The sequence below is a fragment of the Adiantum capillus-veneris genome, chromosome 12 (assembly GCF_014529385.1).
Source record: "Adiantum capillus-veneris isolate H3 chromosome 12, ASM1452938v2, whole genome shotgun sequence".
Taxonomy (NCBI): Eukaryota; Viridiplantae; Streptophyta; class Polypodiopsida; order Polypodiales; family Pteridaceae; genus Adiantum; species Adiantum capillus-veneris.
Genome location: NC_140942.1, coordinates 28,276,064 through 28,348,152, shown reverse-complemented (window position 1 = coordinate 28,348,152; position 72,089 = coordinate 28,276,064). Strand labels below are relative to the sequence as shown.

Genomic DNA, 72,089 nt, shown 5'->3' with positions numbered 1-72,089 from the left:
AGCATAGATAATTGCATTTGGAGGAAACCCTTTCCCTAGGTGGAAACGGTCTTTTGAGGGCCCTTGATTCTCCATATTCGGCATATATTTCAACCAAAGCATTGCTAAGCACCTCTCCCTTCAAGTAGTTACAATTTTTTTGCATGCATCAACATCTTGCATAGTGTCACTCTCTTTCAAGATGCAACATGGAAAAAAAAAATTCTTTTAATTTTTTTTTCATTATTTTATCTTAGCTCTGTACAAGGGACAGCTTCTGGGGGTGGTGAAAAGCATGCATCATATAGCCCTCCCTTGATTGCTGGAGACATTCATGTCTCTAGCCTATGTTCCAATCTAAATGGTCATCTGCCAAGCATAAACTAGTGTCAAAACAGTCTGCAAGCTATGGCTCCAATTTGCAATAGTAGGTTTTAAGCCGCCATCCATTTACTAGGGTGTCAAGCAACCTCCCATCCAGTTCCCCCAACCTATAGATGGCGTTTAGGAACTTTTGTACTACCACAGAAGGCCCTTTCCATTTCAACAAGAACTTACCATCCTTCCTATGGTCAAATCAGTTGTCATACCGCAGCACAAGGGAGCCCTCTTTGATGTCTTTCTTTATCAGCTGGTTGTTGAACTTTCTTCGTCGCTTTTTTGCCTGTGCAGCATAGTGTTGAATTGTTGATTCTCTGTTTAGTTCTAGTCGCTCCAAGTCAATGATTCGTTGCTCCACCTTCCCTTTTTGATCATCCTCATGGTAGAGCTTTAAAACTCGGAAACTTGCCAGGTCTACATCTTTGGTAGAAGAGCCTCTTGTCCATACACTAAGTGAAAAGGGGTGTACCCCAAAGATGTCTTTGGGTAGAAGAGCCTCTTCTCCATACAGTAAGTGAAAAGGGGTGTACCCCAAAGATGTCTTGTAAACCCAAAGTGTTGCATCGAAGTGTTTTTCCCAGGCCTTTGGGTGCATATGCACTTGTTTACTGATAATTTTACAAAATAAGGCCATTCACCTTCTCAACTAGCCCATTACATTGAGGGTAATAAGGAGTAGAGTGCCTACGCTTAATCTTCAATTTTTCCATTAACTCTCCTACTATATCTGCTCAAAACGTAGGCCCTTTATCAGATAAGATCTCCAAAAGAGTACCAAACCTACAACAAATGCACTAAAAATGAAGTCCCCCACATATTTGGTAGTGATCCTTCTAGTGGAGTGTGCCTCGGCCCATTTAGTCATGTAATCAACCCCCATGATGACATACTCCTTTCCGGTGTGGGTGCATGGTAGTGGACCTATTGTGTCAATGCCCCACTTCTCAAATGGACCATAAGCAATGATGGGACTCTATTTCTCATATGCTAGTCTCCTAGGTCTAGCCTTCTGACAGACCTCACAAGTGTGGCACCAATGTTGCACATCTTGGTGTAGACTTGGCCAAACAAAACCAGCTTGGAGAATCTTCCTACTAGTGATTTCTTGAGCAAAATGACCACCACACTGTCATAATAATCAATATCTAATTCTCCTAAATGATTTTCTCATGTTAAACTGATCATTTAATATGGGAAAGTGCCAGGGGAGAAAAAGCTAGAATATTGGCTAAGCTAGCAGACCGGCCACAGTAGGGATCCAAAGGAGGGAAAATAGGGATCCAAAGGGGGGGCCATCTGCAAAAGAGCCATGTGCAACAATGGACTTAAAAGACCCTAAGGTTCAGCCCATTAAGACTTCCAAAATGCTAAGGTTCCAAAATTCAAAGGTTGTGTCCAAAGGTCAAGCATGGGGGGAATTGAATGCTTTGTGTGTGTCCCAAAAGTCTTTATCAATCCCTACATAGGAAGGGGCGAGCCTTGGGAGTAGGGGATGAGACAGAAACTCTCTCTCACACACACACAAGCTCCCTTTACACAAAGGGAATGAGGGACACATGTCAACTCCCTAGCCCAGATGCCCACAAGGTGTACCCAATTCCTATTGGATGGCCTTGGAGGTGGATCCATGAGAATTAGGCTAGAGTAAATCTAGTTTAATTAATTTAAAAACACTTAATAAAAGAACCAATGAGAATTAAGTCCTCTAGAATACTATTGGACGATCTCCCAAGGGGTCCAATGAGCATTCAGCAGCCCAATGCCTTGCCTGATTCCTATTGTCCAGGAGGCAAAGGGGTCCAATGAGAGTTTAATTGAATTATTAATTAACCTAAAGCTCTCACAAAAGGGGAAAGGGGGACACATGTTAGAAGGCTATCACTTATGCTGCTTAATAGTCATTGGCTTGACTTGGGGAGGGCCAATGAGGGTTGAGCATGAGCAAATAGCAAGAGGGCTCACCCAAGAGAGAGAGGGGGCTGATTTTTGCAAGGAATTATCACACACATTCTCACACAGCCTATGTGAGAAGAAAAGAAGACTATCTCTTCTCGAGCTTTAATGGAGAGCTCATCACCTACTCCAAGCTTGTGAGATAGAAGCCTACATCGACACACTCTTGGCATGTGGATGCAAATCCAACCAAGATCCAAGCTTCAATGCATGCTCATCTCCTCTACCAAGCTAATTACTAAGCTAAGCTATGCTAATATGAGTGATTATATGAGGAGATGTACATCTTTCTCGTAAGATACTCCTTCTTCCTCTGAATCTACTCTCATACCCTGCTAGCTCTCACCATCTTCGAAGGTGTGTGAGGTCTTGGGTCTGAGAACGGGGATAATTGATGTTGTGTTTGCTAAGTGTTTTGCTTAGTGCATGAATCTTTCATCTTCATTGCACTAGCTAGTCTTGAAGGAACACAAAGAATTGTATTGTACAATGTCTCTCTTGATGGGAGAAACCATAATACAAAGCCTTTTGGAGGGGGGACTGGCTCCATGCAAATCCGGTCCTCAACTATTGTCAATTGCTTAATTTCTCTCTCTTTTGAAATTATTGTTGATGCTATCTAACTAGGTGTTATGATTTTTGTTGCTCTCTCCACCCAAGCACTCTTGTAATTCTCATTAGGAATCTATTCTAATGAAATGCCCACTATGTTCATGCTAATTTCCGCTACACACAATTTATCAGGCCATTTAATGTTACATTGGTATCAGAGCACAAGGTTTCTCTTTTCTTGCTCAAGAAGGGAGGTCCTCAAGCTAGCTATAAATGGTTGGTATTATTAATTGCCTGTGAGTAAGTAGAATAGGGATTTTTCAGCCTTGCAGTGCGCCTGCCTTCGTGCAGTTAACGGGGCATCACCGTCGAGAGCTATGGTCTTAATAGTGGAGTCCTAGCGGGCTTGCCTACGGCTTAACCACTATTGAGCTATTAGAAGCTTGATAGGAGCTAGTGCTGTTTTGGTTTTGAATGACCCTCTCTTCTATTCCTTGCAATTAATGGTATTCGAGCTGCGGGTACAATAGCTTGAGTGCTTTTTCTAAAGGGGTAAAGAGGAGTAGCAACTAGGGCTTGAAGTGCCAAAGTACACCTAAAAAGTTTACACCTAAAAGTTGTTAGAATGGCTGACAATAGTAAAGAGAGTGAAATTAATGTTGATAACTTTGATTTTGCTAATGAGCAAGCTACTAATGATGCTCCGATGCTTGTTAACTATCTTGTTTCTAGGCTTCAACAAGCCATGGGCAATCCATCTCTCCAAAGTGAAGTGCAACGGCAACTCCGTGCTCATGGGATTCTCCAAGCTCATCACCATGATGAGAGAACACCTAGGAAGCCTCCTTGTGAGACTACCAAAAGAGGTCTCTCTCCGATTCGGGAAGAAGAAGAGAATCCGTACGAAGGGCTCAAGAATTTACTTCTTGATGATGCATCTCCTTCCCAAAGGAGAACTCAAGAGCCTCCACCGAAGGAACAAGAAAGAAGTGAGTCTCCAGCCACCTCGGCGGAGATGGCTCCACGAAGACGGCGGGCTAAACGCTCTCCATCACCACCAAAGCGGAGAAGACCATCACACTCTTCTCCACGCCATAATTCAAAGAGGGATGATAAAAAGCAAGAGAAGAAAAAGGCGAGAAAGAGGACACCCTCTTCTCCATCTTCTTCATCCTCTTTCTCTTATGAAAGTGATGGTGAAGACAACGAAGAAGATCAAGACAAGAAAAAGGCGAGAAAGAGGTCACCCTCTTCTCCACCTTCTTCAAATTCTTCACCTTCTGAAGAAAGTGATGGTGCAACCTTTGAACCATCAAAAAGAAAAGGCCATAGGAAATCCTATGCCGCATGGAAGAGGTCGTCCAAGTTGAAGAAATTCAAAGAGGGAGGAAAGAGCATCTCTTTCCTCACCTATGATGGTACCTTTGGTGCTACGGACAAAATCTTGGCCTTTATCCAGCAATTCAATGCGGCGTTTGGAGATGAGGGCTTCACGAAGTCCTCTAAGCTACGCCATGTATCTATGCACTTTCAAAAGTCCGCCAGGCAATGGTGGTCTAGCCTACGAGCCAACGGTGAAGCTCCACGAACATGGAAAGCTTTAAGAGCTTCCATTATGAAGCAGTTTTTGGCCACCAATGCCAAAGACAAAGTACTCACCGAATGGCGAAGCCTAAAGCTCTCTCCCTATGAATCCATCCACAAATATGTAGACAAGTTTTGGGACCTACAACTCAAAGCCACTGTCTTCAAAAAGTTGGATTTTGGAGAGCAAAAGCAAAAATTTTGTGTGGGCTTAACCGAAGAAATGGCGGAGTATGTCAACTCCCAAAGGCCACGTACCATATCGGCGGTAATACACCATACTATGGTGGCCTCTTGAATCAATTTACAAAGGTAAGAACAAACTCTCTCCTGAAGAGCTTGAGCGTTATCGCAAGGATAACCGGTGCTTCAAGTGCGGCGAACAAGGGCATGTGTACCGCGCTTGTCCCCAAAAGAACAACCGCCAAGATCCTCCTAGAGCGTCCTTGGTTGAAATCCAACAGGAGGAGACTCACCAAACTCACCAAAAGGATCTCTTCTATGCCATTCTTGGGGAAAGGTAAGAGAACATGATGCTTTTATTCTCTTTGACCTTGGTTCTACTCACAATTTTATATCTATAGAGTTGGCCACCAAGTTAGGCATACAATCCTACGAGATGGGAGATGTCCTACCTGCAGACAGTGCCTTCAAGGGGCAAGAAGCTTCAGTCACTCCCTTAATCGGGAAATTGAGGCTTCATGTCCAAGGCTATGTGGACAAAGAGGACTTCTTTATCTCTCCTCTCAAGCGTGAGGATGTAATCCTAGGGGCACCATGGTTTGACCGCCTGGCTGCCGATGTTAAATTTTCTGAAAGGAGAATCTCCTTGAAGTTCAGGGAAAAATACATGTATATAGATGCTAAGGAAATGGGTAACACTATTCCCATTGTACATACACCAGCTTTCAACAAGTCAATAAAGATCTCTATTTCCGTGTACATGATTTTTGTTAAAGATTCTCAAAATGAACCTAATGCTTTAGCAAAAGAAAATAAAAGCAACCAAAAGGAATTAGAGTTATCCAATTTTCTCAAGGGGTTTCAAGATGTTTTTATTGACGACATCCCTTGTGAGCTACCTCCTAAACGAGATAATGATGACCATGCAATTGAACTTCTTCCAGGAAGTTCACCGCCTAATAAACCTCCTTATAGAGTTTCTCAAGCTCAACAAGAGGAGATTATGCGGCAAGTGCATGAGTTAGTTGAGAAGGGCATGGTTAGGCCTAGCTCATCTCCATTTTGCTCACCTGTGCTATTAGTGCAAAAGAAATACGGCACATATCGTATGTGTGTCGACTATAGAGCACTAAATAGGATCACTATCAAGAATAGGTTTCCCGTTCCATGGGTAGAAGACCTATTTGATAAGCTACAAGGATCGACCTACTTCAGTACGATTGACCTAAAAGTGGCTATCATCAAATAAGGATAGTTGATCAAGACATTGTAAAGACCGCATTTCGCACCACATTTGGTCTTTATGAATACATTGCCATGCCTTTTGGCTTGACCAATGACCAGCCACATTCAACCGCTTGATGGAGAAGCTATTCAAGCCTCATCGAACCTTCACTGGAGTGCTCTTTGATGATATTATCATCTACTCTAATTCATTAGACGAACACAAGCAACACCTCCAGGTAATATTTCATGTTTTAAGAGAGAATAAACTTTATGTTAATCGAAAGAAAAGTGAATTTTTCTTGCAAGAGATTCAGTATTTAGGTCACATTATCTCTCAAGATGGCATCCAAATGGATCCATCAAAGTTAGAGGTAATAAAAGGATGGCCTAAACCAAGGAATCTTCATGAACTAAGAAGCTTTATAGGTATGTGTGCATACTATAGACGCTTCATAGAAAAGTTCTCACAAATTGTGGGACCATTACATGACCTAACAAAGAAAAGCGTTAGATATAGATGGTGTGCTAAGGAGAACGATGCTTTTGAAAAGCTTAAAGAAAAGCTTATCTCTCAACCTGTGCTTACACTACCGGATCTCTCAAAACCATTTAAGGTCCAATGTGATGCTTGTGGTGATTGCCTTGGAGCTGTTTTGCTCCAAGAAGGGCACGCCATAGGCTATGAGAGTCGAAGGTTTGACCCTGTTGAGCAAGCTCTAGGCATATACGAAAAGGAACTCCTTGCAGTTCTACATGCCTTAGACTCATGGAAGCACTATTTATTGGGGACTCCTTTCATTCTGCGAATGGATCACCAAAGTCTTAAGTACTTCATGACGCAGACCAAGCTCTCTGACAAACAAATGAGGTGGGCAAATTTCCTTTCGCAATTTCATTTTCATATTGCTCACATTGTTGGCAAGCATAATCAAGTAGCTGATGCACTCTCAAGACGGCCGAGCGTGAATGCGGTTTCCATAGCAACTCACAATGATCTATCTTCAATGATAGATGAGTATGCTATTGATCCCGATTTTAGAGATGTGATTTCAGCCCTTGCATTAGGGAAGAAAGAAGAACCATTTACTTTACAAGATGGTTATCTTCTCTATGGCAATAGACTATGCGTCACTAACTCACTACGTGAGAAAGTAATGTATGAATCTCATGCTCCACTGTATGCGGGGCATAGAGGGATTCAGTCTACCTTAAAGGGAATTGAAACATATTTCTATTGGCCTACCATGAAAGTGAACATACAAGAGTATGTTTCTAAATGTGTGGTATGCCAAAAGACAAAATTTGATAGGGGGAAGCAACTTGGATTGCTTCAACCCCTTCCAATCCCTAATTCACCATGGGAGAGCATATCCATGGATTTTATCTTTGGATTGCCTAAGTCTATCCATGGGAATACGGGAATATGGACGATAGTAGACAGGTTCAGTAAACAAGCTCATTTTATACCTGCCAAAAAGACTATCAAAGCCCATCAAATGGCAACCCTCTTCATTTCACAAATTTTCAAGTACCATGGCTTGCCAATGTCCATTGATAGAGATCCTAGAATGACCAGTAATTTCTGGAAGGGTCTCTTTGAGAATTTAGGAACAAGGCTAAACTTCTCTTAGGCCTATCATCCACAAACGGATGGCCAAAGTGAAATAGCTAACCTAACAATTCTCGATCTACTAAAAGCCTATGTAACGGAAGTAGATCAAAGATCCCAATTGGAGAAGTACTTACCCTTAATGGAGTATGCTTACAATAACATTGTACATACTTCCACGGGAAAAGCACCTTTCGAGGTAATTGAGGGAAGATCAAAAAGTCCCTTGCTACTTAAGGTACATGGGAAGATCTTCGATGAAGATGAGTATAGCCGAGACCTACAAGAATCTTTTCAAAAGATTAAGGATGCTATCTCTATCTCACAACAAAGGCAAAATGCTGCTGCTGCTGACAAGCACAGAAGAGACCAAACCTTTAAAGAAAATGATTGGGTCTTATTAAAGTTTCCCAAGGCTCGATTAAGGCACACAACGGGCAAGAATCCTACGGTCCACCAAAAGTACTATGCTAAACTAGCAAAAAGATACTATGGTCCCTTCACGATTCTTAGGCCAATCAATGAGATGGCCTATCAACTCAAGTTGCCCAATCATTGGCTCATACACAATGCTTTCCATGTGAGCCTATTAAAGCCTTACAAAGGAGAGCCACCTCAAGAACCAACTATTGAAGACCCACCGGAGATCGAGGACCAAGAAGAGGTGTTGCAGCCCGAGTCCATTCTCCGACATGAAGACAAGGTACTAAGACGCGGTAAGACTATCCAACGATATCTTATTAAGTTTATGCTTTTGAAGATGCTAGATGGATACAAGGCATACAATTAAAGGATAACCTAAACCTTGTCAATGCTTACAATGCTTCCCAAGAGTAAGCAAATGTACAAAATGTTTTAAAAAATGAACAAAGTTTTTTTGTCTTATAAGGCTCTCTTTTTCTTTATTGTGCACAAAAATGAAGTAGTATGCATGCTTAGATCAAGTTTGCGGAGACGACGTCTCCCAAACACCAACTAGAGCTTGTCACTCTACTATGGAAGACTGATAGGACTAATGTGCATACATGCTTGCGGAAGCCTCAGGCTCTCAAGCGCCAAATGGACTAGTCATCCATTGTGGAATGATGTCGTAGGGTAACATAGGGATCCTCTACCCGCTAAGAAAAGGACTCATGAATATGCTTTATCTTCTCTACACCATAGTCGAGGACGACTATGATTTCAAGAGAAAGGTAATGTCATACTAATCAATATCTAATTCTCCTAAATGATTTTCTCATGTTAAACTGATCATTTAATATGGGGAAGTGCCAGGGGAGAAAAAGCTAGAATATTGGTTAAGCTAGCAGACCGGCCACAGTAGGGATCCAAAGGAGGGAAAATAGGGATCCAAAGGGGGGGCCATCTGCAAAAGAGCCATGTGAAACAATGGGCTAGAAAGACCCTAAGGTTCAGCCCATTAAGACTTCCAAAATGCTAAGGTTCCAAAATTCAAAGGTTATGTCCAAAGGTCAACCTTAAGGAATTGGATGCTTTGTGTGTGACCAAAAAAGTCTTGCATATCCCTACATAGGAGGGGGCGAGCCTAGCAAGTAGGGGATGAGAGAGAAAGACACACACACACACACACACACACACACACACACACACACAAGCCCCCTTTACACAAAGGGAATGAAGGACACATGTCAGATGCCTAAGTTAGTTGCTCCCAAAGTGTGCTCAATTCCTATTGGATGACCCTTGAAGTGGACCAATGAGAATTAGGCTAGAGTAAATTTAGCCTAATTAATTTTAAAACACTTAATAAAAATAACCAATGAAAATTAAGTCTCCTGGATGATTATTGGACAGCCAGTGAAGGGGTCCAATAGGAATTGAGTAGCCCAATGGGCTACTTAATTCCTATTGGTTAGAATGGGGAAAGGTCCAATGGGAATTTAATTCATTTAAATAAATTAAGTTTAATTGATTAAGCTCTCACAAAATGGGAAAGGGGGACACATGTCAGAAGGCTATCACTTATGCTCCTTAATTGTGATAGGCTAGCCCTGGGGAGGTCCAATGGGGAGCCTGCAAAAGCAAATAGCAAGAGGGCTCGCCCAAGAGAGAGAGGGGGCTGATTTTTGCAAGGCATTATCACACACGCACTCTCACACGGCCTATGTGAGAAGAAAAGAAGACTATCTCTTCCCAAGCTTTAATGGAGAGCTCATCACCTACTCCAAGCTTGTGAGATAGAAGCCTACATCGACACACTCTTGGCATGTGGATGCAAATCCAACCAAGAGCCAAGCTTCAATGCATGCTCATCTCCTTTACCAAGCTAATTACTAAGCTAAGCTATGCTAATATGAGTAATTATGTGAGGAGATGTACATCTTTCTCGTAAGATACTCCTTCTTCCTCTCAATCTACTCTCATACCCTGCTAGCTCTCACCATCTTCGAAGGTGTGTGAGGTCTTGGGTCTGAGAACGGGGATAATTGATGTTGTGTTTGCTAAGTGTTTTGCTTAGTGCATGAATATTTCATCTTCATTGCACTAGCTAGTCTTAAAGGAACACAAAGAATTGTATTGTACAATGTCTCTCTTGATGGGAGAAACCATAATACAAAGCCTTTTGGATAGGACAGGGTGTACATAGTGCATCGATTTTCACTATTACCAGTACCACTGTATTTTTTCTACAATAAGGAGGAGTTGGTAGTGCGTAAAACTTCTCGAGGAAGCTATCCGCGGGCCGACGACATGGGGTAAGCAGGTGCGTCAGATGGCATCTAGTGGCGTCAAGAGGGCGAACGAGGTCAATATTTGCACACGGATGAGGACGGACACAACGTGGGTGTTTTCTTGTGAGAGTTATGCAGAAATTTCATCATTAGGACCACTTTTTGGGGCCACTTCACGTGGTTGAGAGACGCATTATTGAAAAGAAATGAGTGCCAGGTGTGCGGATGATGCAAAAAGGTGACAACTATGCACTGCGATGTCAATTTTTGGCCTGTTCGGGGTCCGTTTGAGGTCATCTAAAAGGCCAAGGGTGCCCAACTAAAAAAGCTAAGTGTGGGAACTGAAAAAACGGAGAGAAGACCATAAAAACGTGGAGAAGAGAGGAGGAACAGCTGCAGCTGTGTTTTTGCTCATTTTGGAGCCTGTTTTGGCCGTAAACTGCTCATCCGAGGTCGGATTTGAGCACTTTGACATTGTAGACTGGGGTTTTGGGCCGTTCCGGACGCGATGGCGCTGTCCATTTTTCCAAATTCTTCACTCTTTTTCTACTGTTTTTCTATGTAAGTTTCTCCTATGAGCAAAGTTTCTGCTCCAGTTTGTGATTATATCTGGCTTATTTTACCCATACTGCTTGGATTTGCATCTATAGCCAAGAGCTTGAGCATAGAATCTGTCTCTAGAGCTCCCATGAGAGAGAGAGAGAGAGAGAGAGAGAGAGAGAGAGAGAGATCTTGCTTTGCCAATCTTGGGCACTTGAGAGAGCATTTGAGAAGAGCAAGAGACAAAAAAATGCAATGAGCCCCCTCTTATATAGCTTATGCAAGTGTGCAACTAGACTTGAGTTAGAATGCCTAACCAATGAGGTGGGATCACCTCTTAGTGCAACTCAAGCATGCCCAACACTTGTCCCCTCTTGCCTTTCATGTTAGAACTCGCCCCCACTTCTCTTGGGCTCTTCTTGGCAAGTACACACGCCACACCTACACTCGCCCACACTTGTTAAGTTCCCACTTGGAGGTATCGTCAAGCTGCTCCCAAAACCTACTCAATTCAAACATTTTATGGCAAGTTATAATTTCTCCTTGAGACTTTGTAGAACTTCATACTTAGAGTTTGAAGAGTTATTCTAATGACTTGAGAGCTTAACACAATCACTTTCTATTTTTAGACTCCTATAATTGCTCTCGATCATCTCCTTTGTCTTGTACCTTTGATCAAGGATGCCAAGGATACAATTATCCTTCCTTGATGTGTATCTATAACTGAGATAATCAATAAGTAATTATCTTTGCTCTTTTATGGACTTTCCCCTTTTGGTCTTAAGCCTTGATCGGCTTGGTCGATTAGCACTTAATCAATTTCACTTGTTCTCTTTTTATTTTTGCTGGACTCAAGTGGCCAATTGAAGTTGAAAACTACTTTGAGAAGGTTTGAAATTAATATTCATGACAAATGCAAATCCAAGTCAATGAAAGTTCCTTCTTCTCCATCTCTACTACTGTATTATATTATGCTATGCTAAGTGTTTTCCCATGAGCAAGAGAATACGAAGCATCCATTCTCTTGCTTGAAAAATACTTCTATCCACCTTCATCTTCCTCTTACCCATTGTTCCTTTCTCCTTGCTGAGGTGTTTAGGGTTTGGGAAGATACCATGGAATCTTAAAGACACCATCTTCTTGAATCAAGCAAGGCTCCGCAAGAGCACAAACATGTATCGTAACAAAGCTCTCTTTTAAGAGGAATATAATACAAGTCCTTTTGGAGGGGGGACCAGCTCCAAGAAAATTCAGTACTCATCGAGTTGTCGATTTTAATTAGGTATTATCTTTGGATTATGTACATGGTTATAGTGTTTCTAATGTGTATTTGTGTAAAGAAATCAGCTCGACATAACCTATGTTTCCCTTGCTATCTTTCTTTGAAGGGAAAACTCTCTCCTTTCATAGTTAAATTCCGTTGAATCTGAAAGTTACTATTAGATTCTCTAACAATGCGAGCTATATGGATAGCCAAAAATCCACATATGGCTATGTGTTCTTGTTTGTTGGAGCAAGTGTTTCATGGAAGTTATGTCTCCAAGATTACAATTCATCTTCCACCACAAAGACAGAGTATGTTGTGATTTCTAGCGCTAGCAAGAAAGCTGTATGGTTATCTTGTCTAGTGGGAGATCTTTGCATTCATCAGACTTCAGTGCTGCATTGTGTTAGTCAAAGTGCCATGGCATTAGCTAAGAACCCCGTGTTTCACTCAAGGTCGAAACACACAGAGGTCAAATATCATGTGATACAAGATATATTGGCAACCCCATAGATGCTCTTACAAAGAGCTTGGCCTTAGAGTGGTTTGCACATTGCATTGAGATGATGGGTGTGGGGTGAAGCCATAAGTATGCTTCACAATTGTACACATTTGTACATACATAGGCCACTTGGGCCACATTGGCCTTCAAGTGGGAGATTGTTGGGGTTTTAGGCCAACTAAGCCAAACACCCACTAACCCATCAATAACATAATTCACTTATTAGTTTTAATAAAACAACAAGGAGTGGATGAGGATTCTTTTCATCGTGCATTCCACCACATGCTGTTGCGTCTTCTCCTTCCCACACTCACACTCAATCCTATGTTCAAAGCATAAAAATTCCACAATGAACCTAACAAACATACCAATGCTTGATGAGACTAGAGGTGTACTAGCCCAATATGCGTAGAACCTTTCACAAGTATGCCAAGAAATGTGAAACTTGTCGTACTAGGAAGATACAAAACTTTGTGTTCATGTTTTGAGTCATCATAGCACTCGAGTGGAGCAAATACATTGTAGAATACTTAAAAACTTGAATGTTTCTTGACGGATCGAGTAAAACACGACGAAGATACATTAAGATAGAGGCCTGAAACTTTGAAATCATCTCTACAGAAGGGAGCAAGATGGATATCTCAGGATGTGCGCCACGAAAAGAGAGTATATACCCATCCTACAGCAACTCCGTGTGGGACAAGCAGGAGGTCATTTCTCTATTGACAAAATGGCCACATCAATCTTAGATGTAGGGCTTTTGTGGCCTTCAATGTTGCACCAGTTATCATCATCAACGAAAAAATTCAAGAGCAAGGCGTGCTCCACAAACCATAGCAATTAGAGCTCATTTTCGATATTCCACTTCATACTTATTTACTAGCACAACTAGTAGTATGCACCTAGGCATACCTGTTGTAGGAGGGTTCCAAAAAAAAACGTTGGAGGATGCCCATGGCTCTGAGTTAGGAACATGATGTCGGCAGTTTGAGATGATGTTGCATCAAGATGTTTGCAGCACCACTTGCATGCACTATCTTGTGGTTGGAGCACCTTGTTGTAGGGCATGGCCGATGAGGGTGGTGCTTGTGAGACAATGGGTATGGATTCATGCATGCCAATGTGAGGGTGTTGTGTGAGTAGTAGAGCGTCGGTGAAGGAGTACTTTGGTGTAGGGAGGGAAATGTCAAGGACTGGTCATGTATGCCCCATGTAGAGTTCCATGATGGAATATAATTGTCTTGCATGGGCAAGTGCCTCGTGACATTGTAGAGAATGTTTGAGCTGCATGCTATGAGCAGGGAAAGTGAATTGACAGTTAGGGATTCAAGCTAGTTGTTAGAGAGGTAGCATCGTGGCTCAAGGTTCACACCATAGCTAGTGCTTAGAACCATGAACAACATCACTCTTCAATCTCACAATTGATCTCTGAAGGCTGCATTGTGATTGTTTGAGGTGCATTTTGTATGAATACGTTCCACCACCCAATCATGTGTGCTATTTGTGCATATCTCACTCTTGTCCACCAAGAATGGCCAGGCCCACACATTTGTTTTCCAACTTGACATATATATGTATGTGTGTGTGTGTGTGTGTGTATATATATATATATATATATATATTCTCCCTCTCTCTCACACACACATTTATACTCTCTCTCTCTCTCTATGTATAAACTCTCTATAATATAAATATATAAATATATATATAGAGAGAGAATATAATATATATGTATATATATATATATATATATATATATATTATATCTCATTTATACTCTCTCTCTATATATAGAGAGAGTATAAACTCTCTACAGTATAAATAAATATATAGAGAGAGAATAATATATATATATATATATATTTATATATATGTATAGAGAGAGAGTATAATTTATAGATTATATATATGTATATATATATATATGTATATATCTATGTAGAGAGAGAGAGAGAGAGAGAGAGAGAGAGAGAGAGAGAGAGAGAGAGAGAGAGAGAGAGAGAGAGAGAGAGAGAGAGAGAGAGAGAGAGAGAGAGAGAGAGAGAGAGAGAGAGACATACATATAAATGTCAAGTTGGAAAACAAGGCCATCACTAAGTTGCCAACTCTGGCACTGCCTCTGTGAGAGAGAGAGAGAGAGAGAGAGAGAGAGAGAGAGAGAGAGAGAGAGAGAGAGAGAGAGAGAGAGAGGGGGGGGGAGGGGGGGGGGGGGGGGGGGGGGGGGGGGGGGCTTCCACAACAAAGGCAAAAGGAGTCAAAGATACCGATGAAAGCAGTGAGAGGCATGCGTAGTAGTTCACCTCCCACTTACTTTCCCTTCTTCATATCCTTTTTGGAAAATATATTGCGAAATACAAATGCCAAATTGAAGATCATAGCACCCATAAAACCTGTGAATAGCATGCTCATGAACATTTCATTCTCGGGTGAAAACATGAAGTCATTTGCCCCTAATAACTGCTTGAGTGATGCCACAAGCCTTCAAGATGCAAGTGTAGGAGAAACGTCCTCCTTTTGCATACATTCAAAAAAGCCCTCCCTTTGTATAGCCTTGTAAATTCTAGAGCATCCTTGCCGCGACCAATCTATGCATATCCTAAAATGAGCACTAACAAGAGATGACATCACGAACCGAAAGCATACAAAGGACTTCATGTGGTTTCTTAAGGGCACTAAATTTGGCATACATGTTGACTATTGTGTTTTGTTATAAGCAACAAATTTCCTCAAATATCCCACGTTTTAGAGTTTGAGCATGTAAAATAGCCCCTTTGTGCAAATCCTTATTCTTGATACACGTTTTCAATGACAACGCAAATGAAAAGGTCAATGCTTTCAAGTCGTTGAGTTTTTGGCATTCTCTACCATTCTTTTCTGGTTTTATAAGAAATTTGGTCGTCGACATTGGTAATCACCTTGCCATGAGCTCTAAAAGAGGCCAAGAATGGTCAGAAATGGCCAGCATCCATTTGAAACAAGACATGACCATTGAGAATTCCGTTAAGTACCACGAACAAATCGTGGAGGTACATCGACAATTTACTGATGCTCCCCATGCCGTTTCCCTGTTATTCCAATTCCCATGTTTGCAACATCAACAAAAAAGCAGCAGAAAGACTTAAAGGATTTCCTTGCACCTGCTATGTTGATGGATGCGTGGGTAATATCAATCTGCACATGAGATGCCACAAGTGCCATGGGTGCTTCCTGATGATGACCCTTATATGTCACTCGGTGAGGGCATTGGTGAGCAAGGTCATAGGGGATGTGTAGCAATCAAGGATCATAAATCCATGAATCCATGCTGGTTGCGCCTTGGGGGAATCGCATGCATAACATAGCCCAGGGCAACCTTGATCTGCAAATTCATGACTCCTTGAAGTTGTCCAATACAGCTCCCCAAGCTCATTTGTACATGCTTAATAGTAGCAATCCAACATCTATTTTTGTATTTTGAATCAAACAATCTTGTTCAGATTGAAATAAATTCCTTGAAGCTACAACACTGTTTGAAGTAGGAGCAGTAGCGTAGCAAAACAATACTTACAAAAAAAAGCATTTTTGATACACACACACACACACACAGAGGGAGGGACATGGTGACTGCTACCTTGCCCTGCACATCCCAGCTCGTGCAGCTGCACGCCTCCCATACCTCCCTTTTTGAACCAACAAGAAGAGCTTTTATCATGTCTTCAAGACACTCAGGTAAGGATGGGCTCGAGGTAGCTAGGGTTCGAGTCTCTGAATGCTCGCCATGGCCGAAGAAGAAAAGCTTACACAGACATGTCTCCACATGCCCACCTATTGTTGCTGCTGCGGAGACCACATCCACAGCAAATGCGGTGGTCACACCTTCCATTGTCAAAGTTCAAATAGCTACGTGAGGAGACTGGCATTGGTATGATGAATTGCAAGCGCGCTCTTGAAACAAATGATGGGGATTTCGATGAGGCAAGAAAGTTCCTAATTCGCAAGAAAGGGCTTGCAAGCAGCGCATAGAAGAAGGCCACCCATATCACTGCAGAGGGCCACATTGGAAGCTACATTTATGATAATAGAATTGGTGTTCTCATTAAGGTAAATTGCAAAGCTAACTTTGTCACACGTGGGGAAATCTTTCAACAGCTTGTGGATGACCTTGCTATGCAGCTAGTCCATGCCAGCAAGTGCGATCTGTGTCCGTAGAGGACATCCCTCAAGAGTTCATCAATAAAGAAATGGAAATTGAGATGCAGAAGGAAGATTTGCTGAAGAAACTTGAGGCCATCGGGTCTAAGATTGTTGATGGGTGCATTGTGAAGATGCTGAATGAGCTTGCGTTGCTTGAGCAGGCCTACATCAAGGACCTCATAAAGCAAACGGTGGCCACCATTAGAGAGAACATCAAGGTTCAGAGATTCGAGCGCTTCGTTCTTGGGGAGGGTCTTGAGAAGAGGAGCCATGACTTTGCAGACCAACAAGTCGAGCTGATTAGGTCATTCTGAACATTTTGAGAGTTGATCCTTTCGTATACTAAAAGTGTAATATCTCAGACCGAGACTGGGAATAGTACAGTAGTCGGAGCTCATGATATTGTATGGAAGCTTTACATATGCAGGTTGTGTACTTGTGCTGTCCCTTTACAATTGCGCTGGTAGCCGTCTCCTTGTTTGTGTCACCGATTTGCTGAAGTAGTTTTATCAGTGAATCGATTTTCCTTCTAGAGAGAGAGAGAGAGAGAGAGAGAGAGAGAGAGAGAGAGAGAGAGAGAGAGAGAGAGAGAGAGAGAGAGAGAGAGAGAGAGAGAGAGAGAGAGAGAGAGAGATAGATAGATAGATTTTATTATCGTCCTCGGAGGTCAAATATGACATATGGGACCAAAGTTACATGTGATGTAGTATGTGTATGGCTGATGAGTGACTCTCGATGCTCCAAAATTGTAGTGATGAGAGTCGCAATGGAGAGCCCACACTTTGGCTGGGAGAGGAAAGTGTGTAGGTCTAAGTTATGGCTGAAAATGTGAGAGAAGCAAGTTCGGATGTGATCAAAAGCTGAGCACTCTAGTAGTGTGTGGTACTCAGACTCTCGAACTTGCAGTGAGCATAATGTGAACAATCGATTTGACTCTTCTCCATTGCCCCAACGTCCTATCTCGCATCGAAGGAAATGGGAGCTAATCCGAATTGCTGCGATAGTGCGTATCGCGGACAAGGGAATAGGCTCAAGCATGTAAGTGTGAGTACGGTTTCCTCTCTCAGCGAAGAACATGGTTTTGTAGTTGGGGGCAATATAGGTGGTGTAATGTATGAAGCGTGATCCACCGGATTTCTCCCAAGCCGTAATACATTGGCGTTGTAGAAAAGCTTCATTCACTTGAGAGTCAATTGAAGCATCATGTAGCAAGTGTAATGCATCCCATCTCCCAAACCACTTCTTTATGTCTTGCATCCATCCCGTGCTCAAGATCTTGCTTTTATGCGTCTTTTGAACTTTTTTGCTTATTTCCCATGCAATTGTAGGGTTTTGACGCATCTTTATCATGTACTCCACAACCCTTTCCATGCCCATAACCTCAATTGGAAGAGATCCCGACTCAAGAAGTAGGAGCATATATGGTGTTTGTGTCTTAACTTGGAGAAAGTTTGTAAGAAAACGTTTTTGGACATTCTCAAACTCTTTCCAAGTAGACTTTGAGATGCTCCCGCCCCACACTTCAACTCCATAAAGAAGAACCGGTGTCACCAATGCATCAAAAAGATACTTCTTGAGAACCCAACACTTGATGTTTCCCGCATTACACATGTTCTCAAATGCATAATATGCTCTCTTTCCCGCTTCCAAACGACGCATTGCACATTCATGCCACTTGTGATTGGATGCAACCTCAAGGCCAAGGTACTTAAAGCTCTCAACAACTTCAAGTGTCTCGTTGTTGTACACAATGCATGGCTTCTCCTTATGGTTGGTTTCCACAAGCATAACCTTTGTTTTGGATTCATTTACAATCAGCCCACTATGCAAGCAAAAGTTCTCAAGGACAACCATAAGCTTTTGTGCATCTTCTAAAGTGTGTGCTAGAAGCACTACATCATCCGCATACAACAAAAGCATGATTACCGCATTGCAAATAGTGACCTCTTCAATGCCTTCTTCTTGCATAAAGTCAAGTACCATTTGTTCCAATTGATCGATGCATAGACCAAAGAGAGTTGGTGACAATGGACATCCTTGTTTAACCCCAATAGTGCTTACAAATTTTTTTGAAATTTCTCTTCCCATGCGCAATTGACAAATCACCTTCTCATAGATTCGAGAAACCGCAAGCATAAACTCACTTGGCACTTAGAGTTCTTCCATCCTTCTCCACAAATTGTTACGTGGAATCATATCAAAGGCTTTCTTAAAGTCCACAAAACAACAATACAATCGCTTGCCTTTCAACCGACTTTCCTCCATGAGAACACGAAGAGTGACAAGATGATCAATGGTGCTATGGCATCGACGAAAACCCGCTTGTCCCTTTGTACGCTTGTCATTCTCTTCAGCCCAATCACTCAATTTCATCTCCATTATGCACCCAAACAACGTTGCCATAAGAGACCCAATCATTATAGTCCGGTAGTTGCTTACATTCTTTACATCCCCTCCTTTATGCAAAGGCTTAACCCAATTAGTACTCCAATCATAAGGCATACCATGTTGAAGTGCAAGGTTGAACATATCACACATCCACTCATGGGTAAAATCTTCCGTCCATTTGATCATCTCCGGCTTGATACCTTGAAGATCTCTCGCTTTGCGAGTGGCCAACTTTTCAAGCCCACCGCATACATCCTCAATAGTAAAAAAAGACGGCATACATGGGAGTGAACCATAAAATGGCATTTTTTCAGTATTTGCTTGCTCATATAATTGCCTACAATGTGTGTACATATCCACTAGACTCAAGTTACCAAAATTCTCAACCCGCTTGCCTCTCAAGTTTCTCCAAAATCTTCCACATGCATGTGCCTTTTCTTGGACTTGAAATTCTTGTTGCTTTACTTCCCATCTTCTTCTCTTCGTTTGAATCAATGCCTTGTATGTATGCAAATGACTTTGATAGTTTTCTTTGTCCATAGTTGCATCAAGCTTTATCAAGGACTTTCGAGCATCTTGACATTCTTTATCAAACCACCTTTTGCGTGATCTATCTTTGTTGATACCATGGAGATGCTTTATGGCAAAGCATTCTTCCGCACAAGAACAAATAGCTTTCTTGAAAGCTTCCCATTTAGTTTCCAATGGTGCATCACATTGAAGCTTTGTCATCCATAATTTTTGCTCAACCATTTCAATGTACATTGGTGCCCGTTTGAAATCCATACATAGTGATAACTTCTCTTTCCTTTGGCTGAGATTATCATGCTTAGTTGCTTCTCCACATGAAAGGTCAATACATAAGGTGCGATAGTCGGATTCCGGGGTCCATTGACCAAACATAAAACTCTTTATGCGATACATGATGGCTTCAGAGAGTAGCATATAGTCAATCACACTATCCCCATTATGTCTCCTACATGTAAATCCATTGGTTCCACTCCACAAAGATACACCATTGAGAGAGAGAGAGAGAGAGAGAGAGAGAGAGAGAGAGAGAGAGGATGAATGATTACCTGCAAACAACGTACACTTGTTTGTGTCACCGATTTGCTGAAGTAGTTTTATCAGTGAATCGATCTGCCTGAGAGAGAGAGAGAGAGAGAGAGAGAGAGAGAGAGAGAGAGAGAGAGAGAGAGAGAGGATGAATGATTACCTGCAAACAACGTACAATGTCTACAAACAAGACCTACAAAAAAAGGAAGAATTAACGATTAGAAACAAACGACACAGAGAAGAAAACACAACACACATGAGAGAGAGAGAGAGAGAGAGAGAGAGAGAGATATCGATGTAGGGCCTTTGCGTTGCTGCTGTTGCCAAAGTGCCAGCTTGCTTACTCCCTTCTTGCTCTCGTCTTTGCGTTGGCAAAGGCTTTTTCATGCAAGCGCCAAAGCAACACTATTTTTCTTACGGAGCATCGGAGGATCATAATTTGAAAATAGACTTAAAAAAGCCTAAAAAATGTGTACATCATTTGATAGGCTCCACCCCTATATCACTACTTGCAAGCACGCAGTGCCAACAAACGTCTGTTTGTTTGTGTATACTATATATAGAGAGAGAGGGAGAGTATACTACATATACATAATATATAAATCTACACACACACACACACACACACACACTTTTTTTTTTGTAAATCTACACACAAACACACACACCCCCAGCTATATATATATATATATATATATATAAATAAGAGAGAGAGAGAGAGAGAGAGAGAGAGAGAGAGGGTGTGGCGACGACGTCATTGATGATCAATGCAAAATCATCAGAGGAAAGTTTGTAGCAGTCAAAACGGGTCCTTCTCTATTCAAAGCAAAGCGCACACAGGGTTGTAGGCTTTAGCCCATCGAGAAGTTGGAGATGGGCTCGAGCTTCGAAGACCTCACAGAAGCGACCTCGGGTGCGATCGGAGGAGTCCTGAGCACTTCCATTCTCTATCCCCTTGATACTTGCAAGACCAAGTACCAAGCTGAAGCCCGGGATGGACAGACTCGCAAATACAGGTCATTGCCTACCTTGAGCTCTGCTTGTTTGTCTCTTCATGGTTCTGTGTTCATTGCAGTATATAGTTGGTGTCCTGAGAGAAGCAACGCATTTAGGAGTTGCAAAATTCAAATTCTTGAAAGGTTAACAGGAAATTGTTTGCTACGAAGTGATGAAAGGATTGCACGACGTGAATAAATATCATTAACGACTGTCAGTCTTTGACATCAATTGGTCATCTGTCCCTTTGCGTGCATCTGCCTGATTTAGTTCCAAAATGCATTACATTAACATATTGTCTATGCTCTTGAAAGATTGTGTTTATCGTCATGTTGAATGTTGTTGGAGCAGTAGTGAGCCCAAATGGCATCACTTGTCACAAACTGATGATGTGGCATGTCCCAATTGATAGATTCCGGAGGAGGGGCCTAAAACCTAATGGAAGAAGTAGAAGAAGTTTTTACCAACTTGTAGAGTGGCCTAAAGAGGGTTAGGTTTAAAAACCTAACTTTACCAACTTATGAGAACTTAGGCCCTTTGGCCTCCACGAATTGTGCTACAGCTTTTGGGGCGCCAGTTTTTGGTCTTGTTGCTTTTAGAATGGATGCTTTTCATGTACTTGCTTTTCGGATGGGCCAAGGGCCTTTATAAGTGTGCCATGGCCTCTTCTCTTGGCAGATTAGCTTGGGAGCATTGCGACATAGAGGACCCGCAAACATTTTACTCTTGCAAAGTAGTAGTAAATAAATACAAGAAGGGCGCTAGTCTTTGGGGCGAGTGCATCTTGGCTCGGAACTCCACTGACAACCGTCGTGCCGTTGTCGACTCCTCTTCTCTCTCTCTCTCTCTCTCTCTTTCTCTCTCTTTCTCTCTTTTTGAGTTTATTTAGTTGTTTGCAGCTCCCTCGCATGTGTTGCAGTAAATTTTTGATTTGGAGTGTCCAAGTCTGTTACAATGGTATCAGAGCTCAGAGGATTCTTCTTGTAAGAAGGATTCGATTCCTTTTTCCGCAACACACATGGATTTTGGTAGTGAATTTAGGGAGTAATCAGATGCTCAAGTACTCCAAGGATCCACAATATGCAAAGTTTCTAAAGAATCACTCACTTGACGAGATTCATTCGTGATGGCATGCTGCCATTCACTCAATTCTCAAGGCGGCCATGAAAGAGAAAGCAAAGCTTAGTGCAGACAAGCAAAAACTGTACTCGCAAAATGAATTTGACATTGTTGTTGAGCAACTTGTCAATAAAGTAATGAAGACTATGAACAACTCTCATAAGTAGAGATAAGCACTGGAGGTCTTGTGGGCAATAGAAAAAAATACCAGCAAGGCTGGGAAAAATACACCTAGCCTGCAGGAGCCTAATGGCCATGGTACAGAGCCAAACCCCAAGGCAGAACGTGGCTAGATACAACCCGTCATGAGAAACCTACCTCACATTGGCCGGGCACAACAACAAAACAACCCTCACTCCCTAGTAGCTGTCCTCGAGAGAAACTGGGACTGACTGGATGAACTAAGAGAGATGCCTGAACACCCCCTCTTAGCTCCTAGAAAGGAAGTTGGAGCGAGCAATCTGCAACTCTAAAGAGAGGGTTTCGTGGACGAGGCTATCTGCTACAACTCCGTAGCGGGATAGTATCCTGCAGTAAATACAATCTAACTGCTACCCCTGAAAGACGTCCGAGAAGTAAAATGTTGTCCGCTAAATGTAAATCTAGCTCTAACAATCTCCTCAAGCCAATCGACTCACAAGTCTCACAAGCAACATCTGCATATAGTGCTGCTGTTGGCCGCTCCAAGAGTATGCATCAAAACTGAGGGTAAAGGCATAAAATACTGGTATCTAGATCATTTCCCAACTCTAAAGTACTCCACCCTCGAGGATAGAGTTGAAAATATGCATCTCCGGTCATAAACTACATACCAGAATCTCCAAGCTGCTACGAGAAGTCCAAAGAATGGGACAACCAAGGTTACGGAGGAATGAACTGTCCGATGACGAAGAACCAAAGAACTGCACCGACCACCATCTACAATGATGAATGTCAAACTCTATCTGAAGGATTCATCGAAACTGAGAGTGAAATTGCTACTGATCTTCAATTGTCTGGAACACATCCCGAGAGAGTATCACCCCACTCTCAAAGTAAATCGGGAAGAAACATCCAACACAAAGAAACACACATCAATACTGAGACTACAGCTAACATGGCAAGATCAAGAGAACCTACATCCAAACTCTGCAAGAGAAGAACGAGGTGCTATAGAAAGCCACCAAATAGACCGTCAATCCCGTTCGGTGCACATGGAACCACAAGAACTGTATGGAAGTAGTGTGCACAAACTGACTCCCAAGTTGGTTCCACATCCCCCTCTAAAAAGAGAACACCCGAACCATGGATAACTGTCATAGCTCTCCGATAGTCTCTGCCTGTGCAACTGGATCATCCAAAGGATAGGTGAATCCGAAAGGAAAATAATATACCTGTGGAACCTGGAACCAAATCTGGGAGAACCAAGAAGACTGTCTCCCCATTGTAAAAAATGATGGAGCTAACTGTAACTGGTTCCTAGTCCGAGAAGGGCCACTATCCACCTGTATGAAATAACATGCCAGTCTAAGGATAAGGGAAGTAGGTGTATGCTGTGTGGTACACTCTCCAAGGATCAATCTGGAAGACGAGGCATAGGAACTACTGCTCGGAAACATTGGGAAGAGCAACCATCACACCACAAATCCAAAAGACGAGGCAACCACCAGAATGGCTAAAAAAGAACATCTGCCAAGATACTAAATGCACTGTGGACTCAAGCACACCATCTAAAACCACAAAAATGGTTAAGGGAAACCAAGGACTGGCAGACACTGTGCATGGTATTGCATCGAATGGAGCACTGGAAGTCAACTGAAGATAATAACCTGGAAGCCCTCTCTAAAAGAAAAGTATCCTCAAAAGTACGATTTGAGGTAACAACTGACTCAACCCATGTCGACACCGAGAAAACACTGTCACACTGAAAGCTCTAGAGCTAAATCTGAGAACTACCCCCAAGATAGGAAGCCCCCCTCCCGCTCAATCATGGGAAAAGAGAATGAATACCATTAGAAAGAAATATGAGATAACCTGGAGTAAAACTGCTTCCTTTGTAACTGAATAGCAAAGCCTGAATCTCATGGAACTCGAGACTCAAAGAGAATCACACCATCCGTGAACTCGGATGGCTGAGAATAGGAAGACCACATGAGGATCATGTTTGCCAAAGAAGCCGTCGGGGTCCAGAAAGAACCTAGCTACTCAAGCAAATTCCTTGTGATCAAACCAAATGTCCACCACATCTTTGCATCTGCCAAGATCAAACCTTTAGGTACAATCCAATACAATATGTCAAACTGTTTACAGACTCGGAAGAGCACATATACTCCCACTGTTGTAACTTGCTTCCTTAAAACCTTCATAAAAAACTGTCCTTTGTACTTGTGTTGAAGAAAACATACCCACACTGAGCCGTGCAATCAATATCCAATACATAATATGACTTCAATACTCAAAGGATAGTAAAGGAACTCAAAGGATAGTAAAGGAACTGGCTCGGAGAACAAGCCCGTGAGGAACGCTGGGGTTGATTTGTAACATGCCAGAAAGCTGGGCAAAAGACTACAAGAGAAGAACCTTCTATATTTACTAGCCGTGGCAAAATCTGCACCCCAAGGGCTGCCCCGAAGGTTGGAGCTCTCCATAGGGATGTATAGAAGAAGCATCCAAAAGTTGCTGACTGTGGGAGTAGGAACTAGATGTCCCCACCAATTGTCGACACTACCTGCAAACTTGTCATCCAAAGGATCTCATGGCATGACCACCCGGACAAGCAGATGAAAATGAATTTTTATAAGTTGGAACTTTTATAAGTTGTTCCAACTTATGGGTCTTTTCTGACGGGGCCAAAGGGACACAAGAGAAAAGGAAATTGCATGCTGACGTGGTAGAGTTGTACGGACTGCCTGTGAATTGCACTAACTGTTGACGTGGCATACTGTACGGAAATTTCCGCATTTTGCCCTGGCTGTGCCACGTGCGGATTTCCACCAATTGCGTTGGCTGCTTTTTGGCAGTTTTTGGACCAGATGCTTTTGAGATTTGACTGCTTTTGGGGCATCCCTTGTAAGAATAAATTGACCCTTGGGGCCTCACTCTGCAAAGCATATGGACGTAGAGTGTGAGAGCAGTGGTCCCTCGGGAATTGTACTTTGCAATGATTAATGATAAAGAAATACCGAAAGGGGCGGCAGACTCTGGGGCCAATACCTGTGGGCACGGAACTCGGCCGGGCCGTGTCGACTGTTATTTTCTCTCGTTATTAAAGTTCAGTGATTTTGAAGTTTCTGTTTGTGTGTTGCTATTTATTCTCGGTTGGAGTGTCCAAGCCTCTTACAGTGGTAAGAGAGCTTAGAAAGATTCTTCTTCTACGGAAGATCCGATCCTTTTTGCAGCACACGCATGTTTTTTTTGAAAGAATCTTTGTGTCCCGACCCCGGACTTATTTGAAAGAATCTTCGTGCCCCAACCTCGGATTTATTAACCACTCCCACCCTTTGTACATCGCGCATCAAGCGCGCTCCCATCTTCATCGCTCTGTCTTACAGGGCATAAGCCATAAAGAACCTCAGATTACACATGTTTCTCTCGGAGAATCTGACAGAGATTGTTGCTAAATGGACTATTTTCTTATTTTTAATATTAATTTCTTTTTCTAGGATATTTTATTGTGTACACTAAGAACTGTTAAAAGATTGTAGCTACAGGAAATGCCATCAAGAACGGACAACTCTGATGTGTCATTTGATGGGTGACGGTAAACATCGCGAAGGAGTTTCCGTAAGTTCGGTGGAAAGGGCCGGGTTACGAATGCCCCTGATGCGTCACATGATGGGTGACGGGTGCATCAGAAAGGGGGCATTCCGTAGGCTGAGGAGGAAATCCGAACTGAGTAAGAAAAATACGCGTAAGAACGCAAGCACAAGAATAAAGATGGGTTCAAAGAAGCAGGAACATTCGCGGGAGGGCAGATGCTTTCCCGCGAGGAATCTATGACTGCATTGCATCTGTGCCGTGTTCTGCACCCGGGGACGCCTGGAATGTGTTCGTGTAGCATTGTTTTCACTAACTGAGTGAGTTTTTTAAGTTTAAACAAGTTCACACTTTATTTTATAAAGTGGCCGGTCACTTTTGAAGTGACCAGCCCTCTTATAATAAAATAAAGCAATGCTCTTCAAAAATCCTACGTTAAAAAAAAACTCTACAAAAAAAGCCTACGCAAGGCTTTACGAACGGCTGAATTCAGCGATCTCTCTCTCTCTCTCTCTCTCTCTCTCTCCTCTCTCTAGGGGTGCCAGGCTTTTGCTTTTCGGCTCCTATTCCCGCCGGGTGCAAGAGCCTATAAAAGGGCAATTAGCGTTCCAGTTTTCTACACGCCAGGAGCAGCAAGAGGAGTTAGCGCTGAGAATTTGGAGCAGTCATTGCGGAGGAAATTCAGCAAGTGTTCAGCGACGACGGAGTACGGAGGTCGCTTTTTTCGAGCAAGGAGCGACAGGTATAATTTGTCGATACGCATTGCGAGTTGTTGCTTTGTGTCGCTTGTTTTGCAGGAATCTCCCTCTTACGGGAAGTCCCTCACGGGAAGTACGGCTTCGTGCCTAAGTCTCTTACGGGAAAGTATGGCCTTGTGCCTAAGTCCTTTACGGGAAAGAACGACCTTCGGGTCTAAGATTACAGAACGGAGGGGTTTCCTCGGGTTCTTGTGCTTGTATACGACTCGCCCTGAATAAAGAATACTCTTGACGGGGGGAGGGGGGGACCAACCCATCTTCTGGTCCCCAATACTGTGTCGATCTTCTACCTTCTCTCACATTTGCAAAGTTTATTAAGTTTCAGATTTTCTAAGTGCTCGTGTACGCTCCCGTTTTGTGACAGTGGTATCAGAGCTCGAACTCCTCTCTTTCTCTGCAAAGAAGGACGATTCCGGGAAGAACGGGAAGAACCATGTCGAGCCAAGGGAGAAGCGTTGAAGAGGAGCTTCAACAAGTGCGAGCTCAGCTTGCAGATTTGCAACAAGTCTTACTATTGCCAGATGTCCAAAAGCTCTTGGGCGGAATGAAGAGAACGAATGGAACCGATGCAGCCGGGCATCCAGACCACACTGTTGGTGTGAGACCACAGGAAGAAAGAGAAGAAGAACGTGCAGAGGTGCACAAAGGATCTTCGGATCGGAATGAACGGCCTACTCCAAGGAAAGGCCAGGAAAAAGCACTCTCTTTGCTAGACGAGAGCAAGGACATCTCTATCTCATCTCCATCTTACTCTCCTGATTATACTTCTACTTCTCAATCGTCTCGCCGGAAGAAGGAAGCCGCTACTACTACTACCCTACATCAACCTAAAGATAAGCCTCGATTCAAGAAGCATGGTCGCAAGTCTCAACATCGCATGAGAGTCTTCAAATCAGGCGACAAGGACATCAAGTTCGAAACCTACAACGGACGGAGAGATATCTCCAAAGCACTGTCCTTCATCAGACAGTTTGAAGTCGCCTTTACCAATGGGCACTTCACAGAAAGATCCAAATTGCGCCATGTGGGGATGCACCTCAAGGAAACGGCAAGTAATTGGTGGTTAGCCAAGATTCTGGAAGGTTCTCAGGCCAGAACTTGGGAGAGATTCAAATCTGAATTTTATGAACAATTTCTTCCGCCTGACTTCGAGCAGGACATACGGAAGGAATGGGACTGGCTAGCCCAGAAGGAACATGAGAGAGTCACGACCTATGTGGACAAGTATTGGTCGGTTCTTCTGAAGGTCACTCCCTTCATGAAGATTGCCGACGAGGAAAAGAAACGAAAGTTCGAAGCGGGTCTCCAACCGCAGCTCCGAAAGAGTATGAAAGTGTATCCGCATGACACTCTTCAGAGGATGATGGAGTCAGCAGTCATTGCTGAGGATTTGCACTCAACTGGGACGCCCAGAAAAATGGAGCATAGCACTTACCGTGCGAGACAAAGAGGGGTCTACGATGACCAAGGGGACCAAGGAAGAAAACGTCCTCCATCTAGGGACTATGATCATTCTAAGAAGCCAGAGGGCAATGGCAAGTGAACTAAGTATCTCTCTCCTACTCAACTTCAAACCTTCAGAGAGGAAGGAAGATGCTTCTATTGTGGCGAGAAAGGACATATGAAACCGGATTGCCCACTAAAGCAGCAACGGCAAGAACACGCCCCTACGAGGCAAGATAAAGCAAGGAAGGAACCCGCTCCACTAAGCTCGAACTCAATTCCAGATGTTCAAGGAAACACAGAAACGGAGAATGGGAAGCGTCAGCTTCTGAAGGGCTGGGGTCTTTGAACAACCAGCGAGTACTGAGGTCTTTATGATCCAGGATCCACGAATAACTTCATCTCCCTGGATACTGCGGAACGTTTATGCCTCACACCGGCTTAGCTTGGCACACCGGTTACATCTGGATCGGCATTCGAGGGGTTGACAACCAATGCAACTCCCGTGCAAGGACAGCTCAATCTTCGGATTGGTGAGTACAAGGACCGCAAATCATTTTTGATGGCACCCATCGAGGGATGTGATATCATCTTGGGTATGCCATGGCATTTCCACATGACACCTGTCCCTGATTATGTGGAAAAGACCCTCACCTTTGATCATGGGGGTAAGAAAATAAAGATTCATGCTGATGTAGGAGATTGGCAGTTCCCAATTGTAAGTCATATCTCCATTAAGAAAGAAACGAAGAAGTGTGTTTCTGCTTACTTGATTTTTGCACGTGAGAAGGATAAAACTAGTGGGGATTCACTCTCTAGTCTGGAAATTAAGCGTTTTCAATTTATTGAAAAGTACAAAGATTGTTTCACGGAAACACTCCCTGATGAACTACCTCCGGTACGCCCGGAAGATCACCGCATAGATCTCATACCGGGTAGCTCGCCTCCCAATCAACCCCCTTATCGGGTGAGTCTTGCTCAACAAGAGGAAATTTTGAAGCAAGTCAACGAGCTTCTAGGAAAAGGGTTAGTACGGCCAAGTACTTCACCCTACTGCTCTCCAGTTCTACTGGTGCAGAAGAAAGATGGCACGTTTCGAATGTGCATAGACTATAGGTCTTTAAACAAGATCACGGTCAAGAATCGCTTTCCGATCCCCCGGATTGATGATATACTTGATAAGTTGCAGGGTGCAAGTGTCTTTAGTCGCATAGACTTAAAGAGTGGGTATCATCAGATACGGATCGCCCCTGAGGATGTCCATAAGACTGCTTTCCGCACAACCTTTGGACTATATGAATTTTTGGTAATGCCTTTCGGCTTGACCAATGCTCCTGCGACGTTTAATCGCATGATGGACCGCATTTTCAGCCCGTATCGAGCTTTTACGGGAGTATTCTTTGACGACATACTCATCTTCTCTAAGTCAGAAGAGGAACATCGGAAGCACTTGGACCTAGTGTTTCAAGAATTGCGAAAGCATGAGTTGCATGTGAATGCAAAGAAGAGCGAGTTCTTTCTCTCAGAGATACACTATCTCGGCCATATAGTCTCTCACAATCAAGTGAGTATGGATCCTGCCAAGATCCGAGTGGTAGAAGATTGGCCTATTCCCACTACGGTACACGATGTACGTAGCTTCTTGGGATTATGTTCGTATTATCGAAGGTTTGTCCGAGGATTTGCCCATGTAGCAGGACCACTTCATGATTTGACAAAGAAGAAGATCCCTTTCAGATGGGGATCGAGACAACAAGGAGCTTTTGATCGGCTCAAGTACTTGCTAAGCCATGGACCTATTTTGATAGTGCCTGACTTAAGGAAACCATTTGAGGTTCATTGCGATGCTTCAGGCGATTGCATCGGAGCAGTGTTAAACCAAGAAGGCCATGCAGTGGCTTATGAAAGCAGACGACTTAAGGATGCAGAGTTGCATGCATCAATCTACGAAAAGGAACTTACGGCTGTGATTCACGCCTTATCCAACGGGAAGCACTATCTTCTAGGAGTGGATTTTGTGATCAAGACTAATCATTAGAGCCGGGCTCTCTCTCTCTCTCTCTCTCTCTCTCTCTCTCTCTCTCTCTCTCCATTAAAGTTCAATGATTATGAAGTTTCTGGTCGTGTGTTGCTATTGATTTCTCGCTTGGAGTGTCCAAGCCGGTTACAATGGTATCAGAGCACAAAAAGATTCTTCTTCTACGAAGGATCCGATCCTTTTTGCAGCACATGTAGACTTTTGTGAAAGAATCTTTGTGTTCCGCAGACCCCGGACTTATTAGCCACTCCGACCCTTCATACATCGCGCATCGGGCGCACTCCCATCTTCATCGCTCTGTCTTGCAGGGCATAAAGCCATAAAGAATCCCAGATTACACATGGGTTCTCGTGGAGAATCTGACAGAGATAACACTTCTCAGTGGGAAGGCAAGGAAAAGTTAAAAATCCATATCAGCGAGCTCGCTGCTGCCTGCGCCCTCCCACCCCGCCTTCGCGTATCCCCCCCCCTCCTGCTCCCTGCGCGTGCGTGCTGCTGCCCGTCCCCTGTGTGCGTAGCCCCATCCTCCCCCGCTGCTCCTGCCCGCAACCTTGCCGCTGCCCCCCTGCCGCTCCCCCCCCCCCCCCCCCCCCCCCCCCCCCCCCCCCCCCCCCCCCCCCCCCCCCCCCCCATAGCTTAGCCCCTTGCTCCCCCCCCCCCCCCCCCCCCCCCCCTCGCCCGCCCCCCTTTTCTCCCGTCTACATTGCCTCTCCCCCCCCCCCCCGCATCCCCCCGTTTTTTACTTGCAGGAGGCTGTCTCCACGGCTTGTTGGGAGCTTCGCGGCCTTCCCGCCTTCTTCGACTCAGTAGCAGACACAGATGGAGACTCTAGCTTCGCCACAGAGGGACTCTACCGAAGCCCCCTCGCTCGACCCCGCTGAGCCCACCATTCGACTTGCTCTTTCACCGACAGAGCAAGCGAGCCTAGCCACAGAGCTAGAGCGCTTGCAGGCGACTTCTGTCACCTGCAAGATTCTTGGTACCTGACCCAACAGAGGAGAGCTGCGTGACCTTCTCCAGGCCCACCTACTTGTAGAGGTGGACAAGATCTTGGACGTACAGATACTCGGACGAGGCTACTATCAGATCGAGTTTGAGACCTCTGAGATGGCGTCCAAGGTCATCGCCATGAGTCCGTTGACCATCCGAGTAGCTCGAGCCCACTTTCGACAGTGGAGACATGGTTTTGACCCTGCTTCGGATGTTCTGGTAGAGGAGGCAAACATCCCCATCTTCGTCTGCTTTCCTGGTTTGCGGAGGGAGTACTTACCACTTTTGTCCAGGATAGGCTCAACGATTGGGACTGTCCTGGAGACATCTCGCACGGCAGCCTCAGTAGCTGCCAAGGCGGCCGGCATTTCCTCAGTTCGCGTTCTGGTTAGGGACACTCACACGCTCCCGAAGGTCAATCTTTTGCCTCGGGTGAGTGGGGGTTGGTTCAGACAGAGCGTGGAGTATTCAGGTCTCCCGAACCAATGCTTCATTTGTCGACAGATGGGCCATCTTGCGAAGGTCTGCCCACGGAGGAGGCCTCGACCTACACCACAGACTCAGCCCCAGCCTGCAAGGGCTGGCCAGCAGCCACAGGCCGAGACAGCGCACACATGCAGAGCATCCCTCCGAGCCTGGGGCTCCAGCGGAGGAGTGATGGCAGCAGGTCCGTGGTCGATGATGGCAGGGGCCACAGAGATAGCCTGGCATTCAGAGTGGTCCTCAGGCGCCTGCCCAGCAGCAGTGGGTTCCCACGGGAAACCGTTTCGGTCCTCTTGAGCAGGATGAGGTCCTTGCTCTAGTCCCCACCCCAGCTTCACCCTTGATAGCCCCTCCCCCCCCAGAGTTCTCCCCCTCCTCATCATCTTCCCCCCCGCCTCCTCCCCCCGCCCCTCTTCCTCTGCCGCTCCCCTCCGCCCCTCCTCTCCACCTCTTACCTCTGCTCCTACTCTCCCCCCTCCCGCTCCAGTTCCATAGCCGACACAGGGGGCAGGGCCATCTCCGGCTGCTAGGAGATCTCTTGGCAGCGCCTTTGCCACGAGTCGCTTGGCGAGAGAGGGACACCTTTCTTGCGACCCCCTCTACAGGTACAGACGTCTCCTTTTGCAGCTATCCCTCGTGGTCTGACGAGCATCGACTTGCGGCCCCGATGGGACTTCTTCGACTACGACTTCACTTGTTTTCTCGGCGAGCCATCAACAGACCATGAGGCAGCCTACTTCAGGGTCCATGTTCTGTTCCTTGTAGCTAGGGGGATAGAGCCTTTGCGGTAGGGACCAGACTGAGTGGACTCTCGACTCCGTGTTGGGGTGGTTACACACACAGGTCCTAGAGTTCTCTCACCACATGGGAGAACTAGGAGTTACAGACATGCTTCAGACTTTGTGGCCACTGGCCAAGTTTGCGGTGACTCCTCCAGATATAGCAAGATGTAGACACATTGTGGTCTACTTCTTTGCCGATACGCAGTGCTTGCCATGTTATGTACACATTCATGAGGACTCCTGGACAGAGGAGGTTGCTTTACGGACGGCTCAATCTACTTGGGCTTGGGCCAGGCACTTGTTGCAGTCACGCCTATCTAGAGGACGCTTGGATGCGGATTACTCTCCATCCAAGCTAGCCTCGAAGATAGCATGTTTAGCTGCTGCGGCAGCATCTATTCTCTCTCGCTCCCCATGAGGATCGTCTCATGGAATGTGCAGGGACTTGGTGGACCCCAGTTTCAGCGTCAGCGGGGCCGACTGCGTCAGGAGATTCAGCGCTGCCTTGTGGGAGGAGAGATTGATCTCCTTATGCTTCAGGAACGTTGTGGTCAGCTCTTGCGTGGACGATATGATACTTTTTGTTAGCTGCTTTTGGACCTGGAGGCATCCAGGGTGGGGTATGTATGACTATTGCGGATTCTTTGCAGCAGGCCATTGTGGGCAGAGGGATTATTGTGCTAGGTAGGGCTCAGTGGATTACTATGCAGGTTCAGGGTTGCCTTGTGGGTTTCCTGAACATCTATGCGCCCAATATGACGAGTGCTCGAGCAGAGTTTTGGTCATAGATAGTTGAGTCTCTGCCGCAGGCAGAACACTGGTGCATAGGGGGGGACTTCAACATGTTGGAGGACCCTTCTGACAGGATTGGTGATAGCCATGCTATTGTGCATGGAGTTGAGTTGGTAGCTTGAGAGAGGTTTTGTATGACTCTGAGGGTCTCGGATGTATGGCAGCACTCTAGTTTTGTGAGGCCCCCAGACAGCCTTGCCTTCTCTCGTTCGGACCGCAGAGTGGGAGGAGTGAATCTATCGCGGATAGATCGCTTCTACACTAGTAACCATTTCAGTGACTTGGGAGGGACAGTTGGCATTTTGGCAGGGACTTCCTTCTTGGACCATGCACCAGTGGTCCTCACAATGGTAGACAGGCAGAGGAGAGGGAGCACGATGCTTCGCATCCCAGAGAGGGTCTTGCTGGACTCTGCACTCAGAGAGCGAGTAGAGGCTCTGTGGACAGAGAGCTTGGATAGGCAGGATTCTCCTGCTGACAGAGTGGCCTCAGGACTAGCTCAGATTAGTCGTTTTTTTCTCCAGGAGTCTTTGGCTCGCCGGGCTGCAGGGAGAGAGGAGGAGCAGCCTCTCAGACGGAGCATTGCTTCGTTGCAGAGGCTACAGGAGCAGCATCCATACAGTCCTTGGTTGGAGGAGCAGCTATAGCAGGCTCGCCAAGAGCTTGTTAGCACAGAAAAGCGGTGACACGAGTTTGCTTTCCATCGACATGCATCTCAGTGGACACAGGTGGACGACAGAGTGACTGGTGCTTTCTTCGAGGTAGTGAGACCTCGGCATTCTCATGCCAAGGTCAGTCAGTTGAGGAGGCCCGACGGGTTAGTTGCTTCTGAGCCCGAGGATATGCGTGCAGTTGCTACTGACTTTTACCGTGAGTTACTGTCTGTAGAGCCTCAGTCAGAGAGTCAGGATGCATGCAGGGAGCAGGTGTGGGCACAGATGCCTTGCCTTGTGAATGAGGAGATGCGTCAGAGGCTTGAGCTGCCACTTCAGCTTGAGGAGCTGCACACGGCTCTTAGTGCTCTCCCCCGTGGTAGCTGTCCAGGTGAGGATGGGTTGACTCCCAGTTTTTTCTTGGAGTACTGGGACTTGCTTGGCCCAGATCTCTGTAGTGATTTTCAGTACATCTTGCACGCAGGAGTGATGCCTGACAGCATGAGTGAGGGCTTGATCTACCTCATTCCCAAGGAGGGTGGCTCCTTGGATGAGATTCGACAGTGGCGCCCCATCACTATCCTCAACTCAGCCTACAAAATTCTTGCCAAGGCTCTAAGTTTGAGGATCCAGCCACTTCTAGAGAGCCTTACACATGGGACTCAGACAGGTTTTGTCAAGGAACGCAGTATCCTTGACAATATCTTTACTTTTTGGGAGGCTTCTACCCTAGCGCGGCTCCGTGGTGAGGACCTGGTGATTCTTCTTCTCAATTTTGAGAAGGCATACAACAGAGTTGACTGGGACTTTCTAGAGGGCACTCTACGCAGGATGGGCTTCTCAGATGCTTGGATCAGAGGGGTGTCAACTTTGTATAGACAGGCTCACAGTCAGGTACTTTTGGCAGGAGGTAGAGGTAATCGCTTCATGCTCACACGTTCTGTCAGACAGGGGTGTCCTCTTGCCCCCCTCCTCTTTCTGTTCTATGCGGAGGCGATGAGCACGTTTGTGGTGTCGCAGTAGGTTGGTCTATGGGGCTTAGCACTCCCTATTCGGGGAGATGAGCTTCTGGACGCTGAGCTTGCCGACGACTCAGCCTTGTACTTAGATGGCCAGGAGGCCAACCTTCATAGGTGTGAGCAGGCTCTGGAGACCTTCTGTTGTGCATCTGGCGCACTGATCAACTGGAGAAAGACAGTGGCTTTCTCGGTTGGTAGTGCTCCTGTGCCCGTTTGGATGCCAGGAGAGGGTTTCAGGTGGATTCCCCCAGGGACTGCAGTTCGGTACTTGGGCTGTCAGGTTGGTTTGGACTTGTCTCCCGAGCAGCAGATTGCTCCCCTCCTTCTGTCTATCAGGAGGAAGTTGTTACACTGGAGCTCAACACGACTTTCTTTGGCTGACAGAGTAGTAGTGGCCAACCAGGTGCTGTTGGCGACTGTGGTACATCACTTCTTGCTGGATCTTCTCGAGTTCTTGTATCAGCCAGGTAGAGAGGCTGATCAGGAACTTCCTTTGGTCAGGACGTGACACTCAGATAGCCCGAGCCAAAGTGACTTGGTAGGTCATCTCTCTTCCTTGTTCACAGGGAGGGCTTGGGATCAGTGACCCAGCACAGCAGAGCAGAGTAGAGCAGAGCAGAGCCTTCTTGGGAAGTTCATAGTCAGAGGACTTCTTCCAGGTGAGGAGTCCTGGCAGGAGTTCTTGCTACAGCGGCTTCGTGCTAGGGTGCCTCAGGTTGGAGGCCCCTGGCGACCTTCGACCAGATGGATCTTCACAGAGATGCGTAGAGTTGGTTTGAGCAGGAGACTGGAGGACCGCTTCGCTGTGAGTTTGCTTCGATCTTGGGAGCACTTGCGGCGAGGCCTGGAGCAGTGACAGCCTACTTGCACGGAGGAGCGCCTACGACAGCCCCTTTTTTGGAACCCCATGGTTAGCACTCAGAGAGGCCACTTGGTTGGTAGTCTGCCTCATGTTTCCTGGGGTCCCATGGCAGCGGGTCCAGCGCGCTCTTTAGGTGACTGGTTAGAGTTTTCAAGCTTGTCTGAGGAGGTGCAGGGTTTCCAGCTACAGGGCATGAGAGGGGTGCAAAGCATGTGCTAGGACATCTTAGAGGCAGTTCTAGCTGAGTGGCTCACACCTCTCGAGCCAGTAGCACCCAGGTGGATGGGAGCCTTCACACGACTGGAGGTTCTCATCTCAATCCGGGCCTGCTCAAAGACTAGTGCTGTCCACTGGCACGAGTATAGTGGGATCCTGGAGAGTGGCTTTGAAGGGACCCTTTCTCTTCCGCAGACCACCTAGGTGTCCCATTCTTTCAGTACACTGTTCGACTTGGACGTCACATACTAGCAGCACAGAGAGGCCCGCCCCGCTGCAGCACCTCATTGGCAGGAGGAGGGTCTCAAAGCTGAGTTCTTGGCAGCCTTCTGGGAGAGGTTGTGGGACTCCAGACAGCCGAGGCGAGTCACCTTGTTTCAGTGGCTGGTCGCACACAGAGCTACAGCAGTTGGGAGTTGGCTAGTGCATAGTGGTCTCTCGGCCGCATGTGCAGCTTCTGACCATCTTGTGGAGAGTCAGCGTCACTGTCTGTGGGACTGTTCTTTGGCACAGCAGGTGTGGCTTCGAGTTCTTCGGCTGATGCCTGCTCTTTCCACGGCTTGACAGTACACTTGAGGAGCAGCGGCTTGGTCCACTCTCATGGGCCCGGCACTTCAGTTTGAGCTATCTTCCACCAGTAGGATGATAGTGATACAGGAGGGGCGACCTACACTCCAGCCTGCCACAGAGCTTACTCCACAGGACTGGTGTAGTGAGAGAGAGGAGTGTTGGGAGCTCATCAGTGGCTTGACACTCTGGTTCATCCGGCGGGCCCGTTGCTTCCGCATCTTTGAGGCTCGCCCTGTGCCACCAGCAGAGACTGTTCGCGATCTTTGGCTAGAGCTGATCCACACTCTCAGAGGACAGCTCGAGAGACTACAGGGCAGCTCCGACCGCATGTGGGAGCGTAGAGAGGCTTTCCTTCGACTATGGTGTCCTGGGCCTTTCTACACCATGGTCCAGGGTGTACTCCGATGGCACTACCGACCACCTGTGTGTCTTTTCCCTCCCCCAATTTCTTGATTTAGCCCCATTGTACATTTGCTGGTTTTTCATTGGGAGAGTCTCCCCATCATGGTTGTTGTAGCCCTCTCTTGAAGAGGTGGTTGTAGCCCTATGGGCAGTTTCATTAACTAATAGAAGGATCTTTTTCTCGAAAAAAAAAGTTGAAAATCCGGCGCGGGAATTGAAGAAAAGAATGAAGATTTGAATAAATTTTTTGGCAGAAAATTTTTCCAGAACAGAGTACAAACGTCAATCAACAGATTGATTAAGTATTCCATAGACTCGAGACTTGCGAAACACCTGAAGAATAACCCGATTGATAAGATTTACTCGAGATGGCGTATGGCCATTGCTTCTTCTCTCAGGTCCGAAGGAAAGCCGAAAGGACAGACGAGTGCAGAAAAGCGGAACGTGTACTCGCAGAAGAGATGGACAAGAACTCTTGAAAAGAAGATGAACCAAAGGACCACCAGAAGATAAACTTGAGAGTTATAGAGTAGCAGCCGAGTGCGGAAGAAAAGGAAAGATGAAAGCAGAACTGGTACCACCTTGCGTGGGGCCCGACTTGAATCAGACGATCGAAAGTACAAAAAATTTGCCGTACATGGGGCAAAGTGAAAGATCAGGAAGCCCTCATTTTCTTTGATGGAGGAGCCAAGGCCAACTTCTTTTCACTTGAATTGGCGGCTCGACTTGAAACTACGCCCGGCGGAGGCAGTGCCATTACACCGATCATTCGCAAACTTCGTTTGCGATGTCAGGGGTGTTTAGGACACGAGGACTTTTATATCATGCCTTTGGAAGGGTGTGATGTCCTTCGAGGAATCCCTTGATACCACAAGAACAACGCCTTGGTTGACTATCGGGCTAAAAAAGTGACTTTGACAAATGAAGAGCAAAGAGATCGTACTTGATGAAATTCAGTTTCTTTACTCGATTTTCTTGAGAGAACTGAGTGATGATTGAAGGTTGAATATGTTTGACCTTGAAAAAGAACAACAAGATTTTCTGCAATAGGGGCTGACTGTTTCTCTGAAGGCGTACAAAGCGAGTTGCCTCCTTCACGTCTTGAAGATCACATGATTGATTCCAGGTAGTACACCACCAAATTGGCCACTTTACAGTGTTAGCAGAGGCCAGAATAAAGAAACTATGAACCAAAAGGATCAATGATATACTCGACAGACTTCAGAATTCTACTTGCTGAATTTATATTAAGAGTGATTATCATCAGATGATTGCTCAGATTTGTATTGCTCCTGGAGACATCTACAAGACAGCTTTCAAGACGACTTTTTGGATTTTTAGAGAGTACCGAACATTTGTGGGTTTTCCAGACATTGAGGAAGCATAAATTGCTTATAAATGTGAAAAAGAGCGAGTTTTTCTTGCCTATGATACATTTCTTGGGACACGTCGTCTGAGCAGAAAGGGTCTAGATGGATCCGGCCAAAAGTGACACTTTCCGTGATTAGCCTGATTTGAAGAATGTTCATGAAGTTAGAAGCTTCTTGGGCTTGTGTTCTTACTATTGGCGGTTCATTCGCAAGTTTGCAGAGGTAGCTTCCCCTTTGCACACATTGACTCAGGAAGGAGTCCCTTTCTTGTGAGGATCGACAGAGGTGACTGTTTTTCAGACACTAAAGGAAAAAATGACTACGAGACCAGTGTGGCTTTGCCAGACTTGCAAAAGCCATTCGAAGTTTATTGTGATGCTTGTGGTTGTAGTCTGGGAGCTATCTTAATGCAAGAAGGCCATGTGATTGCTTATGAAAGAAAATTGTTTTCAAGGCTAGAATTGATAGCACAGATTAATGAGAAAGAGCTGTTGGCAGTAATCCATGCTCCTACTCAGTGGCGACATTACCTACTCGGAGCGGATTTCACGGTCTTCATTGATCATCAGAGTTTACGCTACTTGTCATAGAAGCAACTCTCAGAAAAGCAGAAGCGGTGGGCTAACATCTTATCACAATTTCATTTCCAGAATGTCCATGTTCAGGGACATAAAAACTTAGTGGCAGATGCTTTGTCCCAGAAGCCCCTATTCTTGGCTATTTCCTCAATTCATCATAGAAGCTTCGAGGATATGGTTGATCAGTACGCCATAGATCTGAATTTTTTCGATGTTTTTACTCGGATATAGAATGGGGAGATAGTGCTAGGATATATCATGCGTGATGGCTACTCGATGAAGAAAACACAGCCATTGAGGGAAAAGGTTTTGACTGAGTGCCATCGTCCACCTATTACGAATCACTGTGGCATTGATACCACCTTGAAAGGTGTGGAGCATTATTTTCTCTAGATCAAGAATCAAGAAGGATGTGGACAACTTTGTTCACAATTGTTTCGTATGCAAGAAGGTCAAGTTTGATAGGCATAAGGCACAGGCATTACTATAGCCTTTATCCATTTCCACGCGCCTCTGGGAAAGTATCGTAATGGATTTCATCTTTGATCTCCCGAAGACACAGAGTGAGCACGATGGCATTTGGTCTATCATTGACAGATTTAGCAAGCAAGCTCACTTCATTTTAGTAAAGAAAACAGTCAAGCCGGACCATTTAGCGAGACTGTTCATTGCACAGATATTTCGATTACATGGCATGCCTGAGACAATAGTCTCTGAGAGAGATCCCCCATTTATGAGTTTGTTTTGGAGGGCAATCTGGGAGAACATTGGGACGTGGTTGCAATTCTCGTCCTCGTTCCACCCGCAAACAGATGGCCAATCGGATCAGAAGACTAAATGGGAAAAGTATTTGCCCTTGTTGGAGTTTGCCTACAACGACACACGAGAAAGAGGCCATTTGAAGTGTTCGAGGGTGCTAAGAAGCTTCTTCAATTTCTAAGCACCTAAGACAAGATTTGTTTGAAGCAGATTTTTGAAAAAGTCTAGAAGGCATGGAAAGGCCACCTAGCAGTTTAGAGGAGGAGCTCCTCTTTTGACAATGACCAGATCAACACGAAAACCAAGGAGTTCAAGAAAGGGAGTCAGGCTGTCAGGTTCCAGACATTCTTTTTTCAGGCTACCGGGACACCCATCGAGTCCTTGAGTTGGTACAACAGTTTGACGTCCCCTTCTTTGGAGAGCGGTTCTTAGAACATTCCAGGGAGCGACAGGCGGTATCTTACTTGAAAGGAAAAATGCAGATGAATATGTCATCACGACTTGGCATCACTTGAAAATGACTGAGAAAGATACATTGATGACTACTGCCAGAGATTTTGGGATACTTGTTTGCCAGTGTCTTCGTTTCGAAAGATAACTTTGAAAGACCGGATTAAGCAGTTTTGCTGTGGTTTGCTAAAGAGATTCAAGACTATGCTTTAAACGAGAAGTCTGACTCCATTTAGAGACTTATGGGACATGACTACGCAATGATTTGGAATGCATGCTGGCTCATTGACTTATGCGACGGGCAGGATAATATCCATCTCAAAAGGCAAGAGTCTGCCAGTGAAGAGAATGCATCAAGGGAACTAGATAACAGCTCATCACAGGATTTTGGAGAATCAAAGGGTTTCGACGAACTAAGGGAACCAAATGCAAGTTCATCAAAGGATTCTAGAGAAAGAGGAATCAGATGATAGTGCGTCTTAGGGTTTTAATGATTGACTTTGATGTGCCAATGGGCAGAAGAAGCGAAAGACGCTACCCGCAGGTCCCAAGGCACAAGGAAAGAAAGGAAAAAGGGAATCAGCTGGTAGATTAGAACTTTCCCTAGACCCATGATAAGATTTTTGAAGCTGACCAGTACACGAGGGACTTGGACACTGCTTTTGCCAAGGTCCGTGACGCTTTAGAGAAGTCTCAAGAATGACATAAGAAGGAAGCATATCGACATCGATGAGATTTGAAATTAAAGGAAGACAATTGGGTGCTCCTACGTTTTGAGAAGGCACGCCTAAGGAAACGAAAGGGAAAGGAGCGGCTTTTTCCAAAGCTTAGCATGAGGTATTATGGCCCTTTCCAGATTAAAGAAAAGATAAATGATGTTTTCTTTTGACTCAAGCTGCCCGATACCTGGAAGATTCACAATGCATTCCATGTGAGTCTCTTGAAACATTTTAAAGGTGATGTGCGAGTTGATGGGGAGCCTGATGAGCAACCCAAAGTGGAAGAGAGCGAGGAGATACTCGTTCCTGAACAGATTTTGGCACAAAAGGAAAGAAAGATGAAAGGTAAAGTGATTCGACGGTTCTTGGTTAAATTTAAGAACTATCCGGCATTGGATGCGAAGTGGATGGAGGAGGAGGACCTAGCAGATACTCCTCAGATTTTGGAACTTTACCTTAGTTTAGCATAGTTTACACCGATAGAACCCCTAACTCAACAAGGGTGAATCTGGTGTAGCGTTTTTGCACAAGAGGGGAGTTACTTAGCTCCTTTGTCAACATATTACCTCGATTTTGAATAAGGTCAGTGATGTCCCCTTTGGGTTTCAGGGATACTAATTCAATGCCAGCAGCATTTTGGTCTCATAAATCTCTATAGACATGATCTCAATAAGGAGCATGAGTGAGGTCCGGAATGGATCTAGATGCGACTTGGCAGTCATTGTCTGAGATTTGGAATGAATTTTCTGTGATTTGTCATGTGATGTCCTGCGATGTTTTTGTACAAGTGCTAGATGTGTCGTGTCTAGTGCGCCGGTACTAACAGTCGGTGTCTACTAAGATAGTTTATGGCCTCTGTCTGTTTTATAGGCGTAATCGAGGGTGATTACAATTCTTTCAAGAGGGGGGTAATAGGTATGTCACAAAGTGATGACATGGCATGCCAATAGACTGCTGACGTGACAGACAGTACGGACGTCCGCAAACAACGCTGATTGGCTGACGTGGCAGCAATACAGAACTCCGCGATTTGCACCGACTTGCTGACGTGGAGGGTACTGACTACCACGTTTTACGCTGGCTGCTGACCTGACTTGGCTGTACAGATTTCCGCAATTGGGGCTGCTGCTTTTTCAGCTTTTGGAAGACCAGTTGCTTTTGAGATTAAAAGTGTTCTTTAGTTTCATGCTTTTGGGACTTTGCTTTTAGCATCCCTTGTAACCTTTATATTGGACCCAAGGGGGCTCACTTTGCAAAGGATCTGGACGTAGAGTCTGAGAGCGAGCACCCGCGGGAGTTGTACTTTGCTCAAAGATTAATATAAAAAGAAATACCGAAAGGGGCGCCAATCTTTGGGGCCAATACCTCTGGGCACGGAACTCCGCTGGGCCGTGTCGTCTCTCTCTCTCTCTCCTGCGCGCTGCCCCCCCCCCCCCTGTGCGCTGCTCCCTGCACGCCAAGACGACCAGCCCATCCACTGAACACACACACCCCATCCCCATCCCCTGCCCGCTGCCCCCTGCATACACACAAGCTGAGTGTTCTCTTCCCCTTCTCCCCTCTTCTTCACAATATGAAGAGAGGGTAGCTACGAAGCCAACCATGTCTTCCCCCATCATCAAGACGCCGACACCGACAACGAAGACAACGTCCTTCATGCTCACGAATAAGAGGCTTGCACAATTGGAGAAGGACATGAAGGAATGGCGGATGGAGAGAGAAATATGGAAGGAGGAGAAAGCCAACTTCATCAAGCTATGGAACGAAGAGAAGGAGGACATGAGAGCGGAAATCCAAAATCTCAAAGAGGAGAAGGAGAGAAGGGAACGGGAGAACGAGAAGGAGAGGGAGAGATGGAGGAAAGAGCAAGAAGAGATGAAGGCACAAATCGATCTCCTTCATGCTTCCCTCACATCCCTCACCCCCGAGGAAGGAGAGATTAAAGGGGAGGCTAAGGAAGCCCTCAAGGAGGAGATCACCAAAGCCCTCACCGCAAGCATTGAGGACAAATTAGAGGCCACCAAAGAAGGATGGGTCGAAGTGGTCAAAAAGAACATCAAGAAGGTAGCAAGAGAGGAAGCCCAAAAAGATGAGGTACTCATCGTACACACAACCATCGAAGAGGAGAAGATGCGACAAGCTCGCCTTCTCAATGTGCGAGTGACCAGCATCAAAGAAGAAGAAGGGTCTACACCCGAAAGCGATGGGAAAGCTTTATGCAAGAAAGTGGTATACAAGGAAGAAGAGATCCCTTTCTCCAAAGTTTGGAGAGCCGGCAAAGATCCAAAGAAAAGAGCTCTCATCCTCCAATTCGCCTCCGAGGAGTCTTGAACTTCCTTCCTCCGAAAGAGGGTCATCTTGAGAGGGATAGACGGCCCCCCAATTTATCTTGATGATGACCTCACAAAGATGCAACAAGATCACCGTCGCGCGTGCATGCCTCGAGTCCACCAAGCCCGCAAAGAAGGGAAGAAGGTAGTATATCGGGATGGTAGGGTTATCATTAATGGCAAGACCATCGCATAGGGACTCGCGGCCTGTGGGACACACGAGGAGATTCATGTCACGGTTTGGAATTGCAATGGAGACCTATGGACACACCCAGAGAGACTTGAGGAGGTGATGAGAGGTCGAGATATCATTCTACTTACAGAGACACACGAGAGCCCGGAGAGAGGGTTACCACGGATACATGGATTCCAGTGGGAGTCTCTACATCGAGGATGTATGCGCCAGCACACCACTCGCGGCTCAGGAGGAGTGGCCATACTCTTTAGACAGGGGCTTCACAGCAGACTACAGATTGTTGCCCGGGACCCACAGGCCTGCTACATGTGGATTCGCCTCGAGCTCTCACGAGACAGGATCGTCTACATTGCCCTTTGCTACTTTGCTCCCACAGGCTCCAGATTCGCCCCTATTGAGCAGGAGTCACCGTACGCATGTCTCATGGAGGAGATTATGGAGTACTCCACACTGGGTGAAGTCTTCCTTATGGGAGACTTCAATGCTCGTACACGCAGTGAGCAGTGTGAGACATATGACCATGAGGACCCAGAGACACTACACACTCTAGATGAGGAGGCTACTATGAGAGACACAGCAGACAGAGCTCCAGTCACAACTTACGGACGACATCTACTTCGACTTGGCTCCCAGCACCGTCTCGTTATTTATAACGGGATGGTCCAGTGGCCCACCTCAGGGGGCCTGACTTGTATGCCACATGGAGTTGCAGAAGGAGGGGGGAGTACAGTCGACTATATTCTGGGACCCAGGGAGGCTACACACCTTATCACATCCTTCACCATTCCACCCATACCCATCGGAGCTGACCACACATACCTCTCTTTCTCCATCACCGGAGATACCATCACACATAGCTCCACAACACACACTCCACACACCACCATCCATTTCACACATGAGCTAGCCTCTATTTACTCGGCCAAGGTCGAACATGGCCTATGTCTCCTCCACCCATCCAGACCACTCTCAGTTCTCACATCACATATCTCTTCCGTTCTCCACACTTCAGCTATTAGCTCTTTTCCACATACCACTCACACAGGACGCACTCCCCCCCCCGGGGCTATGCCTCAGAACCGTTGGTATGATGATGAGTGCAGAGAGCTATACCGACGCCTCCATGCACGGCGAGCCTTAGGAGAGATCACAGAGAGAGAGGCCAGACGGCATATGAAGACGCTGACACGCCAAAAGCGGCAAGCATTCGAAGAGGCACAGGAGCTTGAGCTATACCGCCTATTCACGAGCATGGATAGCGCGACGGCATGGCGCACCCTGCGCGAGCCACGTCCGACTACAGCTATTGAGGATCCACAGATATGGCATGATTATGTAGAGCGACTTTATGAAGTGCCAGGGAAGCCTCCTATTCCACAACCACACGAGCCTCGCCCCACGTGCTCCTCCTTCTTTACAGCAGAGATGGTAGAGAGGGCCATACGCCGCATGCAGCACAGACGATCAGCTGACCATACTGGATTACAGAGTGAGCACATCATTTATGCGGCCTCCACTATAGCCCCGTTGATTGCACATGTCTTCAACCGGGCTATAGGGGAGGGCTTCCCAGAGGAGTGGACACAGCACACCATAGTGCCTATCCACAAATCTGGCGACACCCTGGACCCAGGGAACTACAGGACTATCATGATTGGCCACACGATGGCCAAGCTATATGGAGCAGTACTTGAGGCACAGCTCAGCTGCTACGCAGAGATCGAGGGTTTACAAGCTCCAGGCCAGGCAGGTTTCAGACGAGCTTTCTCCACCATTGACCACATTTTCGTTCTGCGCTGCCTCATTGATGGGGCAAAGGCGCGGAAGAAGAGGCTTTACTGCTGCTTTGTGGACTTCCGCAAGGCCTTTGACACAGTCCCACGCGAGAGACTCTTCCAGCGCCTTCACAGCATTGGGGTACCAACAGAGATGATTTGGTCCATATATGCTCTCTATGAGAGGGTGACGGGTCGGGTTCGTTGCCCAGGCGGTTTTTCAGAGACCATTGCTAGCACCATTGGTGTTAAGCAAGGATGCCCACTCTCCCCGACACTCTTTGGGCTATACATCGACGAGATCTCCGACTACATACTGCGAGCAGGGGGAGAGGGGAGCGACTTGGCAGGTACTCCGGTCCACATCATGTTATATGCTGATGATATTGTGTTGATTTCAGAGTCACCCGAGGGCTTGCAACGCCATCTTGAGGCCTTGGACGAATTCAGCACACACAGGGGGTTGACTGTGAACCTTGGCAAAACCAAGGTTATGATCTTTCACACATCCAGTGCAGTGAGGAGCGCCGCCACCTTCACAGCAGCAGGAGGACAGGTTGATGTAGTCACCTCCTATGTCTACCTTGGCATCACATTCACCAGCCTACCAGGACCCTTCACTATGAGGCAGGCTGCTGTTGACAGGCTCACCCGAGGATATGCAGCTCTGGCCATGCTAGAGCGGAGGTGCCACCAGGCACACTTTCAGGAGCCCCGCACGAAGGGGTGGCTTTTCGACACCTTAGTCACCCCGGCCTTGATGTACTCGGCGGCAGTATGGGCACCAGGATTGACAGCTGACCAGTGGACACAACTTGAGAGACCACAGGTATATATGATCTCACGCTTGCTCCGCAGCAAGAAGACAGTGCCACACGACATTATTAGAGCCGAGCTCGCCACACCACCTATGGTTGTAGAGGCACTATTCCAGACAGTTTGCTTCATCCAGAGGATGAGAGAGCTACCTCCTGACAGACTTACCCGTAGAGCATTTGAGGCAGCTATACAGCTATCAGAGAGTGGGCATGAGAGAGCATGGTACTCACAGGTCAGAGCATGGTTTGAGGGACACGGTCTTGACATGGAGAGCCTACCACCATTCCAGTACGACCCCCACTCACCATATGTTCACCTCTCTCGCAGTGAGAGGAACTTGGTATTGAGACAGGATCTGTGGCAACTATACACTAGGAGAGTCTGGGAGGCACCTAGCTTGGGGACGAGGATGTCAGATTACAGAGACCAGTTTCTCACCACATTGTCTGGGGGGTTCATACAGAGACCACGCTACATGGACACATATATGCCACATAGCTCACGAGTGGCGATTGGTCAGCTGAGAGTGGCTTCACACAGGTTAGAGATTGAGATCGGGAGACATACTGGTGTTCCCAGGGGGGAGCGAATCTGCAGAGCCTGCACAGAGGAGGTGGAGAGTGAGGAGCTCTTTGTATGTAGATGCAGAGCATACACTGAGATCAGAGGCAGGTATGAGGCCCTATTTAGAGGACAGCCCACTCTCCGAGAGATCATGGAATCTCGAGATCAGAGACAGCTCGGACGTTTCTTACTAGAGATACAGAGCCATCGGGACACACTGCTACAGCCACACACAGCTACACAGACAGAGGGGAGACAGTCGCAGCTCACAGACTTCTTTCAGAGGATTTCCGCCCCCCCCTCACCAGACACTCAGAGGGGAGTGACACTCCCACAGGCGGAGGTGAACCGAGCTAGACGACGACCACGAGTCACAGGCTACAGGGGCGCGAGATCCCACCACCGACAGATCGAGGAGATCCGAGCCCGGGAGCGCCGTGCCACTGAGGAGCGAGTGGCTCAGATGAGGGCTGACCTGACAGCTTTCATCCGGGTAGCCTTGGCACCAGACCCACCCATGTACCACATCTTACATCCCCCCATTAGTACAGGATGGAGCTAGATGGCTTGATGCATTCTCATGATTGTACTACCTTGAGCATACAGACATGCATATACCCCTAGAGATAGAGCTCCATCCCTCCTCAGATACTCCACTACCTACATTCAGTTCAGTTTTGTATCAATTTTGTTTCATTTGTCTTTCCGATAGACGGATGACATACACACAATGTACATTTGATTTGTCTCATAGGCCGATTTCGGCCTGACATAGACGTTAAAAATCTTTCTTTCTTTCTCTCTCTCTCTCTCTCTCTCTCTCTCTCTGTGTATCTCTCTCTCCATTAAAGTTCAGTGATTATGAAGTTTTTGTTCGTGTGTTGCTATTGATTTCTCGCTTGGAGTGTCCAGGCTGGTTACAGGTGAGCAAAAACATTTCATTTGCAGGTGGTAAAGGATTTGGATCTAATGTAATGAGCATGAGGCTTGCTGGTTGAGCCTTAGAAATTGGCCCTTGAGGCCTTGCAAAGTTGAAATATGAGCCCCAAGTAAAGAAATTTTCTTCTTCCAGCTGAGCTCACTCATTAGGATTGTTAATGTTATTGTTAACTAATTGCAGCATGCCAGTGCAAGAATTTTTAAGGGATGGTCTGGGATAAACTTACAAGTATCAAATTTACCATACAAAAGCTAGTAGAGGTACTAAATACTGTTATTTTACTAACAGGTCTTCGTTTGACGTCCTTGCTGAGGCAAGATCTTCCGGTCAGCTTCTGGCGCTTTATCAAGGCATAGGGACCAAGATTGTTCAGTCATTTGTGTCACAATTTATATATTTCTACAGCTACAGCTTCATCAAAAACCTCTATTTGCAGCAGAGGAACAAAAAAAGAATGGGCACTGGGGCAAACCTTGTGGTAGCTGCTGCAGCAGGGGCTTGTACAGTGATAATAACTCAGGTAGTAATACTTTTCTCCACATTTTCTTATTGTTGAGGTAACATTTTCTGATTATGAAGAAACATTTTCCGCCGCCAACATTCTAACAGTACTCTGGTTTCATGGTTAAGACTGCTAAATGTAGTACATTCTGAAAACTTGAGCATAATCACCACATGATGATCTTTGAGGATGCAGGCTTATGGTGTACTAAACACACCAGCAGCAGGTTATACCAGTGTAAAACATGCAAATCTTTGATGCACTTAGTCATAATGAACATTTGGAGGCTGATTTGAGAGTGTGGACTATTATTCTGTTTCTTAAAGAGACCTATTAGCTATTCTTATACTTAAATCAATTGGCTCTAACTCATAAACCATGAAATGAAAAAGATTTAGAGAAGGTTTCTTTTAGCTCGTGTTATCATCAAGAGGTTATCTTGGCTTCTATTCATTATTTTTATTTTTCTTTCTTTTCCTCCGAACTGGGCAGGTGGACAAGACCTCAAGGTCCTAGGACAATGCATGGTCAGTGGGCCACAGGTGGTGTGTGTTTGAGTGAGTAGGTGCTGAATTTCGAGGTGTGCATGCCAGTTTATGACTTTACTTTATGGACCAGTGAGCCAGGATCCTTCTGATGATGATCACCTCCTCTTCTCCTTCCTCGACTTCGACCTCCTCTTCAACAGTGATCTGCACTTCGTCATACTTGGTGTTGAGCAGAACAGATTCTTAAATCAAATAACTGGAAACAACTATAGAGAATACACCTGCACAAGACACCAGAGGGGCATTCCGCCCCGTCAGACGCCATTGGCCCCTAAACAGGCACACCTGGCAGTATTTGTTTACTTTGTTGTGAGCAAAAGTGTGTACAATTGCTCTGTGAGCCCACTCACTGAATCCAGGTACAACTGGCACAACTGGTATGTAGACTACATTCTTTAAGCTCGTGGTTGCTAAATCGACCCCAAAAGCAACTGATATGTACAACTCTATAGATTTGAACGACCTGTTTAATCCGAATTCTGCAGTCAACGTCGGAGTTTATCTTGATATCCCAATAAAGCATCTCTTGTGTGGATCTGCCATGGTGGCACTTTGTGGCATGGCAGTGGATGTAGTCAGCACTGTACCGATTGACATGTCAAAATTAGTCAGTACGGACAGCCACATCAGCAAACCTACCGCTGCGCCACTCTTTGGCTCTTATCACCCAAGTGTGGTAGATTGGTTATCCCAGTTCCCTCGTGAGGTCTTGAGTTTAGACATTTGAGGTCTTTTGAAATTGTTCCTATGTGGTTAAAAATTCTCTAATCATGTGTGCATGCACACTTGTGTGTGTTTAAGAAGAGGAAATTGGAATGACAGGTGTTGTAGATTGATTAACCCAGTTCCCTCTTGAGTTTCAGGTGTCCAGTTCAAGACTCATGGGATAAATCTTTGAGGTCTCTTGGGTTGTACCTATGCCACTAAAAACTTATCTCTCTCTCTCTCTCTCTCTCTCTCTCTCTCTCTCTCTCTCTCTCTCTCTCTCTCTCTCTCTCTCGTGGTCTCATAGGTGAGGGTAAGTGGCATTTGGGGCACTGCTTTTTTCCCATTGTTTGAGTGGCAATGTTTTGCGAGGTGCCCCAACTTCCCACAATTGCTACATAGAAAACCTACATCATCCCCCCCCCCCCTTTCCCCCTCCTCCCCCTCCTTTGTGTGTGTGTGTGTGTGGATTGTTCCTATGGTAGGGTGTAGGGTAAATATGGGCCGAGGGTGGGTGGCATATGGGGCACTGCCTTGTTTGAGTGGCAATCTTTTGCTTGGTACCCAAACTTCCCACAATCGCTACATTGAAGTTTGGGCACCGAGCAGCTTGCAAAAGATTTCCACTCAAAAAAATGGAAACAAGGCAATGCCCCATATGCTACCCACCCTCATCAGGAGAGCTTCGGCCCATATTACTCTACACCCTACCCTTATGGTTATCACCCTCGAACCTGAGCCCAAGCCCACTACACTGAAGTTTCTTACTATGATGGGCAACACACTATGAGCCATTGCAACTCTTTGCCAGTAGCATATTTCATGGGTAGCTCTGGTATCCAAATGGGCTCAGCTCGGGTTTGAGGGTGATAACCATAAGGGTAGGCTGTAGAGTAATATTGGCCGAAGTGGCTGATGCATGAGCAGCAGGTGAGTGCCTAGGGGATAAAGCCACCTCAGCTTTCTCCGAGGCCTCATCACCTGCTACCCGTGCTCTCTCATCCCTTCAGAACTCCACTATTCTCCTTTTGTTAGAGAGTGTGTCACAAACTGCATGTCAAGCCACTAAAGAACGGAGCCAACCTGCAGATACAGGACTAGGGGCCTAAACCCTAAGAGAAGAAGCAGCAGCAGCAGAAGAAGCAGAAGAAGTTTTTCCAACTTATGGGACCGTGTGCGACAGGGCCCAAGTGATAGAGCAGGTTCAACATGCACACACAAGCACTCAATTTCTTGCGTAAAAGATGGTGACGAGGTAGTTGTACGGACGTCCATAAATTCATAAAATTTTCTATCTAATATCTGTTTTGGAACGAGTATCTCCTCGCCTCGTTCTATTTTCAATCTGTCAGCCATTCTCATTCTTGTGCCTTTTTGGGGCACCTGTGTAGAGATATGTCCTTGTTCTCCACATTCAACATATGTTCCCGCTTTGAAATATTCGTCTTTTTGTTGTTCTGTCAGTAGAGATCGTGTATCTCTCTGCCGTTTGCTTTTAATTTGACTTTCTTGATTGTTTATCTGGTGGATAAGTCAAGTTACCTGAATGCATAGCAAATCCCCGCTTAGCATGTCCCATCAATTGTTGTATGGACTCGGACGTCTGCTCAAGGCAGTAGTTTCAGATATCTTTGGGAAGTTCACAGCAAAACCGCTCGATTTGCTGCTTGAAACTGATCTTCTTAAAGGATGAAGCAGGTAAGAAAACATCCCAAAATCTCTCACAGCATGTATCCAAGGGTTTTGCCTTGACCATCCGAAGACGATTCCAGTCGGTAATCACGTCCCGTTCATATTCTTGAGTGAGCCATTAAGAAATAAAGAGTCTCTTAAACTTCAGCCACTTTGTCGGTGCTTCTTTTCTTAACAAAAGTGTAGACCACCATGTCTGTGCATTACCTTTCAAATAGGATGCTGCCCGTCTAATCTTGGAGTGCTCTGTATAGCTGCCTCCAAAAAATACTATATCAAATTGTTGGATAAAGGCTAAAGCCTTAGGAGCATCTCGAAACCTCGAAGGTTTCAAACTGTACTGCCTGTCCACGCTCTTTGAATTCCTTGGTCTTTTTGTCCTTGTCTTCGAGAAAATCATTTTGATTGACCTTGTAAAAGTGCTTCCTTTTTGAGTAAAACGTATGGTCCTTTGGTCGTTTCTTGCCCTTTTGTCCTCACCACTCGAGTCAAAAGAGGATAAGCTGTCCGAGATGTCAGAAGAAGATGAGGATGAACTGGACAATCCTTCGAAACGTACACGCTTCTTTTGTTTTCTTGCATTCACAAAAGAGGATTTTCGGCCTAAGTAACCAGGTAAGTCAGTTCCCTTGTTGCGTTTCTTCAGTTGCTTCTTCTTCCCCCCCAATAGTTGGTTGACTCGTCTTTCGCCAACGTCCTCAAATTCATCTTCAGTAAACACAGTGCCCATGTTGTAGACCATTCCCTATGACAATTTGGAGGCATTGGAGAAACCAAAAGCTTACAAAGAAGGTGGTGCAGTTGTAAAGTTTAGCACTTTCAGCGGCTTTGTGGTTAAGGTAAAGGCTCTTACTTTCCTCCAGCAGTTTGATATAGCTTATGTAGGAGGAAATTTTACACAGGCCTTTAAGGTTAGGAAAGTTGCCACTTTCTTGAAAGACAATGCGCTTACATGGTGGACGACATTGTTGATGCAAAGGACAAGCATCCGCCACATGGGTATATACTTCAAGCAAATGTTTGTATTTGCGTGGCTGTCAAATGAATTTGAAGCCGACGTCATGACGGATTGGCACCAGCTCACTGTGGCTACTTGCAATAGCCTACATAGTACAATCGGAGGTTTCGTAAAGCGTTGCTCTCAATAACCTCTTATAGGTTTGTGCCATTGTGAAACCGGCCCGTAGGGCGGTAGACGTAGGCTTTCACCTGAATTCTTTACTTTACTTTAGACTTTAGGACACAAAGGAACTTCACGAATAAGCCTGTGATTGACTGGAATTCAACACTTAAAGACGAACCACGGCCTGTTGGCAGCTAGAGCGCTACCAAGCAAACAACGACACCCTGTTGGCCCCAAAGACTGGCGCCCCTTTCGGTATTTCGTTATTCTTATTATACTTGAGAAAAACCCGTAAACTTCTACAAGCTGTCCCACTTTTATCGGACTGAAATTCCTTTACTCTAACCCGATTGCGGCAACATAACCACAATAGAAGTCTCCACGGACAAAATCCCAAGTACACGGTGACTTTCCACGCACTTTAGAGCACTTCACAAAACCTGGTGAGAAATTGCAGCTTGCGGAATTCTTTGTTTTGGGCTTCAATCCGCGTGCTGATCGCTTCTGTGGATAGCCCTCGAGCTCTCGCACCTGTAGGGTCACTTGCCCTTGAATTAGATGAGATTCCTTGCGGGAAATCTCTCAAAGTTGTCCTGTACAAGCACCCAATGCTTTCCCGAGGCTCCCATGGCAAATAAACGACCTGAATGCTTGCACCTAACCCTCACCAAGCTGTCCAAACCTGTCCATGGCTGTAATTGCAGGTTTTTGACCCAATTTTGCGAGCATAATGGCGCAAAAATTTTTGTAGGTCAAAAGTACACGTCAAGGACATTTTCCTTGCGGTATGGAAGCTTTCCAGTGAGCTGCAGGTCAATTTCAGCATGCTGTAATTTCAGTTTTGCCACTGTTAGGTGCCTGTTGCCATGTACACGCATCCCAAGGCCTTTCCGAGGCTCCCCTGGCGACCCCTGCAGTTTAGGTGCGAAACCTTAAACCTGCAGAAAAACACAGCAGGCTGTAATTCTCTGTTTTGGACCGTTTCGAGCGGAGCGAGCATGCCTATGTGTGTCTCAGGTGCTGCCGCACGCGATGGGACAGTTCCCCTGTGAGTTTTCACACGAGAAAGCTCTCCGTTTTCGCATTCCTTCGCGATGGAACTGTGCGTACCTGAAGGGGATTAGCAATTAGCCAATCCGGTTCCTGTACAGAAGGCTCTTGCCTTGGCCCCAGAACTGTACATGGTCATCTGAGAAGCCCAACTAGAGGGGCATTACCATATGTGCAAAGGGGAGAGAGAGATGCGCGAGAGAAAATCGTCGCACTACATAGAGCAAGGGAGAAGGCAAGCTTTCCATTAAAGCTGTGAGGACCTGCACCCACTACTCACACACACTATAACACTCACTTATGGGCTGAAATCAGCCCCCCCTCTTGAAATGGGTGCCCCCTCTTGCTGATGCTTCTCGCATTTGCATCTGGAGCCACCATGTGTCCAGTTTGCCTCATTTGAGTTAATTCCCTACTACCCACCAACTTATGAGTGTAGCGAGGGGCCTAAATGACTTTGAATTGAGCCTAGACACCCTTTTACTGCTCGGATTCCAGTGCCCATTAGCCCGACCAACTCGTGGTGACCTGCCCTTCCCGATTGCGGGTGAAACTCTCGGCCGTCGGTCGTTTCACACTGGCCATACCATGTCCGACTATTTGCAACTTCAAAAAGAGGCTCCCAAAAATTAAACAAAAATTATCAGAAGGAAACCAACAACTCAAGTTAGCAATTGCCACGTCCTCGTGACATACCGCCCTCTTAAAAACGCAATTGTCCTCGATTGCGTGCCATATATACATGCCATAGATGATTTAGTGTGGCAAGCACCCTTCTATCATCGCATGTATCCGCAAGAAAGACTGTCAAAACATGTGTACAAATGACTTAATGAGACCTTCATACTTTTGTCAAACAATGTACATTGCTATTGCATTAAATCCATGAGTACATTTGATGTGCTAGTTCTATCATTAGCCTCCTTTGCAAACATTGGGTTGGGGCATATGTAGGTTGTAACCCAAAGGCCTCAAGGTAAAGCTGCAATACATTTGGTGACTCTGACAGTTCATGCTCTTCCATCCACTTTGCATCCATAGGTGGATAGTTCTTGAGCTTCACCACATAAAATCTTGCAACCTGTCCCTTAACTTTTTACCTCTGCAAGAGGCTCTTGCCTCTGCAAATGAGCATAATTCCACAACACTGTAGCGTACTACCCAGGACCAAGTAAGCTCAATTTCAAGATGATTTACCAATGCGTCAAAGAATCCAAGCAATTGCCTCAGAGAATCGAGCGGCAGACCCACGTCACTCCCGCAAGAGATCTAGTGGCCAGTCTACCACCGTGAGACCTCTCCCTATTTCATCTTGGTTCATACTTGCAAACCCTAAAAATGCAGCAAAAAGTCAGACCACTTTTTGGCAGGGTGAACGTTGGAAAGGTTATGTAGGAACATGCGGAATTTTTTGTCTGTCCTGTGAAGAGGAACCCTCTTCCCTAGTGTCATCCGTCTTGTCAACTATAGTGTAATTCCAAGTTCTTGTGCTTTGTGTCTTTGCTCAAAAACCAACCGAGGCTCACTTCTTGAGGAAAAAGTGATTGTGTCCCGGCAATGGAACCATGAAACCGGCCCGTAGGGCGGTAGACGTAGGCTTTCACCCGAATTCTTTACTTTACTTTATACTTTAGGACATAAAGGAACTTCATGAATAAGCCTGTGATTGGAATTCAACACTTCAAGACAAACCACGGCCAGGCAGCTAGAGCGTTGTAAACTTTCTACAAGCTGTCCCACTTTTATCGGGCTGAAATTCCTTTACTAACCCGATTTCGGCAACATAACCACAGTAGAAGTCTCCACGGACAAAATCCCAAGTACACGGTGTGGGCATGGCGCAGGAAACAAGCTGCTTTTTGTGACCATGGCTTGTATTTTAACATTCTCTCTTTCTCACTGATTTACTGTGGTTCAAACTTAATATTTTCATTTAATAGATGTGTTCTTTTTAAACACCTAGCATTGTCAATGATCTGATGTGTTTCTAAGAAACAAAGAGATGCTAGTTTGGTTTTGTAGGCTGAATGTGTGTAATCGTAAGAAACTTGAGGAGCTGTCCATGAAACCGCTGCTTTATCATCGTGCATGAAACAGCTGCTTGTCATCGTGGGATGTTTTATTTTAATTTTTTGAGGTTGTTGGAGTCAATTCGGTCAACATTGTCGTATATATGACTTTTGACTACCCATGAATGTTGACTATCTATCAATTAAAGAACGGAAATATTCAGCGCATGCAGTATCTTTGAGGATCTCAATGGTTGTTTTATCTGCAGCCGTTGGACACTGCTTCTTCTCGGATGCAGACCAGTGCGTTCGGAAAATCTCAAACATTGTGGAGGACTCTTAAAGAGGGTGGTTGGAGGCAGGCTTATGATGGTCTTGCAGCATCACTTTTATTAACCTGCAATCCTGCTATACAGGTATAATACTTACTGATACCGTTGCTGGTTATGGCTTGTGTAAGAGCTGGCAACTTGCCGTGGTTTGTGCGTTATTGAGCTTCTAAGTGTGTGGTTTCTCAGTACACAGTGTATGAGCAATTGAAAGGACGGATACTCAGATCAAACAATTCACAAACATCAAGGGTGAATAGAAGTAGTTCTGATACCTCACCTCTCGTATTATCCGCATTGTCTGCCTTTCTCTTGGGGGCTCTTTCCAAAACTATCGCCACAGTGATCACTTATCCTGCCATAAGGTAACCTGCCTGCAGCTTGTTTCTTTTCTCTCTAGTTCAGGGGAGGGAAGGGGTTATTTTGACCTTATTTAAGTGCCCTTTTTTTTTCCTTCCTTTTTCTTGTTTTACAATAGGTTTTTTTTTTTGTTTTTCTTCCTTTTTTTTTCAGTAGTTTTTTTTTGGGAAAAGTATCAAAATATCCCTCAAATTTGTGGAAATTCTTACAATAGCCCTGTAATTATAACCCTTGTGCTGTTGTTTACAAGGAATTGCTCCAATTTCCCCAAAGGTAACGTACAAAAGCATAAACACGTATATACAAAGTTGTTAGTCAACCCACATATATACCCAAAAATGGTAGCATTTGTGTCTGTTAATATCGATCTATTCTATGTCTTTGAGTCCAAAATACCATCAACAAAATACATCTTAACATGCTTAATCAGTTGAACAGAATGATTTGTAGAGAAACTTGTAAACATTACCGTTTTTACCATATTTGCTATTATTGCAAGGGGTAGATTGGGAATTTTGGTAAATTTTGAAGGGCATATTGGAGATTTTAGTCCAATCTTGAGGGGTATTCTAGGAATTTTCCAAATTACATGGGTACTTAGGGAATCTCCACAAATTTGAGGGGTATTTTGGTAATTTTCCCTTTTTTTGCTACTCAGAAACTATATTTAAGTAGATGAATTTTACTTTTGAGTTCTCATTGATGCTCTGTATACACTTTTCTATGCATTATTGTGGTTTTGTGCTTTGGATCGAATATAATGACGTACGTTCCTTGTCAAGGAGAAAACAAGTGTGTTCACATTTTTGTTTAGGTGTAAAGTGATATTGCAAGCTTCAAAGTCAGAGGAGGCTGAGCACCGAATGCAAGCATCTCCAGCCAATGGAAGCGTGTTGAAGAGTATGTTTGATGCAATGCGCATAATTTGGCATAAAGAAGGTGGTAAAGGATTCTATAAAGGGTTACAAGCTCAAATTATAAAAACTATATTGAGTGCTTCTATAATGTTAATGATCAAAGAGAAGACTTCCAAGGCAACATGGGTTGTAATGTTGGGGTTGAGAAGGTGGTTGACACAGCATCAGGGAAGGATTAAGGTTACTCAAGCTTACAAAAATTGATTTATCAATGTTGATACACTAGACCATTCTTTAAGATTCTTACAGAATGTAGTCTTCATGCATCCTTGTTTTGCAAATAGCTGATGGGCTAGCTCCTCTTGATTGTATATTAGTAAGGAAACAAGGGTTGTGGGCGATATTTTGAATTTCAAATCAGTGTTATAGTGCAAAGGGTTTTATTATATGGTTGGCTCCATTCAAACCTTTTCACATTAAGTCACCATTGAGCACCTAGAGAGCTCACCTCTTCTTGTTGCCGTTGATTTAGCTCACTTATCATTATTGAGTGTCTCCATGTCCTAGCCGGGTTTGTAACCCGCCGATCGATAATTTTGTTGAATCTTATGAAGTTAGGTGCTATACTACAAGGCTTTAACATTCGGAGTTGTCCAGTGGGCTTTATCCTTGTGATGGCTGGTGTTAGTGCTCGAGCACATCTTACTGGAGTAGGATACTAATGAGAAAGGAGAGAGCCACTTTATCTTGAATATCCTTGTCTTTGGAAAAATAAGTCTGAACGTCCCAAATCCCAATATATACTTAAGAAATGTAAATTTTACCAATGTCTTCTTTTCATGAGCCTGTTGTTTGAGAAGCCGTTCTAAGAAAAACGTTCTCCACTGTGGCACAATGGTTGTTTTGAATCCTCTCCCCCCAATTATGGATTTAAGTACAAAATCTAATTGCGAACACAACACCATCTTTATTCGTGAGTGCAAGCGAAAGAAGTGATGCTTTTGACAAATGACACCCCCCCCCCCCCCCCCCCCCCCCCCCCCCCCCCCCCGCCCCCCCCAAAAAACCAAAAAAAAAAGAAAGTCCTCTCTTGAATAATATGTCATCAATTATCTTTGTCATATAGCTCTATGTGTGTGTGGGTTTGTGAATTCGAAGAGAAAACTAGAATAATCTTGCTATCATTGGAGTGTTGTAGATCTCTTGAATTGTTCCCTTGGCATTACAAACCTTCTCCTCATGGGGGGGGGGGGGGGGGTGTTTGATAAAGTCGACGATGTGGAAGCGTAGAGACCAAGGGGGGAGAGAGAGAGAGAGAGAGAGAGAGAGAGAGAGAGAGCCAATCAACCTCAATTATGCAACCCTAAAATTTGTACCTTGGAAGAATGCCATATTGAGCACAGGAAATTGAATTGTAGACCACATTACGTCCAAGAATCCCCATTCATCAAGTGTGAACACATCACGTCCAAAATATTCCAAGATAATGAATTGTGAAACACATCCTGTCCTTCATCCGACCAATAACAATGGATTGGTGCACTCATCCATAGTGTTTTAGAGGTTCCTTGATTGCCAAATGCATGTGTCTTGAACTCCGATTCACGGGTTCAAACACCAGTAACTTCAACTCCAACACAAGGGTCCAAATTAATTATACGAAGCACTTCTTGCCCCCTCTCTTTGAATGAAGCTAGTAGCAGCAATTGGCCTTTGACTAGAAATTTGGTGTCGTAGTCATTGTGGTCGCCACCACGTGTGCCATGCAGATCTCCGTAATCAAATCTTTACTATCATTATCTCTGTCCAGCTTGCATGTGCCTTTGTCTCTTTGCGAGTTCCTGCTTTGGTCTTTGGCTTCAAACTCTTGAGCCAAACAAAGTGTCATGTCATATTTATAGCAATGGGTTTCGGTCCTCTTGGGTACCGAGGCAGCTAATTAAGTATTGGTCCTGTCGTCATTGTCAAGCTTGCCTTTGCCTTTGTCTTCTAGAGAACTTGTGCATTTGCTTTTGGCTTCACAATGGTTTCCTCCAGAGCTTTGCCCGTGCAGATTGATCGATCTGCTATAATTGAGCTCCTTCTCACACTCCAAGGGCCTCAAAATTCCACTAAGCCGCACCAAACTTCAAAATCCTCTCCCTCCACGTTTGAGGCCCAAAGCTGATTTAAAGAAATAAGTTCTCGTTGCCTTTTCGGGCCGCTCTCAAATCCCTCCTTCTAAGTTGCTCCTCAAAACTTTCCCAAGCCAACATAGGACATCGTGCCGTCCGTCCTACATACTTTGCTCCTAGCATTTTAAAACGCTGAGCCGCAGGTGAGTCAAGAAGACCCGCTAGGGAGTGTTTCTCAAAATTTCACAGCGAAAAACGACTTCTACCGTCACACCAAGTACCAAAGTCGACGAGCGTTCTGAAATGCAGGGCACCATGAAGGGGGGGTTTGTGCAGCTGGCGTTTGAAGACGCTGACGATAGAACAGGGCGTCGACGAAAATTCTTGAGTACAAGGGAGGAGGATGGGGAACAACGATGGTACCAATGCCAGCTTCGTTTTAAAACGCAAGGGGGAGGGAGCAATGGATTAAAGGCATTGGCAGAGTCAGCGTTTTGAGAGGCTGCCAGGTAGAGGAGGATGGACTCTCTTAGGAAGGCGGTTATTTGTTACTACCACAAGGAGATCCACCTACACATATGATAAGCGCTGACACATATTAGAGTCACGATGATTTGAAACTTAGTATCAGCCTCGTCCACTCCACATAGGTAAAGATGAAAAATAATAGCATGGGTTCGCATCGGTGCACACAGCACGGCAAGGTGTTGAGAGTGTCATGGGTGCCACCCACCCATGGTTTTAGGAAAATCGTGGGGGTCGTGCTCGATTCTCGCCAGAAACTATCATGTGTAGAACTGTGTATAAATTACACATCTTTGAGTTCCTATGCTTTCAACATTAAAATAGTTCCATCGAAAGCACCGGCTTGCCCAGCCAGTGCAAGCGAAGGCGATAGATGAAGGCAAAGGTGTGGAGAGCTGCGAGCTGCAAGCGAAGGCGACTAATGAAGGCAAAGGAGGGAGAGAGAGAGTGTGTGTGTGTGTTCATGATCTTCATGTTCAGTAAGGTGAGAGACTTTGGGACTTTGAACCTTGGTGTTCCATACCTGTGAGGAGTAGAATAAAGTACTATTTTCTTCTTTGCTCCTTGTGGTATGCTAACCATTTGTGAAGCTCTTATGATTTTTAGTAGATATGGGTTACACTGAGTGAATTTGTGGATCAAGTGCTCTAGTATTGAATTCCTATGTTATACAGAGATACCTCTAAAAAACACATGTATGCCTAGGGGAATGAATCATTGAGATTTTGAGGACAAAGATTGATTGGTGATACATATTTAGGCCATAAAAACTCTGTATTTTTTATACTTTTGTAAATTGAAATGAATTCTATCTACTCTTAGAGGAGTTTGTGCTTAGGTTATGCAACAATCAAATTGTGCTTTCCTTTAGGAACAATTATATTGTGCTTACCCATGTTTTTTTTTCCGACACACCAGACAGCCCACCTGGGGGGGTGCTTATCCCTTCCAAATATTAGCCATGTTACATGGTCTGGCAAGGGCCGCATACCATCGGGCAAGAGAAACACGTAGGCATCACCATGGCCACCTATTTGATGCACCACGTGTTGGGAACGATGGAGAGAACTTGTAGCAACCAGCTAGGAACCTTCTCCTCAAGTGACTCACCCCAGGAGGAGGATGCACTGTGTCCAAGGGCAAGAGCCCTATCAATGTGAACACCAGGTGAGCACAAGGTATCCCTCTAGGGTGTGACCCAACAGGGGATTTGAACCCACAACCCGTAGGTTGAGAGGCCAAAGCCTTACCGTTAGACCAACTCTTTGGGGCCGTGCTTACCCATGTTTCTTGTGTGATTTTGAAAACTAGAGTCAAAGTGTGTATTTCACTGTATCTAAAACATGGACAAAGCTCACAAGATACCTCTTATTACACTTTCTATGTACACTTCGATGACAATTTATCCTCATCAGTCAACAAGATACAATCCCACATTCAAAGTCAACTAGAGAAAGGAATAATTGAAAAACATGTGAGAGACATTGATTGTAATCTAGTCCACATATCAATAGAACTAGCTTTTACCAATGTCTTTCTCGATGGTTTATGCATCCTTATCATGCACAAAACAAATGACGTAATCCATGTCTTTCTCTATGGTTTATCATCCTTATCATGCACAAAACAAATGAAGTAATCTATTCTCTTTTGATTATCTTTTTGAGATAAAAGAGAGATATGGAATTTTTAAAGTAAAAATGTCCGTTACCTAAAAGACATATATTCTCCATGTATTAGCAATCATTATGCATAGGTCCTCATCAACAAAGTATTGGCAATCATTATGCATAGGTCCTCATCAACAAAGTGTAAAAATTTTGGTCAGGAATTTACAATTAAAGGAGAATACACCTACTTGCACTCTCTTTATAACCTTTCCAAAGTCTCATACCCCTTTTTTCCCATACAATTGTGAGTGGAGATGCTATACTAACTCAGCAAAGAATGTACAATGAATTTCAAGAAAAATATGTACCTTGAGGTAAAAAGGGCCAATAGAATTCATACGCAAGAGACCTTGATTTTTCCTTATCCAATACCTCTAGCCGTAGATCAACGGGTTGTTCTTCCTAGAGGGCAAAACCCAAGCATTCGATGCAACTTATTGCATGATTCAATTCTTTAGCTTGTGCAGCTGTCCCTACTTTAGATTTTATTAAATATATAAGCTTAGTGCTTTCTCGCACATTATCACTAAACTGATCGATAGACCATAACTACGGACATGCCAAAGTGGGCTTTGAAGAAATCTTCGATAATAATGGCAAGTGAAGGAGGTGTTACCACACATGGACTCTCAAAGACCAGAAGGTTTTGAGTTTCCCATGTTTGCTTTAGATAGAAATATCTTGCTACTTGGGTGTATACCAAAATTGCTTGGTTCTAAAATTTGTCCCTCCTAGAATTAGGTCATTCTTAAAGAAGAGCATTCTGTGTCTTTTGCACCCATTTGTAGGTTTTGAGGTTAAGGCACCCCAAGGAAGGGCAGTCTTTTAACAAATGAAGCACTTTGCAGCTAGAGCAAGTATCTGTGCCAAGCTCTCTAGCAAGAATCTCACTCCTAGTTGGATAGCCCCACACAATACCTTCGAAGTAAATATCTTCGTTGAGCTTGTCCATTTTTCCTACCAAATATTGCTTGTACACTTTAGCCACTTCTATTCTGACCAATTTACCCTCCATAAGTTGTTGAGCGGAGTGAACCAATCCTCTTTATATATCACCTTGTTATAAATTTTCATTGTTTTGAAAGTGAAAATTTTGTTTCCTTGGGTCAATGCCAAGCTTTCCAATTGAGCTCTATCTTGGTGGTAGGCATTGGGCCACTGCTCAGAACTTTTACGACTCTACGAACAAGCTACAAACCAATATCCGTACATTTAAATTCAAACTATGTTGTAACACTAGCTGGTCCACATCCTTCTAGCCGGAGTTGTCGTCGTTGGATAAATGTGCTAGCTTGGAGATTCCTTTGTTATTCACCTTTTTGGCAACTTCCCTCCAAAACATTTTTTCCCATTCCCCTAATTGTCATTAAGTCGTGCCATTTGATGGGTTTCAAAAATTCTTTCCAATTGGATTTGGCCATTTTCAAAATAGGTGAGACAAAGGACTTGTAACAAACCATGAAAGAGTTAATTACATACACTCTTCTTTGGAAGGGGAGGAGTGAGAACCTCCACCTTCTCATTTTATTGTTAATTTTGGTCAGGCCCAGTCTCGAATTTCACATCTTAAGAGAGATCACGAGATTCAAATTTGATTCAAATATATATATATTTTTGATAGTGAGTAGTATTGATCAAAGAGATTAGTTATACAAGGATGAATGAAGAAATCTAAAAGTTTGTGTAATGCTAAACATAAAGAGAAAGCATAGATTGCTTTGTTCAAATGAGTACAATTTTGACAAAATCGTGCTTCTAATTGTGTGATATGTACTACGATAAAGTGGTCAATATAAGGCCACTTAAAACATGGGGGCCAATAGAGGGACTTTCAATTTGAATGATCTGAATTATATGATAGGATTGACAGTTTTCAATGAAATTGATACAAAAAGAGAGAGATCATATCAAGCTCTTGCCATTCCCAATGCCATCCCAATCATAATTCCCATATATTTTGGTAATATTTTTCATTTAATTTTAAGGTGGCCTTGTTTTGGACCTCGATCGATTATTTCCCTTTACCCTAAGTCTTCATGGCTCCTAATAATTGACAAAGAACTTTGTAGGTTTCAATTTCTCAATGCATGTAAACATGAGCAAGGTTGTAATAGGAATTTTTTTTTTTTTTTTTTGGGGGGGGGGGGGGGGGGGGGAAGGGTGTGTCTCAAAAAATCCAACTCCCAATTGGTCTCTCGCCTAAAATCTTTTGTGTTAATATAATCATTGTGTTGTTGAAAATGTACCTTTGGCCCCCCTCTTTTGCACTCCAAATTTCCTCTCTTTCCAGTCTAATAATCTGCTCTCTTATCCGCTCTTTCTTTTCCACTGCATCTAGAAGGTCTTTAAAAAGCCGTTGTTGGGTAGTAAAAATGAACTCCAAAATCCATTGCACAATAGAAATGCTTCGATGTGGAAGAAAAGCTTTCAGAATCTCTTTTCCTTTTTCTTGTGGTGAAAATGGCCTCCTCATTTTGAAAATAGTTTTCGTGCTTTAATGTGTAAGGCCCTACTCCCGGGTAGCTTTGTTATCCTAGCTTCACTTTCAAAAGCATTTGATTATTTTATTTGGGTAGTCTCACACAATGGGAAGAGATTGACTTTATAAGCTAAGCGGATAATCATGATTATGTAACCTAAACAAAGAAGAATTTTAGGCTTACAAGAACCCTCTTCATGATCATGCTATAGTAAAGAAAATAATTATTGCCAAGAACATGAGAGAGAGAGAGAGAGAGAGAGAGAGAGAGAGAGAGATGTAAGGGTAAGCCCAACTTGTGGCACCATGTGGGACAGCCCTCTAGCCACCTACCAATAGCAAGAGGGTGCAATCTCTCTAGCCAATGATTGTAAAGCACAAAGCATATATAGAGGCTACTTTCTAATCAATGAATTGCAGTTTGAGTTTTGTCATTGTGTCTATACACTCTCTCTCTCTCTCTCTCTCTCTCTCGCTTTTGACATAACCTAACCCTAATCTCCATCTCTCCAACCCTAACCCTAATACCATGGTTAACCTAAGGCTTCACCCTCCATGGACTTATGCTAACCATTGGTGATTAAGGAGTACGCTTCCGCACCCACTAACCCATCAAGTGGTATCAGAGGTGACGATTCTCACCCTATGCCTATTAATCTCCCTATTGAATTAGAATTCTTAGTAATCCCACTCTCTAATCACTACTTGGGCACGAACATGCTGTTGGGGTATAAAGCCCAATGTGGTCGCCCAGGTAAGTGGGTGGGCCGCCAGGTATGTACACATATTCTTTTGTAAAAACCTAATAAGAACTCACTATGCTTTACACATTATAGTAGAGCGAGTTCACCATATCGTCGTGCTCTTCTTCTCGCACTCTCTCGTGTCGCACTTCCGCTCATACTCCTTCAACTGGTATTAGAGCTCAGATCGAGGCTCGGGGCAGCATTTGCAGGTAGCCAGAGTCACCTGCTCAAATTGGAGTGAGATTCGACAAGCGAAGACACGGCCCCAAATCTTGTGGGAGGACCTGAAGGGCTTGGTGTTCTCAGAATTTCATTCTGAGGTCATCTCGGCCACCGTTCGGCTTCGACAAAGTTCTTCGCAGGCCATTTTCGACTACGTGGTCTTGGCGGGTGCAGATCCGACTCTGCAAATTTGGGGTTTCGGCCTACGACTGCAAGTGCTGAGGATATCTGCACTTTCTAGAGTGATGATTTGTGGCTCTCTACACAACGAAGAATGGCTTACAGCTCTTGGAGGCGTGTCACATACGACACGGACGTACCTACACACAGACTGTAGGCGACATCCACCCGTTCATCAGGTAGCTTGTGTTTGCTGCTTGATATTCCAGATTTCATCCTGACATTGCAGGTACTTCCACATGGGATGTATTGTCAGAGATGATGTATGTCTGTTGAGGGTTTGCTGGCTGTGAGTCACGCAGCAAACAACCGCCGCAGCGGTTACAACATACAGTGGGAAATTTATGGATGTATGACTTTGTGGGAAGTCTATGTACTGTCAGATTTACTGCAGCCTTTGTTGAGGGTTGAGTGAGGTTTTATTGAGCTGGGGGATTCTCGAATGTTGAGATCCTTTCGGTGATACAGGTCTTGGAGCGAAATGGATGAATTGACACTTTCTACCATTATGCTGACTTTGGCAGAAAGCGTTTACTTCAATGTAGCAGATGAGATGTTGGCTTATCAAGCATGGACAAAGCTGAGTGATCTTTATGAGAAGCAGAGTGCAGCTTCACAGGTATACTGGCTTAAGAAGCTTGTTGACTTGAAGATGAAAGAAGGGACACCTATGTCCAATCATCTGAATGAATTCAACACCATCTACAGTCAGTTGTCAGCTCAAGGTGTCAAGTTTGATGAACCTGTTAGAGCTATGTTCCTGTTGATCACATTGCCGGAAAGTTGGGACACTTTTCGCACAGCTTTGAGTAATTCTGCACCTCCAGATGGTTTGACCATAGGTCAGGGGAAGGACCAAAGAAAAGTACAAAGGTGGAAAGAGGGATCAGTCTCGTAGCAAGTCCCGCAGTGCTAAAGTCAAGAGTGACATAAAATGCTACCATTGTGGCAAGAAGGGTCACATGAAAAGAGACTGCAGAGAATGGAAAGCAGAAAAAGTCAAAGAGAAAGCTGAAGACCATGGTAAGAAGAACAAGTCCTCAGTGAAGATTCAAGAAATAAATGTGACAAACACTGTTGCAGAGGATGACAATCTAGTGTCAGGAGACATCTACTTCTTGAAGAATACAATGGACTCAGCTCTTCTTACAACATATGATGGAAATGCACTAAGTGACTGGATTATAGACTCAGGGGCATCACTTCATGTGTCTCCAAACAAGGAGTGTTTTGCCTCTTATGTGACCACTAAAGATCATGTTCGGCTAGGCAATGGGCAGACATGTGAGATCTTAGGTGTTGGAGATGTTCAATTGAAGTTTCTGAATGGCTCTTCTTTCACGCTGAAGAATGTGAGACATGTTCCCGCAATTACAAAGAGCTTGATCATCACAGGTTTACTTGATGATGCTGGCTACGTCACCACTTTTGGACAAAACATGTGGAAGATATCCAAGGGTTCGATGACAATAGCACATGGAGTAAAGTCTGGAGGACTTTACATGATTTATGTATCAAATGTCTCTAAAAATGTAATCAATGTAACCGAGCAGCGGAACGTTTCTTTGTGGCACAGCCGGTTAGGACATATGTCCAAGAAGGGAATGAAAATCTTGTCTCGTTCTGGTTATTTGCCTGGCTTTTCATTTAATGATTTTGAATTCTGTGAACATTGTCTGTATGGTAAGCAAACACAGCAGCCACATAAGCATAGAAGCAGTAGAAGAGATACACAGTTGGCACTTGTTCATAGTGATTTGTGTGGACCTATGCCTAACCTATCTCTAGGGGGAGCTTCTTACTTTATGACATTTATAGATGATTACTCGAGGAAAGTATGGGTTTACTTTCTCAAGCACAAGGATGAAGCGTTTAGTGTTTTCAAAACGTTTGTGACACTTGTGGAGAATCAGAGTGGCAAGAAGCTTAAATGCTTATGCACTGACAATGGTGGAGAGTATGTTTCAAAGGCCTTTCAGGACTTTTGTGAGTCAAAAGGTATAAAACGTGAACTTACTTCTCCTTACAATCCTCCTCAAAATGGTGTTGCTGAGAGGATGAATAGGACCATACAAGAGAAGGTCAGAAGTATGTTGTCTAATGCACAACTGCCAAATGGGTTTTGGGTTGAAGCTGTATCAACAGCTGTTCATCTTATAAATAGATCTCCTAGCAAGGTTTTGCAGAAGGATTCAGTGCCAGAGATGGTATGGTCAGGCAAAATGCCCTCATACAAGCATCTCAGAGTCTTTGGCTGTGAGGCATATACGCACGTTCCAAAGGAATTTAGGAACAAACTTGAGCCAAAGAGTAGAAAGTGCATCTTTCTAGGCTATGGTAATTCTGGTGAGATGGGGTACAGACTTTGGGATCCCGAATCCAGAAAGGTTATCCACAGCAATGATGTTCACTTTAATGAATCCAAATATCATTCTAAACCAGAGAGGGTTGAGGAGATTAGAAGAGTTGTCTTCCAAGAAGATGGACCTGCACGTGCAAGACAAAATGTCAGGGCTCAAGAGGAGCAAGGACAGGATAGAGTGGAACCACAGGTTGTGGCTGAGCCTGAGCCACCCATTGTGCGTAGATCTGGACGTGTCACGCGACCTCTTGATAGGTTTGTTCCATCTATGAACTATGTCATGTTGACTGATTGCAATGAGCCTTCATGTTACAAGGAAGCAGTGCAAATGAAGGACTCCGGGAATTGGCAATTGGCCATGCAGTCAGAGATGACAGCTCTGCATAAAAACCAGACATGGAAGCTAGTTAAATTACCACAGGGAAAAAAGGCTCTACCTTGTAAATGGGTTTACAGGTATAACATCACCGCAAAAGTACAAAGCAAGGCTTGTTGCCAAGGGCTTTAAGCAAGAACAAGGCATTGACTTTGATGAAGTCTTCTCTCCGGTGGTCAAGATGACTACATTGAGATGCTTTCTTGCATTGGTTGCCATATTAGATTTGGTGTTGCACCAAATGGATGTCAAGACAACGTTCTTGCATGGTGATTTAGATGTGGAAATTTACATGCAGTAGCCAGAAGGGTTTGTTGAGAAAGGCAAGGAAGATTTGTATGCCAGTTGTTAAAGAGTCTTTATGGCTTAAAACAATCACTGAGGGCATGGTACCATAAATTCCACAAGTTTATGCTTTCTCAAGGCTACAAACGTAGTGAGTTCGATCACTGTCTATATACAAAGAAGGCTAAGGATGTTAGTTGGCTGATCCTTATTTTGTATGTGGATGACATGTTGATTGCTGGCAAGCACTTGGAAGAAATTTCAGCTTTGAAGTCAAAGATGGCAAAATTGTTTGACATGAAAGACATGGGTGAGGCAAGTCATATACTTGGTATGCGCATTGAGAGAGATAGATCAAAGAAGTTGATTTGGTTATCTCAAACAGAGTATATTGACAAGGTTTTGCAACGTTTCAATATGGAGAAGGGAAAGGCATTGAGTGTTCCATTGCCACCATATGTGAAACTTAGCAAACAAGATTGTCCTGTGTCTGAGGAAGAACAGGCTGAAATGGATAAGATTCCATATGCTTCTGCAGCGGGTAGTTTGATGTATGCAATGATTGCTACTCGCCCAGACATTGCATTTGCAGTGGGAGTAGTAAGTCGATACATGTCAAACCCAGGCAAGAAACATTGGGAGGCAGTGAAAGGAATATTGAGATACCTGAAAGCTACAAAGAGTATGCGTATATGCTATGGGAGTCAGGAGCTAAGTGTAAAGGGTTTTACAGACTCAGATTATGCAGGTGACTTAGACAACCGAAGGTCTACGTCAAGGTATGTCTTTACATTGGCTAGTGGAGCAGTATCATGGCGTTCTAGATTACAAGATTGTGTTACTCAGTCTACTACAGAGGCTGAATATGTTGCAGCATCAGAGGCATGCAAAGAATCAATTTGGCTTAATCGACTAGTAACAGATTTGGGAATCAAAGAAGAGATGCCTGTGTTATATTGTGATAGTCAAAGTGCTATACAATTGGCTCGCAATCCAGTTTATCACTCAAAGACAAAGCATGTGGATGTGAAGTATCATTTCATCAGGGAAATGCTCGAGGATAAGCAACTTCAGCTTGTCAAAGTTCACACCACAGAAAATCCTGCTGATCTACTTACAAAAGGACTTCCCTCAGAGAGCTTTACGCATTTTCGCAAGTAGTTAGGTGTAGGGTAGTACATCACTTCTCTACATCTCTTGTATATTAGCTTGTATAGTAGCTTCTCTCACACTTAAAGTACCACATTGGACTTTAAGTGGGAGGTTGTTGGGGTATAAAGCCCAATGTGGTTTCCCAGGTAAGTGGGCGGGCCGCCAGGTATGTACACATATTCTTTTGTAAAAACCTAATAAGAACTCACTATGCTCTACACATTACAGTAGAGCGAGTTCACCATATCGTCGTGCTCTTCTTCTCGCACTCTCTCTCGCGTCGCACTTCCGCTCGTACTCCTTCACATGCTCCACTACCCTTTGATGATTAGAAGAGATAGAAGTAGCACTTAAGTGTTGATTTCTTGCATGATTTTCATCATCAATTAGTTTTGCACTTAGTGTGTTTGTGCATAATTTCATTCTTAAATTTATTTCCCCATCGGTGTCTCGGGGGGTTCACCATTCAGTACCCCCCTATATAGCGTACGTTTGCGGGGTATTAAAAAAACCCCTCTTTTAACATATTTTAATGAATAAAATGATCCCTTATTTAGGAAATTTTTCCAAAATTGAATATAAAAACCCATCATTTTAATGTATCTCTGTTGAATTGCCTTTTTTTTTTGCATTTTAAAACCTCTCCTTTTGAACTCACGTTATACATTAACATGATTACATAGTGCACCCCCGAGATCAGTGTCTTTTTGTTGCATTAATTTTGTGTGGAGAAAGTGTTCTCTAAGATCTATCCAACGAGCTCTCAAACTGTGCATTTCAAGGCTAGGTGCCCCCAAAACTCCATCACCCAAATTTCACTATTTTAGGGTGTGTGCATGAGCTTTTGTATGTGTGCTACTCTGCACAACCGACAGTATGAATTGATGGCCTTCACAAAAGCAAAGTGCAAGGAGCACGTGGTCATCTCATTATTTATAAGGTGTTTGACCCTTGGATGTCGTGGGTTCAATCATTTCAATCTATTTTAGGAGGGAAGGCTGGACGAATCTTAAAAGGCACCTTCAAACAACTTTATTACAAGGTCGGGTCCACTGCGCAAAAATTTCTTGCCCTGGGTCTTGCCCATAGCCAGACATGACGCCGGATCTCTTTCAACTCCGTAGGGGCATTTTCCAATTCACTTTGTGGAGCTTTCGGGTCCACTAGCACCGGCTTCCCACGAGCAAGAATTTCAAGTCCAAGGCAAACCACACAAGTGGGCTTTCCCACGGATGCTGTTTATCAAGATCCTGTTAAGCAATTCTTCCCATAGCCAACAACTCTTGTCAAGTGGACGTTCCTGCATCAATGCTCCAAATAAGATGAGGAACACAAAGCATCACATTGAGTCTTGCTTTGATGTGTATGACTCAACCAATCTCAAGATTGTCAAAAGGACTCTTTAGCTTGGACATCAAGAAAATTACTTCAAGCACACTCACTCTCATTGCAAGATTATGCATGGAAGCACATTGCACATGGGTTTTAAACACTACCTACAGAATGAGTGTATGGTAAGATTGCCCATCCTCATGAGCACACAAATTGCAGTATATGTGTACTTTGCACCATTGGCCAAGAAGGGTGCATCCTTGACAAAATGGACCTTCAACACTAATGAAGATCAAGGAATTCAACATACAAATGAAGTAACACATGACGACAACACAAATAGCCAACGACATGAAGATGAAGCCAATGACAACAACAAACAACAAAGATATGAAGACAATTTTGAAGAGGATAACCATGATGACCTCTTCACACAAAATGAATGAATGAATGAAATTTCTTATACTTCCTAGGACTACTAGTGAATCTACTGTCTCACTTGTGAACCATAGTGATGAATCTAATTGAGAAGTGCTATGATGTATCATGTGAGACATTGAACCACGATGATGAATCAAATTGAACCACCATGATGTATCAAGTAGATAAATCATGTTAGCCTAGGAGTACACCATGACATGAACCTATGAACCCAAAAACACATGAATTCTTTTTAGAACCCCAAATTTGTCTTAAGGGGGCAATTGTAAGGGTAAGCCCAACTTGTGGCACCATGTGGGAAAGACTTTTAGCCACCTAGGAATGATAAATGATGAGATGGTCCAATAGAAAGAGGGTGCAACCGCCAATGATTGTAAGCACAAAGCCTATATAGAGGCTAATCTCTAATCAATCAATTGCACATTGAGTTCTATGATTGTGTCTACTCTCTCTCTCTCTCTCTCTCTCTCTCTATATATATATATATATATATATATATATATATATATATATATATATATATATATATATATATATATATATATATATATATATATATATATATATATATATGCCCTTGCTTTTGGCATAACCTGACCCTAATCTCCCCCTCTCCAACCCTAACCCTAATACCATGGTTAAGCTAATGATTCACCCTCCATAGCCTTATGCTAACCATTAGTGATTAGGGAGTACGCTTTCACATCCACTAACCCATTGCGAGAGAGAGAGAGAGAGAGAGAGAGAGAGAGAGAGAGAGAGAGAAAGAGAGAGAGAGAGAGAGAGAGAGAGAGAGAGAGAGAGAGAGAGAGAGTGAAATGGAAATAGCCTATGAACTTTGAGAGTAGAATTAGGAAATTAGGTGAAGCACTTTTGAGAGATTACTTTGTGAGCATAGCGGGTGAACTTAATTGATGGTAGCAACATAAACATGGTACTTAGTTAACTTGGCATGAACAATACTTTTGCAAGAGAGAGAGAATTTAGAGAACATGACAATAGTTGAGGACATGATTCATATGGAGCCGGTCCCCCCTCCAATAGGCATTTGTATTATAGTTTCTCACATCAAGAGAGACTTGGGACAATACAATCTTTGTGTTCCTTGTGACCTACGTGATGTAATGAAGATGGAAAGCTTCATGCATCACAATCATAACATAAACTTGTAGGCATTTGTATTATAGTTTCTCCTATCAAGAGAGACTTGGTACAATACAATCTTTGTGTTCCTTGTGACCTACGTGATGCAATGAAGATGGAAAGCTTCATGCAGCACAAGCATAACATAAACTTGTAGAAAGCATTAACTATCCCAAGCCTCAATCCCAAGGCCTCAAACACCTTCGAAGGTGGAGAGAGCTAGCGGAGAATGAGGATAGCAAAGAGGAAGAAGAAACATTCCATAGGAGAAAGAAATAGTTCCTCACTTATCATTACTCTTCTTGCTAGCATACATAATAGCATAGTAATGGAGATGGAGAAGATGGCAAGCTTAAGCATTGAAGCATGGCTCTTGGTTGGATTTGCATTCCATAGCCAAGAGTGTTGGTGTAGGCTTTCACTCTCATAAGCTTGGAGAAGGAGG

The 72,089-nt window shown here is 44.5% G+C and overlaps 1 protein-coding gene across 2 annotated transcripts; it reads left to right on the top strand.

The window, feature by feature from the left end:
* Positions 1-20,835: 20,835 nt before the first annotated feature.
* On the top strand, positions 20,836-57,052 carry LOC147445500 (peroxisomal adenine nucleotide carrier 1-like). Of its 2 annotated transcripts, XM_086525008.1 has the most exons (6): positions 20,916-21,100; positions 47,731-47,768; positions 47,879-47,962; positions 55,341-55,487; positions 55,590-55,765; positions 56,575-57,052. In XM_086525008.1, exons 1-6 carry the CDS (start codon positions 21,079-21,081, stop codon positions 56,879-56,881), a joined length of 774 nt encoding a protein of 257 aa, XP_086381134.1. In that variant the 5' UTR covers positions 20,916-21,078; the 3' UTR covers positions 56,882-57,052. The 2 variants fall into 2 exon arrangements, with proteins under 2 accessions (XP_086381133.1, XP_086381134.1); XM_086525007.1 differs by having other exon boundaries at positions 20,836-21,100; positions 47,731-47,962.
* The last annotated feature ends 15,037 nt before the right edge of the window (positions 57,053-72,089 follow it).

Coding starts and splice junctions, on each gene's coding strand:
- LOC147445500 (XM_086525007.1), top strand. CDS start 20,958: ATGGGCTCGAGCTTCGAAGACCTCACAGAAGCGACCTCGGGTGCGATC. Junction 21,101..47,730: donor GGACAGACTCGCAAATACAG/GTCATTGCCTAC, acceptor TTTTACTAACAG/GTCTTCGTTTGACGTCCTTG. Junction 55,488..55,589: donor CCTGCAATCCTGCTATACAG/GTATAATACTTA, acceptor GTGGTTTCTCAG/TACACAGTGTATGAGCAATT.